Source organism: Capra hircus, chromosome 9 (assembly GCF_001704415.2).
Source record: "Capra hircus breed San Clemente chromosome 9, ASM170441v1, whole genome shotgun sequence".
NCBI lineage: Eukaryota > Metazoa > Chordata > Mammalia > Artiodactyla > Bovidae > Capra > Capra hircus.
In genome coordinates, this window is record NC_030816.1 from 13555304 (window position 1) to 13627392 (window position 72089).

Here is a 72089-nt window from a genome sequence, read left to right on the forward strand (position 1 = left end):
TCCATGGGTGAAACATACTGTATGAACATAGGGGCAGAACTAGAGGGTGGGGAGTAAGTTGCAGTCAAAATGTGAAATGCACAGCAAGGAGGCCTGCGGGGGAAGAACTTAAAAAGTCAGCTTGCAGGCATATAAGTGTATACCTAAAGGGAAGTGGTTTTACCCCCCTTTGCTTAAAGATAGTTGAGGGTGGGTGATCTAAACAGCTAGACAGTAAAATACCATGTTTGATAAGACTCATTAACTTTAATGTGACTTAACACATGTCTTCTCCCAGGAGTACTTTATTTTTTTCATCCTAGAAATTAAGAAAATGAGAATATAGACAAAGATTTCAACATCGGCTGACAACCTAGACATACTTCAGTGAGGGTTCTACTTGGAAAGTCTCAGTGCAGAGGTGAGGTCAGTCTACTCTGTCAGTTGCTAGGGTGCCTCTCAGCATAGCACATGTGTTTAGGTGGACTTAAATATTGTGAATGACAGTTTTAAAAAGCTGTTCCCTTTCTGGGCTCTGTCCCCGACATAAAATTCCCAATTATATACTCTATTTCTCTGTCTCTTGGCTTAAAATAACATATACATAATACAAGTGTGTCATAAACTTTCTCACTTTTGTGGGAGAAACACTTTGTGTTCAATGTGGGGAGAAAAGAATTTTTTGCTGGATAATGAGGGAGTAAGAAAGAAAAATAATTCAAAACCTACTTTGTACAGAGGAAAAACACCCTGGATTTTGCAAAAGCACTTCTGCAAAGTCAGTGAGCTGGGATGCTCTTGAAGGTTTGCAAAATCCAACAGCAAGAATAATTTAGCATTTTACAGCATCTTCTTATCTTGGCTTATTAGGGATTGCCAAAATGTATTCCAAAGAACATTAAAAGAAGCTTCCCTTTCTTTTTTCCCCTCTCATACGCTTGTGTCTAGCCTGTTAATAGCCCATAATCAGGTGAATTGTTTATGATGCTAGTAAGTGAAGACAGCCTTACGGTGAAGGTACCTTGATGTGTTGCCATGGAAATGCCACAAGCACTGATTTGGCATTAGGATTTTTGGCCACATTGTAGAAATAAGCATAGAGAGAAGACAAGCTGAGATTTTCTTTAAAAGAATTTAAAATAACCCCAGTTAAAAAAAAATAACCCCAGTTATATTCATCCCTTGCTTGTGCAACAGATATGTCCTTTAAAGAATTTATTTTTCATAACTTAACAATATACTGTTATAGATATCTTAAAGAATCCTGATAGCCATTGTTGGCAAGTCTGGAAACAACAAAATTGTTGTTGTTGTAAGTGATAATAGTACCTATCCTTTGGTTATATTATTTTAGTATAATTAGATATCATAATGTATGGTAAGCATTCAGCAAGGTTTTTAACAAGTAGTAGGTAGATTTCTGGGCTTCCTAGGTGGCGCTGGTGCTGCTACTGCTGCCACCTGCCAATACAGGAGACGTAAGAGAAGCATGTTTGATATCTGGGTTGGAAAGATTCCCCTGGAGGAGGGCATGGCTACCCACTCCAGTATTCTTGCCTGTAGAATCCCATGGACAGAGGAGCCTGGCGGGCTACAGTCCACGGGGTCACAAAGACTTGGATACGACTGAGAGGCTAACATTTTCACTATCTTTATAGTGAAAAACTTCATAGTGTAAAGTAGAACACTTTATAATGTTAGCGAATAGCATCTTTCACTATCTTTATAGTTATAGTCACTAACGTGACTTTTCATTCAGTTCAGTTCAGTTCAGTCGCTCAGTCGTGTCCGACTCTTTGCGACCCCATGAATCGCAGCACGCCAGGCCTCCCTGTCCATCACCAACTCCCGGAGTTCACTCAGACTCACGTCCATCGAGTCAGTGATGCCATCCAGCCATCTCATCCTCTGTCGTCCCCTTCTCCTCCTGCCCCCAATCCCTCCCAGCATCAGAGTCTTTTCCAATGAGTCAACTCTTCGCATGAGGTGCCCAAAGTACTGGAGTTTCAGCTTTAGCATCATTCCTTCCAAAGAAATCCCAGGGCTGATCTCTTTTAGAATGGACTGGTTGGATCTCCTCGCAGTCCAAGGGACTCTCAAGAGTCTTCTCCAACACCACAGTTCACAAGCATCAATTCTTTGGCGCTCAGCTTTCTTCACAGTCCAACTCTCACATCCATACATGACCACAGGAAAAACCATAGCCTTGACTAGATGGACCTTTGTTGGCAAAGTCATGTCTCTGCTTTTGAATATGCTGTCTAGGTTGGTCATAACTTTTCTTCCAAGATAAGAATTTTAGGACTCTTGCAGGTCAAGATAAGCTAAGAAACCCTTTTTCTTTCTGGATTCCTTACTAGTCAAGTGATGCTCTCCCCACCACTTCCAGTGAGTCACTTACAGATCTCATGGTTCTCATTCCTGTAGCCTCTGCTAGGCTGGGTGGAGATCCTGGTTCCTGGGCGATGGAAGGAAAGGTGGGGGCGTCCTCCAAAGGATAACAGGAAGTGATCCATTGAACCTGCAACTATAAACTGCCACCTGGTCACTTATAGGTTCTCATGCCGAGGGATGAGGGGGCATACAAAGGAATACTGTACTGGCAAGGATAATCAATCTGCCCTCTTTCACAAGGCAATAGAATTGCTGTAAGTTTCTTTCCCAAGATCACACAACTGTTGAATGGCTCAAAAAGCATTTAAACCTAGGAATTTCCGCCTCTGATGTCCATGTTCTTACTGTCATATCTTAAAAGAGGTTCTCAGGAAACCTTGAAATGAATGCTCAAAATGCCTGGAATATGTATAATCAGATCCTGTAGTTTCTAACAAAATCAGAGCAATTACAGAAACAAAGTTTGGGATATGAATAAGAAATAAGAGATCATTAAGTAATTTAATCTCTACCAGGTAATTGAAGGCATTAAAATATTAATATCCAGATATTAACTAATAAAAGTAGATATTAACATGCTAAGTAGTATTTTAAAATTTTACATGTAGTCACTTAGTGAGATAAAAGAATATGCAAAGTAATAAAGAGAAATGGTATATGAATAGTAGACTTTCACCCAAAGAAAGTCATAGATCTAGGCTTGGCACTCACATTAAAATAATAGAAATTCAACATCATGCTTTCTGATTTTATTTGACTTAGGGAATCAAGCTAAAAGATGGAAATCAGTGAGCAACAAATAGACTTACCATACTTTAGAATTTAGAGTCAAATAATCACAAAAGTAAACATAAAACTTTACTTTGAGAGAGAGGGATATGGAGTTCTGAAAGAAGGTTCTGCCCCATCTGGAGGAGGTTTCCTTTGGGCTGGAACTTTGAATGAGATCTCTGTGAGTTACCTGTTATTAGGTGAACAGTTGGCCCAGTTTTGTGGCATGAAACAAACCTTTCTGTTGGTCATAAGGTCTGTGTGCAGGTGATGGGTGTGGTCAGGACACAGCAGGTGTATTTTATTGTCTGCTCCATAAGTGTCTGGAGGCTCCAATGGACGATCCAAAGGCCCCGTGTCTGTGTTAGAGGCACGTGGGGAGGTGGCTTCTAAGGTCAGAATCAGAGTCTTCTGAGTGCTCACTCAGTTGCCTGTAGGCAGGGACTTCTGACCAGAATACCCCTCGGTAGTCTCTGCTTACAGCCAGGACTTCGCCACTAACAATGAATGGGTGGGTTCCCAGTCCAAGCATTGTCAGAGGGACAGAGCCAGCCAGAAGCTGTAGCGTGGTGTTGCTTCTCCTCTATTCTGTTCTCAAAGCAGCCACAAAGGCCAGCCCAGGTTCAAAGGAAGGGGAAAGCGGCTTTGCTTCTTTACAGCAAGAGGCAAGGTTCTGGGGAAGGTTACAAGGGACAGGAAGTATTCTCGTTTCTGTAAAAGATAACCTATCACAGACCTGAAAAATGAGTAGAAATTAACTGAGCTCATGAGTGAGCGTGCGACAGAATGAAGAAGAACAGCATTCTAATGGAAGCAAAGAGGACCACAGGGAACGTGGATACCTGGAGAGAGGAGTGGTACCATTTAACAAGACAGGAAACACCAGTCCTGGGAGAAGATCAAGCGTAGACTTTTGCTTTGAGATGACTTTTAAACATTCAAATTCAACTGTCAGTTCTCAGTGCCAGGAACTCAAAGTGTTTCATCAGTTACAGTTATGGTTCAGTCGCTCAGTTGTGTCCGACCCTTTGCAACCCCATGAATCGCAGCACGCCAGGCCTCCCTGTCCATCACCAACTCCTGCAGTTCACTCAGACTCACGTCCATCGAGTCAGTGATGCCATCCAGCCATCTCATCCTCTGTCGTCCCCTTCTCCTCCTGCCCCCAATCCCTCCCAGCATCAGAGTCTTTTCCAATGAGTCAACCCTTCGGATGAAGCGGCCAAAGTACTGGAGTTTCAGCTTTAGCATCAGTCCTTCCAAAGAAATCACAGGACTGATCTCCTTCAGAATGGACTGGTTGGATCTCCTTGCAGTCCAAGGGACTCTCAAGAGTCTTCTCCAACACCATGGTTCAAAAGCATCAATTCTTCGGCACTCAGCCTTCTTCACAGTCCAACTCTCACATCCATACATGACCACAGGAAAAACCATAGCCTTGACTAGATGGACCTTTGTTGGCAAAGTAATGTCTCTGCTTTTGAATATGCCATCTAGGTTGGTCATAACTTTCCTTCCAAAGAGTAACCGTCTTTTAATTTCATGGCTGCAATCATCATCTGCAGTGATTTTGGAGCCCAGAAAAATAAAGTTTGACACTGTTTCCACTGTTTCCCCATCTATTTCCCATGAAGTGATGGGACCAGATGCCATGATCTTCGTTTTCTGAATGTTGAGCTTTAGGCCAACTTTTTCACTCTCCTCTTTCACTTTCATCAAGAGGCTTTTGAGTTCCTCTTCACTTTCTGCCAAAAGAGTGGTGTCATCTGCATATCTGAGGTTATTGATATTTCTCCGGGCAATCTTGATTCCAGCTTGTGCTTCTTCCAGCCCAGTGTTTCTCATGATGTACTCTGCATAGAAGTTAAATAAGCAGGGTGACAATATACAGCCTGACTTACTCCTTTTCCTATTTGGAACCGGTCTGTTGATTCATGTCCAGTTCTGACTGTTGCTTCCTGACCTGCATATAGGTTTCTCAAGAGGCAGGTCAGGTGGTCTCGTATTCCCATCTCTTTCAGAATTTTCCACAGTTGATTGTGATCCACACAGTCAAAGGCTCTGGCATAGTCAATAAAGCAGAAATAGATGTTTTTCTGGAACTTTCTTGCTTTTTCCATGATCCAGCGGATGTTGGCAATTTGATCTCTGGTTCCTCTGCCTTTTCTAAAACCAGCTTGAACATCAGGAAGTTCACGGTTCACGTATTGCTGAAGCCTGGCTTGGAGGATTTTGAGCATTACTTTACTAGCGTGTGAGATGAGTGCAATTGTGCAGTAGTTTGAGCACTCTTTGGCATTGCCTTTCTTTGGGATTGAAATGAAAACTGACCTTTTCCAGTCCTGTGGCCACAGCTGAGTTTTCCAAATGTGCTGGCATATTGAGTGCAGCACTTTCACAGCATCATCTTTCAGGCTTTGAAATACCTCAACTGGAATTCCATCACCTCCACTAGCTTTGTTCGTAGTGATGCTTTCTAAGGCCCGCTTGACTTCACATTCCAGGTGTGAAGTGTTTCATCAGACTATATCAAATAGATTTTCCCATGGTTCAGTCTCCGCTTATGACCTGGAAACTCTAGCCTTCCTTAAATTACTCTGCCATATCGAGAGCTTCTCGTTTAGTCATTCCTTTAACCAATAAGTATATATTGAGCACCCTAAGTACCAATTACTGTTCTAAGCACAAGGGGTGGTGCTGCTGGGAAGAAATCAAAGTTTCTGCCCACATAGAACCTGCATTTCAGTGATGTAAGTTCCATCATAGATAGTCAACCCACAGACAGATAAGTACAGCCATCCCTTGGCATCTGCAGGGTATTGATTCCAACATCTCCCACCCCAAATACCTATATCATCAGATGCTCAAGTCTCTTATATAAGATGGTATTATTGTGCTTAGTCGCTCATTCATGTCCAACTCTTTGTGACCCCATGGACTGTGGCTGGCCAGGCTCCTCTATCCATGGGGATTCTCCAGGCAAGAATACTGGAGTGGGTTGCCATGCCCTTCTCCAGGGCATCTTCCCAACCCAGGGATCAAACCCAGGTCTCCTGCATTGCAGGGTGATTCTTTACCATCCGAGCCACCGGGGAAGACCATAAGATGGTATAGTATTTGTGTATAACCTGTGCACATCTTCCTGTATATTTTAAATTATCTCCAGATTACATAGAATACCCAATACAATGCAAATGCTATGTAAATAATTGTCAGCATGCTACAAATTCAAGTTTTGCTCTTTGGAACTTTTTTTTCAAAGTTTTTTGATCCACATTGGTTGAGTCCTTGGATGTAGAAGTTACAGATAGGAGAGTTGACTGTATAAATTATAACTGTAAGTGCTATGAAGAACAAAACTAAGGCATGTGTGATAGAAGACCGTGATAGGTGGCAGTCGTGGCAGTCATATCAGACATTGAAAAGAAGACATTAATAAGGTGTAAGGTGATTGGTAATGGTGGCCTGCTGGGGATGGCAGGGAAATGATTACCTGAGTCTAACTGAGCTGCTGTATAGATTCACCTGAGTACAATTCTGACTTGCAAGTGTTCCGTCATGATTCCACAGGTAAGAGCTTCATCCTGTTGGTTGCTCAGTTCCTCAGTCAGATACAGTAAATATCTGATGAGTCAATCAAGTGGAGTTCCAGCAAGCAGGTATCAATGAGAAGGATGTTTGAGGCAAAGGGTAAGGCAACTGTAAAAGCCTGCTGCTGCTGCTGCTAAGTCAAGTTAGGTTTATTTATTTATCCTGGATATATTTAAGAACAGGGTGCCCAGTTTGGAGAGAAAGTGGTAGATGAGGTTGCTGATGTATCCAGGGAGGAGCACGTGGAGGGCTGCTTATGTCAACATAAGGAAGGTTGACTTTATTCTAAATGTAATAGGAAGCTATCAATAATTTTAGGTAGAAGAGTGGCATGACCTTAATTATATTTTAAATAGACCTGTCTGGCTGCAGTGTGAAAATAATCAAGAAGGGTTAAAGAGTGGGAGCAGGAAGTTGGGTAGGAAGTTATTGCAGTGATCCAGAAAGAGAAAACAGTGGCTTAGACCAGGGTGATGGAGACAGAGAAACTGAGAGCAGTCAGGTTTGGGGTAAGTTTAAAGGCAAAGCCTATAAAATATGCTCTCTCCTGCAGGTCATCCTGTAGCATACAGTTTCCATTCCCCAGCCCACATGAGCTGGTTTGGTTCGTTTTCCAGGCTATTGTACTCCGATCGCTCACTGGGTCCATAAAATGTCCTTGCCAGTCATATCACCTGTGGGGCGAGCCTGCTTCCTGCGCCTCTGATGTGACTCACGGTGCTTGATCACAGCATGTGTGCCTTCTCTGTTTCTCCAGAGTGACTTTCCCCCGCATGATGCTTCTTGATCTCTCAAGCAAAAAGACCCTGTTGATCCCATTCCTCTGCTCTCCAGGCAGTACTGGGTGTGTCCAATCGAGGCACTACCCAATGACAGCCTCCTCAATAGTCCCTAAGTACTGTGGGCAGGAGAACATTAAGACTCTGTGTGGTACAGCCATCTTTAAGCTCTAGTATATCAGTTAATGATTTTCACCATTGTAGGAATGTTAGAACTTCAAATCATGAAACCAGCTTATGGTGAATTGAACAATAGCATTCACCCTTATATTTGAAAGCACTTGTTCTTCCTCTTATAATGCCACTCACTTATTTAATTTTTAAATATTTTCTTATCTTTGATTTCCTTTGTGCTTTATCCTGAAAATTATCCCTTAAATCTGTATGTTGAGGGATAAGCTTTTAAGCTGTTCTGGAATCAAGAAAGGATTTCAATGTTAAATAAATGAACAATGAATGAATATTTAAGTAAATAAAATACGTTGTCTTAGAGGGTTTACAGTGAAGACCTGGGGGGGGGGGTGGCCGGGGGAAAGACTTATTTACCAAATAGAGAAAAGCTTCACAAGGCATCTTAAAGCTTATTTTTCACATGTATGAAAGGCAATGATGAACTAATATTGAATTTCTTTGAGTACAGGACTTTAGAAAATGATCTCAGGTATTTTTTCAAATTGCAATGCATTTGACATATAACACTGTGCAAATTTAAAGCGTGTGTGCGTGCTGTGTTGCCCAGTCATGTCCGACTCTTTGCGACTCTATGGACTGTAGCTCTCCAGGTTCCTCTGTCCATGGGATTTTCCAGGCAAGAATACTGGAGTGGGTTGCCATTCCCTTCTCTAGGGGATCTTCCCTACCGAGGGATCAAACCCGCTAGAATATGTGTTTATTAGGAAGACTTTCTGTCCAAAGAAAGTTGTGAAATATTGGGAAGAATTAATGAAAGTAGTTATGATTGGGGCTTTTTAGATAATTCTCTAAAAAAGTGTTTTCTTCTGCTTGAGAAGTTCTACACGGAAAAGAAGATAGAATAGATGGGTTAAATAAAAAGTAATTCTTACAAGTAAAAAAATACACTATGTAGCTTTCCAACAAACTTATTTTTGGAAAAAAATTTTAAAATAGCATGTAGCTTTAAAATATTTTAATGAAAACTTTGGGCTTTATAATGCACTGTATCAAATTTGAAACAATTTTAAATGAGCTAATTAGAGGCGCAAATGATGACTTATGGGCAAATCACAATAGTAGATCAAATTTGTGATATTTTTTCTTGTTTGTGCTTCTACAGTCAGTTTGAGGACTAGTGCTTTAATTGATTGTAGGTTAGAATTGCCAGACCTGATTCAACCATTCACTGAAACCAGATTACACATTGCTATTAGGGTTAAGGATGAATGATTCAAGAAATATTTTTGGGGAGCTCTTTTTACACTGAAACTCTATTCGGTAGGCGGAATTTAATAGCACCTGGATTAAGCAGAAACCAATGAGTTAAAAATTGCTTCCTCTCTACCCATAAAAAAATTTCTCCTTTGCACTAAGAATTTTTGAAGGGAAAAATCATTCAGAGTATATTTTTTGAGTACCTGGAAGGTATAGCAAGTTAGTTGAGAGCCTCTCACATGAGAGAAAAGATACATATACTTTTGGATCAGAGAGGAATTCACAGCAAAACGTACTCTATTCAAATTACCAGTTGAAGTGGCTTATCTGTGCTGCTTGCCAGTCAACACACACAGATTCGCACATACACCCACACATGCCTACTGCCACCGCCGCTCTCCAAGATTCAGTGTCAAGCAAGGGAATTTCCAGCCAGACACCACTCACTTGGCTTTTACCCCATTTCTTTCTCCTCCCTTCAGATTGACTGGCGTTCAGCATGTCACACTGTTGATTGTTAACTTCTTGAAATAACGTATCCGTTGTTTCCATAACTTCCTGGGGGGCCATAAAGACAGAGTCTTATCATACTCTGATAAGAGTGGCTCTGATAGAGTGGCTCCTGGCCTGTGCAGGCTTGGCCTACATTGAGCATTCTGGGAATGACTGCCTCTGCAGACGCAAGCAAATTGAGACATGGGTTACGTGTGCCTGAGTCTCCTAGGACCCAGGTGGGAGCATGACTTCAACGTAAAAGCACTAACTTTAGTCCCATGAGAATCCTTCTTTCGGGGCATTGCTGCACCCTTACAAAGGCCGGTGTGAGCCTAAGGGAGTGCAGTTTCCTACTCTGATTTTTTTTTTTTTTAATTAGCTTAGGATAAAATGATGATGATATTTTCTGGATCTTGTGGTACCTGTAGTATGTATGGTTTTTCAAAAGCTGTAACTTGTTTCCATTGTCTCAGTCTTAACCTCTAATTCTAAGAGCAACATGAATTTAATAGCATGTAAATCCAGCTGCTTTAGATAGACAATGAATTAATAGTAAAAAGAAGGGAAAGAACAAATTTGTTACCTATATCCCTCGTTTTTTCTCATTGTGACTGCAGAATTTTTTTTTATTTTATTTTTTTATGTTTCACACACGCACATAACAACATAGCTGAAATAAACTTCTGTTTTGTTAACCTGGTATTAGTTGTTATGGATAAAATACTAAAGTCAAGCAAGTTGTGTTTTGATTAAAGAACTTAAGTGTTTGGTTTTGGTTATCATAAACCTACCGTCTACTAAGTAAAACTTTTTATTTAAAAAAAAATTTTTTTTTTTTTGATAATAGGTGGTAGGTCAATTCAGTCGCGCCCGACTTTTTGTGACCCCATGGACTGTAACAGGCCAGGCTCCTCTGTCCCTGGGATGGCACTAGCTTTATTTCTTCCGGGGGCCTGAGGAGCCCTGGGGACAGGAGTAGTTACGGGGGAGCTGTATGGTCACGGCCTTAGGTGGTGGGCATCTGGGGTGCCTCAGCTTGGGAGTGCCCATTTGGTGTCACCAGTAAAGCCACTGGGGGAGGTGGGCACTGCTCTCTTCTCGCAAGGCACAGCAGGCAGTGGCCACAAGCCCAACTCGCTCTAGGACAGGGCGCTTCATCTCGTGCTCCAGAAGCATGTGCAGACTCTGAAGGTGCGTTCAATGCGGTGTGCTGGCGGAAGAGTGGGTTAGCCACCGGGCTGCCCCATCGTCCAAGCTGTGCTTGCAAGAGGAAGCCTAACGGAGCAGCGACAGCACCGGTTGGAAGCTCTGTAGCTCTGGGTTGACATCTGTGCAGAGGATCATGCGCTGGCATGGTTTGGCAGCGGCTCCAGGTCCGGCGTGAGGGGATTGGCCAGGAGCGAGTCCTCGAATGTGTTGTGCAGTTCCAGCCTGTTAGTACCGCCCAGCATCCGCTCTGCTGTGTACTAATCCAGGACACACTTGCTGTTGCCCACGTGCCTGATGACCATGCAGTGACCTGGCTCCTCGCTCTGCAAGTAGAGCGCTGCGACGCTGTGTACCAGCACATCGTATACCACGCTGCTCTTGGACACCTCCTTGGAGCGGAACTGTGTTGGCGCCGACGGGTTCTGCCCGTCATTGTTGCCAGGTGGCTGTAGTTCAAGATGGACAAGGTCTTGAGGCCAGAGACAATAAGGATGTCCGTGAGCATGAACCTGAGCTTGGTCTGGCCCGACTGATAGTTGTCTCCACCCACAAAAACACGGCACTGCCACGTGAGCTCCAGGGTACCAGGCACTGGCGTGGTCTGTGAGTACCCACCAAGGAAAGCGCAGCCCTTCAAGATGCTGGCCACCCTGGAGAGCGTGGAGGGCAACACTTCCAGGCCCAGCTGGAAGGTGCGCAGCAGGCTCTCAGCGGTCTCACTGAGACCCAGGAGCACTTTGCAGAAGCGCTCAAGGTTGGCACTCCACACCGTGAGGATGTCTCCTCCGGCTGCTGCGTGTGCGCGCGCGTGCCCGGGAGGACGTCGTCGGCGTGCGCGCTCTGGTTAGTTAGTTGTGAGGAACTCGGGGGATACAGACAGCGCAGAGAGGGCGCAGAGTTTCCAAGAGTGGCCACAATAGCTCCTGCAGAGCCTGTGAGTGCGTGTCACGTCCTGCAGGTTCAGAGATGATCACGCTCGAGTCGGAGAACAGGCGGTCGTCGAGACCACCATGGGCAGTGAGCTGAAGTCACGAATAGCTCCTGGCCCTTGTTGTCCAGGCTCAGGCTAATGAGGGCCGTGGGCGTCAGCCAGTGGTTGTAGCTGGCCTCCTTGCGGCGGGTGCACGTGGTCCAGGACAGAGGCAGTCCAGCATGGCAGGGCTCAGCCTGGAGTGGTTGTGCCTGTCCCCGCGGAGCAGGACCCCAAGCTGGGGCAGCTGCTGGGCGGCCTGGAGGGTGAAGCACGTGGACCTGGCTTCGCTGTTGACGAATGTGATCCAGTACTTAATATAAGTCCTTGGCGTCCGGCTGTAGACCGCAGCGGGCTCTCAACCTTGAACTCGGTTTTCATCCATCACGAGGAATGGTGCGGAGTCGGCGGGGACAGCAGCAGGTGGCTAAGTAAAACTTTTTATAAAACGTTTAATACAGATATAAAGTTAATCATATATATATTTTTTTAATTTAAGGAGATAACACATAACAGTTTAAGTTCAACTTGGTTTGATTCAAACATATCCTTCTAGACATAAGACTGTATGAAACATTTTATCTGGAGATTTCAATGAAAACGAGTCCCTTTGTGTGTATGTGTGTGTGTGTGTTTAAATTGGAGGATAATTGCTTTACAATGTTGTGTTGGTTTCTGCTGCACAAAATGCGAATTAGCCCTAAGTATACATATATCCCCTCCCTCCTGGGCCTTCCTGCCACCTCGCCCCACCCCACCTCTCTAGGTCATCACAGGAGCACCCGGGTAAGCGGCCTGTGCTGCACAGCTGCTTCCCACTAGCTAGCTGTTGCACGCGTGCTGGTGTGTACATGTTGGTGCCACTCTCTGGACGTGTCCCACCCTCTCCTTCCCCTCCTTGTTCGCAAGACTGTCCTCACCTTTGGCTCCATTCCTTCCCTGCAAATAGGTTCATCAGTACCATTTTTCTAGATTCCATATATATGTGTTAATGTAGGATATTTGTTTTTCTCTTTCTGACTTAACTTCACTCTATGTAACATGCTCTAGGTTCATCCACCCCAGTTCACCTGACTCAATTGCCTTTCTTTTTACAGCTGAGTAATATCCTGTTGTACATTTGTACCACATCTGTCCATTCATCTGTCGATGGACATGTAGGGCACTTTCATGTCCTGGCAGTTGTAAATAGTGCTGCAGTGAACATTTTGGTACGCATGTCTTTTTGAATTATGGTTTTCTCAGGGTATATGCCCCGTAATGGGATTGCTGGGTCATAAGGTAGTTTTATTTCTAGTTTTTAAAGAAATATCCATGTTATTTTCCATAGTGGTTATATCAATTTGCATTCCCACCAACAATGCCAGAGGGTTCCCTTTTCTCCACATCCTCTCCAATATTTATTGTTTGTAGATTTTTTGGTGATGGCCATTCTGACTGGTGTGAAGTGGTACCTCATGTAGTTTTGATTTGCATTTCTCTAATAATGAGTGATGTAGAGCATCTTTTTGTGTGTTTGTTAGCCATCTGTATGTCTTTGGAGAAATGTCTGTTTAGATCTTCTGCCCATTTTTTGATTGGTTGTTTGTTTTTCTGATATTGAGCTGCATGAGCCGCTTGTATATTTTGGAGATTAATCTTTTGTCAGTTGCTTTGCTTACAACTCCTATTCTGAGGATTGGCTTTTAACCTCATTAATAGCTTCCTTTGCTGTGTAAAAGCTTTTAATTTTAATTAGGTCCCTTTTGTTTTTATTTCCATTACTCTAGGAGGTGGGTCAAAGAGGATCTTGCTGTGATTTATGTCAAAGAGTGTTTTCCTATGGTTTTCTCTAGGAGTTTTATAGCTTCTGGCCTTACATTTAGGTCTTTAATCCATTTGAGTTTGTTTTTGTGTATGGTGTTAGGGAACGTTCTAATTTCATTTTTTTTACATGTAGCTGTCTAGTTCTTCCAGCACCATTTATTGAAGAGGTTGTCTTTTCTTCATTGGATATTCTTGCCTGTCTGTCTTACATAGCTGATGTCCTGACTGACATCTCCTATAAAATTAGTGAAGGGATGACTTAATTCCTTTTATTTCATGACAGTTTCTGTAAGCTCACATAATGTTACAATTCTTTTATTGTCAGATTTAATATAAAATCTTAGATGGAATGACTGGGATATAGAATCGAAGAATATATGTTGACACAAATTTTAAAACTACATTGTTTGCATGTTTACTTACTCTATGATAAATTGATAAATATTTACTCTGTGAGGGCTTTCCTGGCAGCTCAGCTGGTAAAGAATCCTCCTGCAACGCAGGAGACCTGGGTTTCATCCCTGGGTTGGGAAGATCCTCTGGAGAAGGGAAAGGCTACCCACTCCAGTATTCTGGCCTGGAGAATTCTATGGGTTGTATGAATCCATGGAGTCGCAGAGTCAGATGCAGCTGAGCGACTTTCACTTTACTCTATGAAGCCCTTTAAACACTAGATGGCACTAAAAATATATCATGATAAATTTTGTTATTCATCACGCGGATGTAGTATTAATTTTATGAGCTTGTAAGTTGGTACGTACTTTGTTTAAATTTTTTAAACATTTAAAACAACTGAAGTGCTACTAGTGCAGTTGATTATTGAAAGAGGTAATAAAATCACCAAACTGCAGAAATACATAATTTGTAATTAAAGCTATTCAGTGTTCAGTGGACAACAGATATTACCTTTCTGACGGCTTTTTCATCATATGTGTTTGCTCTCTAAATTCACTAAGGGAAAGCACTACTTTGCAAATGAACTTAATGGAGAGGTCTTTTTATTTGTTTGGCTGTGCTAGATATTAATTGCGGCACTTGGTATCTTTAATCTCTGTTTTGGTGGCATCTGAGCTCTGTATTGTGGCATGTGGGATCTAGTTCCCCGATCAGGAATTGAACTGGGACCCCCTGTATTGGGAGTGCAGAGTCTCAGCCACTGGACCGCCAGCAAAGTCCCCAGTGAATATGTTCTTAAACTGTTTGATAATCTGATTATGATGGAGCATGATGTATGAGCACATTGATAAAAGATTGAAATTCTTGACATGTAATACTTCCTCTAACAAAAATAACATAAAATTAGTGATATGCCACTACATGAGGACATCAGTGAGTCACGATAGATTTATCATCAGTCCAAGGAATATTTCCAGTTAATCACTGCACAGAAAGCTTTGAAATGACCCGAAATGTCACAGAAAGAGGTTCCTAAATTTGACAGCTGTCCTAAAATTTTACCTATTATTATTAGATAATTTGTGAAGCTGAAAGAAAGTTTTATATACTATTGCAAGTAAACACAGTAAGATCAACTGTGCTAGAGGAAAGCCCAGTTATCTTCTTTATCCTGTGGAGACAGGATTGATGAGGATAGCCAGTCACCAGGGAGAGGTGTGTTAGGTGGTATCATAATTCAAGTGTTCCATAGTGTCTGAATCTTGTGATATTTGTAGGATTTGCTTGCTTTAAAAAGTTTCTCATTTGTTGTGACTTCTCATTACAGACATGTTATTCATTTTTGTGTATAATATTGTATTTTTTTCCTAAATAGAGTTCAAAAATGGTATAAGCTTCAGATCGCAAAAATTATTCATTTTTAGCCCATACAGTCTCTGCTTTCTTTTCACTATTGGACTTTTGTTTATGTTGTTTTCTTTGTTTTTTATGTCCTCTCAATATTGCCTTTCTAATTTCTACTTGCCTAGGACTAAAAGACCTGGTACATATATCATATTTTCTTCATGAAAAGGACTTTGATCTTTCTCTCAAAGCTCTACATTTCCTCAAGTCAATCGAGAATAATTTCTCCCTCATCTAGAAAAATGTATTTTTATTTCTTTTGTGACATGTTATTTTGTATATCTTACATTATATATACTTATGACTGTGTTATTTTTCCCTGTTGGGGTCTTAACTTTCTGATGGAAGAATCTAAATCTTATCCATATGTATCCTGTGTAATACTTAGCACAGTAATTTATATCCTAGGTATCCCCTAAATATGTGTAAAATTAATGAAGGCGTGAACATTGTTTGATCTGAAGGTCACAACATAACGTTTTTCTCTGCCTATGTATTCAAACTCTGAATATTTTGGTTTTAGGTGTATACTTGTATTTAAAATAAAATATGCAACAACCAGACTCTTGGAGAAAATAAAGGAGAGGTTTTTACATTTACAAGAAATCATGGTCCCATCTCGACATCGGCAGCATTACAAGACCACAGATCCCTCTTCCAGCATATATTTAGTCTGTGTCAGAAGGCAGCAAACTGTAGCCCGTGGGCTAACTCCGGTTAGCTGCCTGATTTTGTAAATAATGTTTTACTGAAACACAACTGACTCATTTTTATCATTTTGTGACTTGTTTTCAAGTCAGAAAAGCACATTCGAGTTGTTTTGATAGACTGTAATGGTGAGCAGAGCCTAAAATCTTTACCATCTGATCCTTTAACAAGAAAATTTTGCTTTTCTCTGATATGAATCTTGTTGGTAGTTAGGTAGCTAGATAACTATATAGGAGAATCCAAAGCTTTCCTTTTAAAAAATGAGTTGGGAATAAGAGAACTACTAAAAGTTTAGCTTTGGAGTTAACACTTTTTCAGAGTGTTTTAAAGGTTAGTTTTCTCTTGGAACATATACACCCCATTGGGTAGTAGGAACTACTCCATAGAAATTTGCAAACAGTGGAGAAAGACCAACACATCTTAGTTCCACACAAAGAGGTGGAGCTTAGTGTGGTTTGCCACACTAAGTAGGCCAGCCAGTAGTCACCAAATCAGTAACTTGTGAAGTCCTGCAGTTCAGTTCAGTTCACTCACTCTCATTTCTGACTCTCTGCAAACCCATGGACTGCAGCACGTGGAGCTTCCCTGTCCATCACAAACTCCCGTAGCTTGCTCAAACTCACTTCCACTGAGTCAGTGATGCCATCCAACCATCTCATCCTCTGTCATCCCGTTCTCCTCCCCACTTAAATCTTTCCCAGGATCAGGGTTTTTTCAAATGAGTCAGTGGCCAGAGTATTAGAGTTTCAGCTTCAGCATCAGTCCTTCCAATGAATATTCAGGATTGATTTCCATTAGGATAGACTGGTTGGATACCCTTGCAGTCCGATGGACTCTCAAGAGTCTTTTCCAACACTACAGTTGGGGGAAAAAAAGCATCAATTCTTTGGCTCCCAGCTTTCTTTATAGTCCAACTCTCACATCCATACATGACTACTGGAAAAACCTTAGCTTTGACTAGACAGACTTTTGTTGGCAAAGTAATGTCTCTGCTTTTTAATATACTGTCTAGGTTGGTCATAGCTTTCTTTCCAAGGAGCAAGCATCTTTTAATTTCATGGCTGTAGTCACCATCTGCAGTGATTTTGGAGCCCCCCAAAATAAAGTCTCACACTGTTTCCACTGTTTTCCCATCTATTTGCCATGAAGTGATGGAACCAGATGCTGTGATCTTAGTTTTCTGAATTTTGAGTTTTAAGCCAGCTTTTTCACTCTCCTTTTTCACTTTCATCAAGAGGCTCTTTAGTTCTTTTTTGCTTTCTGCCATAAGGGTGGTGTCTTCTACATATGTGAGGTTATTGATATTTCTCCAGGCAATCTTGATTCCAGCGTGTGCTTCTTCCAGCCCAGCGTTTCTCATGATGTACTCTGCATAGAAGTTAAATAAGCAGGGTGACAGTATACACCCTTGACGTACTCCTTTCCCAGTTTAGAACCAGTCTGTTGTTTCATGTCCAATTCTAACTGTTGCTTCCTAACCTGGATAGAGATTTCTCGAAAGGCAGGTCAGGTGGTCTGGTGTTCCCATCTCTTGAAGAATTTTCCACAGTTTGCTGTGATCCACACAGTCAAAGGCTTTGGTATTGTCAATAAAGCAGAAGTAGATGTTTTTCTGGAACTCTTTTGCTTTTTCAGTGATCCAGCAAATATTGGCAATTTAGTCTCTGGTTCCTCTGCCTTTTCTAAATCCATCTTGAACATCTGGAAGTTCACAGTTCATGTACTGTTGAAGCCTGGCTTGGAGAATTTTGAGCATTACTTTGCTAATGTGTGAGATGATTGCAATTGTGTGGTAGTTTGAGCATTCTTTGGCATTGCCTTTCTTTGGGATTGAAATGAAAACTGACCATTTCCAGACCACTGCTGAGTTTTCCAAATTTGCTGGCATATTGAGTGCAGCACTTTCACAGTATCATCTTTTAAGATTTGAAATAGCTCAGCTGGAATTCTATCACCTCCACTAGCTTTGTTCGTAGTGATGCTTTCTAAGGCCCACTTGACTTCACATTCCAGGATGTCTGCCTCTAGGTGAGTGATCATATCATCATGATTATCTGGGTCATGAAGACCTTTTTTGTACAGTTCTTCAGTGTATTTTTGCCACCTGTTAATATCTTCTGCTTCTGTTAGGTCCATACCATTTCTGTCCTTTATCGAGCCCATCTTTGCATGAAATGTTCCCTTGGTATCTCTAATTTTCTTGAACAGATCTCTAGTCTTTCCCATTCTATTGTTTTCCTCTATTTCTTTGCATTGATTGCTGAGGAAGGCTTTCTTATCTCTCCTTGCTATTCTTTGGAACTTTGCATTCAATTGTGTATATCTTTCCTTTTCTCCTTTGCCTTTTGGTTCTCTTCTTTTCTTAGCTATTTGTAAGGCCTCCTCAGACAACCATTTTGCCTTTTTGCATTTCTTTTTCTTGGGATTGGCCTTGATCCCAGCCTCCTGTACAATGTCATGGACCTCAGTCCATAGTTCATTAGGCACTCTATCAGATTTAATCCCTTGAATCGATTTGTCACTTTCATTGTATAATCGTATTCCACTGTATAATCATAAGGGATTTGGTTTAGGTCTTACCTGAATGGTCTAGTGGTTTTCCCTACTTTCTTGAATTTAAGTTTGAATTTGGCAATAAGGAGTTCATGATCTGAGCCACAGTCAGCTCCTGGTCTTGTTTTTGCTGACTGTATAGAGCTTCTTCATCTTTGGCTGCAGAGAATATAATCAGTCTGATTTTGGTGTTGACCATCTGGTGATGTCCATGTGCAGAGTCTTCTCTTGTGTTGTTGGAAGAGGGTGTCTGCTATGACCAGTGTGTTCTCTTGGCAAAACTCTATTAGCCTTTGCCCTGCTTCATCTGTACTCCAAGGCCAAATTTGCCTGTTACTCCAGGTGTTTCTTGACTTCCTACTTTTGCATTCCAGTCCCCTATAATGAAAAGGACATCTTTTTGGGTGTTAGTTCTAGAAGGTCTTGTAGGTCTTCATAGAACCCTTCAACTTTGGCTTCTTCAGCATTACTGGTTGGGGCATAGGCTTGGATTACTGTGATATTGAAAGATTTGCCTTGGAAACAGAGATCATTCTGTCATTTTTGAGACTGCATCCAAGGACTGCATTTCAGACTCTTTTGTTTTCTGTGACGGCTCCTCCATTTCTTCTAAGGGATTCTTGACCACAGTAGTAGATATAATGGTCATCTGAGTTAAATTCACCCATTCCAGTCCATTTTAGTTTGCTGATTCCTAGAATGTCGCCGTTCACTCTAGCCATCTCCTGTCTGACCACTTCCAATCTGCCTTGATTCATGGACCTAACATTCCAGGTTCCTATGCCATTTTGCTCTTCATAGCATCGGACTTTACTTCCATCACCAGTCACATCCACAACTAGGTGTTGTTTTTGCTCTGGCTCTGTCTCTTCAACCTCTCAAGTTATTTCTCCTCTGATCTCCAGTAGCATACTGGGCACCTACCAATGTGGGGAGTTCAGCTTTCAGTGTCCTATCTTTTTTGCCTTTTCATACTGTTCTTACGGGATGGGTGCAAAGGTATAATTCTTAGAATCTGCCCTTCCCAGGTCATATTAAAATACACACACACACACACACTACACACTCATACTCACACTCCCTATTGTGTACAGTAGGCCTGGCTCCATCCAGTGAAGGAAGGATTCGGTGTGCAGAATGAGGGCTGTGTCCTGCAATGAGAGGCCCTAGAACAGGAGGCCTTTATCGCATCCGGTCTCTGCTTTTTCTCGGTGCCTTTCACCTGCCTCGGTTTCTCCTAACCTCTCTGCCCTACCTTTTCCTGTTCAGACCAATTTCCAGTCTTCCAAAAGTAGGACATCAAGTCATGGGGCAACCGAGTTAAAACCTAGCCTCCCAGGAAACAGTGAAGGTGGAGAGATTTCAAGAGGGCGCTTGAGGGGCTTCCCTGGTGGCTTCGTGGTAAAGAATTCACCTGCTGAGGTGGTTCAGGCCTTGATCTGGGAAGATCGCAGTCTGTGGAGCGGCTAAGCCTGCGCTCTAGAGTCGGGAGTGCCAGCAGAGAGGCCCCGGTGCCTAGAGCCTGTCCTCCTCACTAATAGAAGCCATTGCAACGAGAAGCCCGCACACTGCAGCTAGAGAACAGCCCCCAGAACAACAAAGAGCCAGCACAGCCAAAATAAATACATCAATAAATAAATAAAAAAAAAAACAGGTCACCATTGCAGAAAAGCCAGCTCTGCTTGGCAAAAATGGGGCGGGTCAACAGGCTGTATACTCCACAAAGTTGTTCTCTGTGATGAGAGCAATAAAGGGACCTGGTGAGCAGACCCAGGGCCACTGCCTTCTTATTCCTGAGACTACCATGTAGGAATGAGCACCTTAGATGAAAACAGAAAGCCATAATATTTATATTAAAAAAGTTAAAATATTCATGATACACCACCTGCACACAACTAGTCCAGTTGGCATCCTGAAAGCAGGACCCAAGGTACGGTTTTCTAAGGGAGCAAATACATAACGAGCGTGTTGGCTCAGCAGGTGTGGGTGGAACTGAGCAGCCGTGCAGCAGGTCTGCAGCTGTTCCTCTGAGCAGCCCTTTTGCTGCTCATCACAATACATTTCTTGGGAATAGGGTTCCTGGCACCCTATTTCAGGAGTGGAGACGATGTGGAAAAAATCTGACCTTACCTTGGAGAGATTCCATCCTATGGAATATAGTAACTGGTGGGTTGCACCCATCAACCTGATCTCATGCCTTATCTTTTTATTCGGGCATGGCAAATATTATTATTACATATCCCTCTTTAAAAGGAAAACGCCTTCTCTACCTTGGCCACTTTCAAAGGCTGGAGATTCTGGGGGCAGAGACTTCGATAGAGCATGCAGGCCCTAGAGGGAATTTCTTCCAAAGCCCTCTTGTGCATGTGAGCAGAGCACCAATGGAGTTCCTTTCAACACCACCCCAACCCACATGGGAAGAGGGGCCAACGGTGTGGACCTGGCCGGAAATACATGGCAGTGCCAGCTGCCCCTACCCACCCTGTCCCCACTTTGCCACTCTGCAGATTGATGTCTGCACCTGGAAACTTTCCTGATGGCAAAAGTATATCCCCACACTGGGGCTCAATTCTCACTCTCTGAAGCAGGGCAGGGCCCTGAATCTCATCGTTCTCCCCAGCATATGCTAGCCTTCCTGGTGAGCTGGGGACTTTCAGTGGATAGGACGCCACATGTAGCTGATGCCCTGGCAGATGCAGCATGTCTGGACCTGGGGTGGCTCCTTGCATTCTTGGCTGGTTGGTCTAAATCTTCACAGTCGTAGCATCTATCTCCCGTTCATCTTTCTTCTGCATGTGGTTCCCCTTTGGCCACCTCTCACTCCCAATACAGAACACCCAGCAGGGCCAGTGACACTGAGAGAGTCCAGTCCCTAAGGGGACTTCTCAAAGGTGAAGCCCACCTTTGAGGAAGCCCCCACCTTCCTTCAGGCCCTGGAAACCCTCCGTGTGTCTTTCACTCTGGGGCACAAAGTGTGGCACAAGCTTGGTGCTGTCGTTCATGAACAGCAAGCCTGACCCATGTTCCTGCTGGGACTCACTTACAGGTGCTGGCATGGTACTGCAGCTGCAGCTCTGCCATCTGGGCCATGTGCTCTGGCATGTTGGCGTAGCCACCTGCAAACTGCTGGCCTGACCTGGAGACCATGGTGGTCAGTTGAGCTCCTGAGTAGGCAGTTGGTGCCCCGCTGTGAGTCCAGAGGCAAGAAGGTGGGAGAAGAGGCTGCTGCAGCTGCTCTCATACCCCGGGTGATGCTTATGACACCAGCATTTGAGAATCATGATTTAGATAGACCAAGAGAATGAGGAGCAGGTTTAAAGAAGTGTATAAGCACATACGAAAACTTGCTTATGATAGCCCTGCGGCTTCCAAAGTACACACTGCGCAGGTTCCGGGAAGTGCTCACGGAATGGGGATTTGAGATTGGGCTGCATGATGGGCAAGGCATCAGATATTTGGCATCTGGACTCTGACCGGCTCTGGAAGGGTAGACTTTGGGCCTGCTGGGCTTAGGAAGACTCTCAGAAACTATTAGAGGTGAAGTGTCTGAAATAATTGAAAAGAAAAGAAAATTGCACTTAGCTGTGCAGTTTATTCAAGATCCAGTCATAATTTTAGATTTACTAGTTTCTACCCAGGTCTCATTGCAGGAGCACCAAAATGGCAGTCACTCCTTTTACTGCCTGAGGAGCACTCACCTTAGCTTCTCAGCCTCATCTTTCAAGTGTGTCTAACATGAATGTGAATGAATTTTTTCCTAATACTTGAAATAGACAATTTTTTTTTTTTCATTTTGACTTTTCAGCCCCTCTTTGGTCTAAGTCTTCTAGGACTACTTAATACATGCTTGTGTGAAGACCTCTTGCGTGATTCTGCTAGAGCCAGGATAGAGGTTTCTGATTCTTCAACTATTTTGAAAGTAAGACAGTACAAAAAGATAAAATCATTTGCATACTTAGTTGCAACTTATATTGGTCTATGCCCTCTTTCCTCCTCCTGCCCCCCTCCTGTAGGCTCAGAGGATAGATATAAAGGGAGATAGAAAAAAATAGCAGAGCAAAATGAATTTTACATTTTCTGCATTTGACTGCTTTGTTCTTTCTACTACTTAATGGTACCAGAGTATGAACAGTTTGTAAGTTTTTTTCATAATGTAAGTGCCTATCTTCATCAGGGGTAGTTTTTCCTCACTAAGACCATTCACTCTTATTTGCATAGGGAAATCACAGGAACGTGCAAAAGACACAAATCACTGAAATTCAGACTGTTTATTTTTAGCCATAAATGGTTCTGATAAGCATGCATATCTGCATATTTACCATGGATTATTAATTCTTTATGTTCACTAAGGCATATCTCTCCATCTTAAAGTTCCTTTGTATTCCATCAGATTTATGGTACATAGTAAATCCTCAATACATATGAGTTGATTTATACAGCTGGGAAAAAAGATAGGTTCAAAGTCATTGATAATGCCAGCTGGAAAATTTGCGATCTGTACAACTGCACGTGGATGAACATTTATAGGTGAAATGTATGGTGGATAATGTGACAATGCTCTGCTGCTGCTGCTGCTGCTGCTAAGTCGCTTCAGTCGTGGCCGACTCTGTGTGACCCCATAGATGGCAGCCCACCAGGCTCCCCCATCCCTGGGATTCTCCAGGCAAGAACACTGGAGTGGGTTGCCATTTCCTTCTCTAATGCATGAAAGTGAAAAGTGAAAGTGAAGTCACTCAGTCATGTCTGACTCTTTGTGACCCCATGGACTGCAGCTTACCAGGCTCCTCCGTTCATGGGATTTTCCAGGCAAGAGTACTGGGGTGGGGTGCCATTGCCTTCTCCGGAGAATACTCTAGCAAGCATTATTTGTGAAAGGTGGGTAATTCTTGATGCACTGAGAAATTTACAAAAGAATAGTGATATATTGCAAAGCTTGTCTATAAGATCTGCGCCCTTAAGCATTTTCCAAAGTTAGAGAAAAAGATATTATAAATCCTTTCTGGAATCGTTATTGCAATTTGCTTACATAGGTACTCTCCAGAGACCCTTGGTTATCAGTTTCTTCTTTTTGATAAAGACGGAGCAGGTTTTGCCTCCCTTGCTGACCACACCTTACACATATACTGCATCTGTCAGGAACACTCTTCATCTTCGGTGTGCCCCATCCTAGAAAGTACCCACATGTGATACTCTTTGCCTCATTTCTAGGTGTAAACGTTTCTCTTTCCAATTTGTTATATCAAAGGTTGGGGCTATTTTGAAATATTAAGAAACAAATGGAAACCCATATGGCAGAGATTTTTTGAAAGACATGTGTATCACCATTTGGGGAGTGATAAGGAAGCTATTCTGTCTTCACTGAGGAAAAAGTAATTGTCAATAGGCTTAAATTGCTGGAAAGTGTACTGAGCATAGATGCAAGGAAGAGTTTCTCTGTAGGGAGTGTTGTTAGGTTCTTGAATGGGTGACATAGGAGGTAGATCACTTTGATTTTCATTATTAACTCTTTGGTATCTTACTAAAATCTGAATTCTAGAATTTTCAATTCTAATACATTTCTTTTACTTTGGAAATAAGCAAAACCAAAAATTCCCACCAAAATGTTCTTTCTTTAAGGCCTCAGTTCTTTCTAGAGCTAGTGAAAATGGATAGACTGTGGAAGATTTCACTGAAGATTATGAGTGCTGCTCTAGAAAGGTATTGGAGGAGGTTTATTAAGTGTGAAAAAGCAAGATGCTCTTAGGGCATGTATAACTATGGCTGCCTTCAAAAAGGCAAGCATGGTGTTAGAAAACAGGAGTGTGAGAGGGACTGTTCTTATAGTGAACCAACCTTGGTAGCTCAGCTGGTAAAGAATCCACCTGCAATGCTGGAGTCCCGGATTTGATTCCTGGGTTGGGAAGAACTCCTGGAGAAGGGGTAGGCTACCCACTCCAGTCTTCTTGGGCTTCCGTGGTGGCTTAGACTGTAAAGAATCTGCCTGCAATGCAGGAGACCTGGGTTTGATCCCTGGTTTGGCACCCCACCCCAGTACTCTTGCCTGGAAAATCCCATGGGTGGAGGAGCCTGGTGGGCTGCAGCCCGTGGGGTCGCTAAGAGTCGGACACAACTGAGCGACTTCACTTTCACTTTTCACTTTCATGCACTGGAGAAGGAAATGGCAACCTACTCCATTGTTCTTGCCTGGAGAATCCCAGGGACAGGGGAGTCTGGTGGGCTGCCGATTGTGGGGTCACACAGACTTGGACATGACTGAACTGACTTAGCAGCAGTTGGGAAGATCCCCTGGAGGAGGGCATGACAACTGACTCCAGTATTCTTGCCTAGAGAATTCCATGGGCAGGGGAGCCTGGTGGGGCCCAGTCCATGGGGTCTCAAAGAGTCAGACATGACTGAGCGATTTTTCACTTTTCTAAGTGCATATATTGCCTATTCTGAAACAAATAAAATAATAAAATTAAAAAAACTCTTAATTCATGAACAACAAAAGCAATGGCACCCTGAATTCATTTAATGTTTACCAACAGGGATGTAGTTAGATAAATCACAATGCTCCATCTAATGGAATAAACTGCACCTGTTAAAAAGAATGAGATAGGCATAGAGAACATAGTAAGTGAGCAAAAGCAAAATGCAGTATGTACAAAGTTTCACATCTGTATATTTTTAAAGGTCACTCAAAGAGCTTTGTATACATAAACTCTTCTGTGTTCCAGTGTTGTTTTCTGGAAGGATACACATGGAAGGATGAATAGGGTTTTCCCATGGGGAGAGAATAGAGGGTAAAGAATGGGGAGGATGGTTTTATTTGTCATAAATTTCTGAATATTTATAATATGTGTGTATGTTACTTTGATGAATGCTTAAAGTGATATTATGCCTTTGTGAAAAAGTTCAGTGTCACATTCCACATTTTCCTAAACTGATGTGAATCCAAGTAGATAAGTTATATAATATTATACAAAACATCTGTAAAAATTTCACAAGTAGATAGCAGCTAATCTGTTCTAGACATTTTCTTTTTCTTTTCTTTTTTTTGCAGTCACACTCTTTCTTTAGAAGTGATTTATTAAAAATGGTTGGATTTTCCAAATTATTAGCAACAATATGATGCAGTGGAGATAGTAGTAGCCTGAGAGTCTCACTAGGACTTCCACCTGGACCCCTTCAGCCTAAGACCCAGCAAATTTCTGTGTTCAAAGAGAGAGGTGACTAGTTCATCTTTAAGATTCTGTCCCACCTTAGAATCCCAGGATTCTCTTACTGCTAAGAAAGCAGAGAATTCAACGCTGATTTTAGTAACATTGAATTTAAAGATGTAAATCTGTGATTTAAAGATTTTTAGCATCCTATGTGATATTATATATCACCAATTAGGAATGCTGACTCTTACACCAGTGTGTGTAGGTTAGTACCTTGGTAGAGGCTTGGTGATTATGGTTGGTATAATAATGACCCTTCAAAGATGGCTATGCTTTAACCCCTGAAACCTGTACATGCTGTATGTACACGTTGTCTAAAGTAACAAAGGGATTTTTGTAGTCGCTTTTGTTCAGTTCAGTTAGGTTGCTCAGTCATGTCTGATTCTTTGTGACCCCATGGACTGCAGCACGCCAGGCTTCCCTGTCCATCACCAACTCCCAGAGCTTGCTCAAACTCAAGTCCATCGTGTCAGTGATGCCATCCAACCATCTCATTCTCTGTCGTTCCCCTCTCCTCCTGCCTTCTTTCCCAGCATCAGGATCTTTCCCAGTAAGTCAGTTCTTTGCATCAGGTGGCCAAAGTATTGGAGTTTCAGCTTCAGCATCAGTCCTTCCAATGAATATTCAGGACTGATTTCCTGGAGGATTGACTGGTTTGATCTCTTTGCTGTCCAAGGGACTCTCAAGAGTCTTCTCCAACACCACAGTTCAAAAGCATCAATTCTTTGGTGCTCAACTTTCTTTATAGTCCAACTTTCACATCCATACATGACTACTGGAAAAACCATAGGTTTGACTAGACAGACCTTTGTTGGCACAGTAATATCTCTGCTTTTTAATATGCTATCTAGGTTGGTCATAGATTGTCTTCCAAGGAGCAAGCGTCTTTTAATTTCATGGCTGCAGTCACCATCTGCAGTGATTTTGGAGCCCAAGAAAATAAAGTCTGTCACTGTTTCCATTGTTTCCCCATCTGTTTGCCATGAAGTGATGGGACCAGATGCCATGGGACCAGAGTCCGTTTTGTAGTTGTGATTAATTTAATGATTTATGAGATAGGAAGATTATCCTGAAATATTATAATATCATGATCTTTGTAAGAGGGAGGCAGGAGGGTTAGTATCAGGGCCGGGAGAGGTAAAGATGACATTAGAGGTCATCGAATCAGAAAGAGATTTAAGGATGGTATACTTCTGATTTTGAAGGACCTAGGCCAAGGAATGCAGGAAATCTCCAGAAGCTGGAAAAGGCAAAGGAATAGACTTTTCTCTTGAAACTCCAGAAGGAACAAAATCCTTCTGACACCTTGATTTTAGCCCAGTGAAATCCGTTTTGTACTTCTGATCTCCAGAATGGTATCTTAGTATCTTAATAAGTTTATATTGCTTTAAATCACTAAGTCATGATAATTTGTTACAGCAGCAATAGGGAACTAATCCTGTGATATACATGTAGAATTAAAATTTAAAGGTCATATCAATTGTTGTACATGTTTCCACTTCTTTAATACAAATAGAAATTGTCAACCAAAGCAAGACTGAGGAATACCTGTGACCACTCACTATCAATCAATAATACATGTAAAATGTTGTTGACTTTTATAGACAAAATATAGGAAAAGATAAACCAATAGGTAAGTTTGAGGAACTTCCCTGACATTTAAATGTAAATGTACACTATTTCAGAAGGATAAGCTGCCAATAGTCATTCAAAGCAACTAAGAATGAAGGAATACTGTTGTGCTTGGCATGGATGGTGGAAAACTGTATGGGACTGTTTCAGTTTTTTCCCTAGCCTTCTAATGTAAATAGCTCTTTCGGAAAAGGTGACATTTTTGTAGTGGTATCAAATCCTGCCTGTAAGAGTGATTAACAGTGGCAACAGATACTCAAGTCCTGGTTCACCGTCCATCTGCATCCATTTTACTCTAGCTCAGCACTTCTCTGTCAGTTACAGTTTTAAATGTCAAGCACAACTCAAGTGGGACTCACAGATAAGGGAATTTGTAAGCATAATGTAGTACAAGTGTCTTGTTTTCCTTCAGAATTGACCATGTTTAGCAAGATTTACTGCGCTTTTTTTTCCCTCACTGTGCTTTTCCCCCTACCTGTACAGAGAGAGAGAGAGAATGTTGATGAGAGACATCCTGTGGCAGTGATAGGTCACTTTGAAGCCATAGTAACCTTTCAGTTCAGTTCAGTTCAGTCGCTCAGTCGTGTCCAACTCTTTGCGACCCCATGGATCGCAGCACGCCAGGGTTCCCTGTCTATCACCAGCTCCCGGAGTTCACTCAGATTCACATCCATCGAGTCAGTGATACCATCCAGCCATCTCATCCTCTGTCGTCCCCTTCTCCTCCTGCCCCCAATCCCTCCCAGCATCAGAGTCTTTTCCAATGAGTCAACTCTTCGCATGAGGTGGCCAAAGTACTGGAGTTTCAGCTTTAGCATCATTCCTTCCAAAGAAATCCCAGGGCTGATCTCTTTTTGAATGGATTGGTTGGATCTCCTTGCAGTCCAAGGGACTCTCAAGAGTCTTCTCCAACACCACAGTTCAAAAGCATCAATTCTTCAGCACTCAGCTTTCTTCACAGTCCAACTCTCACATCCATGCATGACTACTGGAAAAACCATAGCCTTAACTAGACGGACCTTTGTTGGCAAAGTAATGTCTCTGCTTTTGAATATGCTGTCTAGGTTGGTCATAACTTTCCTTCCAAGGAGTAAGCGTCTTTTAATTTCATGGCTGCAGTTACCATCTGCAGTGATTTTGGAGCCCCCCCAAAATAGTCTGACACTGTTTCCACTGTTTCCCCATATATTTCCCATGAAGTGATGGGACCAGATGCCATGATCTTCATTTTCTGAAAGTTGAGCTTTAAGCCAACTTTTTCACTCTCTTCTTTCACTTTCATCAAGAGGCTCTTTAGTTCCTCTTCACTTTCTGCCATAAGAGTGGTGTCATCTGCATATCTGAGGTTATTGATATTTCTCCCAGCATCTTGATTCTAGCTTGTGCTTCTTTCAGCCCAGTGTTTCTCATGATGTACTCTGCATAGAAGTTAAATAAGCAGGGTGACAGTATACAGCCTTGACGTACTCCTTTTCCTATTTGGAACCAGTCTGTTGTTCCACGTCCAGTTCTAACTGTTATGGCAGAGAGGAGCTACCCCACGTCCGAGGCCAGGGGCAGAAGCCTGGAGGACCCCATGCCCGGGGCAGTGGCCAAGAGGAGTTACCCCAAATCCGAGGTCAGGGGCAGTGGCCGAGAGTGCCAGGCTGCGACAGCACAGGAACGGCTGAGAGGAGCTCCCCCCGTCTGAGGTCAGGGGCGGTGGCTGGGAGGAGCTACCCCGCGTCTGAGGTCAGGGGCAGCGGCCGAGAGTGCCTGGTTGCGACAGCGCAGGAGCAGCCAAGAGAAGTTACCCCATGTCTGAGGTCAGGGGCAGCAGCTGGGAGGTGCAACCCCATGTCCAAGGAATGGTGGCTGCGTGGGAGGGCCTAGAGGAGCTATTCCACGTTCAAGGTCAGGAGGTGGTGGTGAGGAGATACCCCTCCTCCAAGGTAAGAAAAAAATATACTATCTCTCAATTACATAAAATATGTCATCTCAGTTGCCTCTTTTGACACAGTGTCTTGTTTCATGATGCAGGAGATAGTGAAGGACAGGGAAGCCTGGTGTGTTACAGTCCATGGGGTTGTAAAGAGTCTGATGTAACTTAGTGACTCTACAACAACAAGGAGCTAAAAGACCTGTATGCTTAAAATTGTAAGACACTGATGAAAAAAATCAAAGGTGACACAAAGAAATGGAGAGCTACACCATGGTCTTGGATTGGAAGACTCAATTTTCTCAAAATATCTATACTACCCAAGGCGACGCAGTCTTGGGATTCAGTGCAATCCCTATTGAATTACCAATGGCTAATTTGGCAGATCTAGAAAAAAAGAATCTTTATGGAAACACAAAAGACATGAAATATCCAAAGCAATCTTGAGAAAGAAAAAGGGGCATGGAGGAATCAGGCTTCCTGACTTCAGACTATAATATAAAGCTACAGTAATCAAAGCAGTATAGTAGTAGCACAAAACCAGAAAGATAGATTAATGGACCAGGATAAAAAGCTCAGAAATAAACCCACAAATCTATGGCCAATTAATCTACAACAAAGGGGGCAAGAATAGACAATGGAGAAAGCACAGTCTTCAATAAGAGGTGCCAGGAGAACTGGACATCTGCATATAAAAGAATGAAATTAGAGTGTTCTCTAATACCACACACAAAAATAAACACAGCATGGATCAAAGACCTCGATGTAAGACCAGATAATATAAAACTCTTAGAGGAGGACATAGGCAGAACTCTGAGACATAAATAGCAGCAATATCTTTTTTTGATTCATCTCCTGGAGTAGCATAAATGAAAACAAATGTGACCTAATTAAACTTAAGTGCTTTTGATGACAAAGGAAACCATAAACAAATGAAAAGACAACCCACAGAATCGGAGAAAATATTTGCAAAGGATTTAACCAGCAAGAGGTTAATCTCTAAAATATGCAGATAAGTCATGCAGATCAATATGATAAAATCCCAATAAAAAATGAGCAGAAGATCTAAGTAGACATTTCTCCAAAGAATACGTACAGATGGCCAAAAAACAGAAGAAAAGATGCTCAGCATCTCTAAGTGTTAGAGAAATGCAAATCAAAACTACAATGAGGTATCACCTCTTACAGGAATGGATATCACCAGAAAGCCTAACAATAAATGCTAGAGAGGATTTGGAGAAAAGCGAACCTTCCTACACTGTTGGTGGGAAAGGAAATTGGTACAGTCACTATGGAGATCAGTCTGGAGATTTCTTAAAAAACTAAAAATAGAGCTACCATGTGATTCAGTAATCCCATTCCTATGATATATCTGGAGAAAACTATAATTCAAAAAGATACATGCACCCTGAGGTTCACTGCCACACTATTTACAATAGTCAAGACATGGAAACAAGCTAAATGTTCATCAGCAGGTGCCTGGATAAAGAAGGTGTGGTGCATGTATACAGTGGAACATGACTCAGGCTTTAAAAAGAATAAGAGAGATGGCAAGTGTGAACCTTGACACTCTCTAGAACCAGCACCAGAAAAAGAGGTCCTTCTCATCATAGGGGACTGGAATGCGAAAGCAGGAAGTCAAGAGACACCTGGAGTGACAGGCAAGTTTGGCCTTGGAGTACCGAATGGAGCAGGGCAAAGGCTAGCAGACTTTTGCCAAGAGAATACACTAGTCATAGCAGACACGCTCTTCCAACAACACAAGAGACGACTCTATACATGGATATCACCGGATGATCAACACCAAAATCAGATTGATTATATTTTTTGCAAACAAAGATGGAGAAGCTATATACAGTCAGCAAAAACAAGACCAGGAGCTGACTGTGGCTCAGATCATGAACTCCTGACTGCAAAATTTAGACTTAAGTTGAAGAAAGTACGGAAAACCACTTAACCATTTAGATAGGACCTAAACCAAATCCCTTTGATTATACAGTGGAAGTGGCAAATAGATTCAAGGGATTAGATCTGATAGAGTGTCTGAAGACTATAGATGGAGGTTTGTAAAGTTGTATAGGAGGCAGTGATAAAAAACCATCCTCAAGAAAAAGAAATGCAAAAAGGCAAAATGGTTGTCTGAGGAGGCCTTGCAAGGAGCTGAGAAAAGAAGAGAAGTGAAAGGCAAAGGAGAAAAAGAAAGATATATCCATCTAAATGCAGAAGTCCAAAGAATAGCAAGGAGAAATTAGAAATCCTTCCTAAATGATCAATGCAAAGAAATAGAGGAAAACAATAGAATGGAAAAGACTAGAGATCTCTTCAGGAAAATTAGAGATACCAAGGAAACATTTCATGCAAAGATATACATAGTAAAGGACAGAAACAGTATGGACCTCACAGAAGCAGAAGATGTTAAGAAGAGGTGGCAAGAATACACAGAAGAGCTATACAAAAAAACAACTTCATGACCCAGATAATCATGATGGTGTGATCACTCACCTAAAGCCAGACATCCTAGAGTGTGAAGTCAAGTGGGCCTTAGGAAGCATCACTACAAACACAGCTAGTGGAGGTGATAGAATTCCAGCTGAGCTATTTAAAATCCAAAAGTATGATGTTGTGAAAGTACTGCACTCAATCTGCCAGCAAATTTGGAAAACTCAGCAGTGGCCACAGGACAGGAAAAGGTCAGTTTTTATTCCAATCCCAAAGAAAGGCAATGCCAAAGAATGTTTAAATGACCGCACAATTGCCCTCATCTCACACGCTAGCAAAGTAATGCTCCAAATTCTCCAAGCTAGGTTTCAATGGTACATGAACTAAGAACTTCCAGATGTACAGGCTGCATTTAGAAAAGGCAGAGGAACCAGAGATCAAATTGCCAACATTCGTTGGATCATCGAAAAAGCCAGAGAATTCCAGAAGAGATATCTACTTCTGCTTTATTGACTACACCAAAACCTTTAACTGTGTGGACAATGAAGTGTGGAAAATTCTTCAAGAGATGGGAATACCAGACCACCTTACCTACCTGCTGAGAATCCTGTATGCAGATCAAGAAGCAACAGTTAGAACCGGACATGGAGCAACAGACTGGTTACAAGTTGGGAAAGGAGTACATCAAGGCTGTATAATGTCACCTTGCTTATTTAGCTTCTATGCAGAAATGCCAGGCTGGTTGAAGCACAAGCTGGAATCAAGACTGCCGGGACACTCCAGTATTCTTGCCTGAAAAAGTCCATGGACAGAGGAGCCTGGCGGGCTGCAGTCCATGGCGTTACATGACTGAGCATGTGTGCATGAGGGTGGAGGTAGATGGGTTGGTAGCAATAAAACTGGTAGAACTAAAAAAAAAAAGACTTCCTGGAGAAATATCAATAACCTCACATAAGCAGATGACACCACCCTTATGGCAGAAAGCAAAGAGGAACTCAAGAGCCTCTTGATGAAAGTGAAAGAGGAGAGTGAAAAAGCTGGGTTAAAACTCAACATTCAGAAAATGAAGATCTTGGCATCTTGTCCCATCACTTCATGGGAAATAGATGGGGAAACAATGCAAACAGTGACAGACTTTATTTTCTTGGGCTTCAGAATCACTGCAGTTGGTGACTGCAGCCCTGATATTAAAAGATGCTTGCTCCTTTGAAGAAAGGTAATGACAAACCTAGACAGCATGTTAAAAAGCAGACACATTACTCTGCCAACAAAGGTCCATCTAGTCAAAGCTATGGTTTTTCTAGTAGTCATGTATTGATGTGAAAATTAACCACGAAGAAGGGTGAGGGCCGAAGAACTGATGCTTTTGAACTGTGGGGTTGGAGAAGACTCTTGAGAGTCCCTTGGACTACAAGGAGATCCAGCCAGTCAATCCTAAAGGAAATTAATCAACTCTGTATATTCGTTGGAAAGACTGATGCTGAAGCTGAAACTCCAGTACGTTGGCCACCTGATGTGAAGAGCCAACTCATTAGAAAAGACCCTGATGCTGGAAAAGATTGAAGGCAGGAGGAGAGGGGGATGACAGAGGATGAGATGGTTGGATGGCATCACCGACTCAATGGGCGTGAGTTTGAGCAAGCCCGGAAGATGCTGACAGACAGAGAAGACTGACGTGCTGCAGTCCACGGGGTTACAAAGAGTTGGATATGACTGAGCGACTGAACAGCAGCAGCAGTCTATCAGGCAATAGAGGCAGGTGAAAGGTATAAACTCCCTCCACAACCCTGTAGCCAGAGTGTATCACAATCAAGATGAGGCTACAGCCTATTCTAATAAACATACAAGCGTCCTTAGCAATCACATATTCTCTCTATATGTAAGTTCAGAGAGTCTCCTGCACTTTGTCCTCAAGCATTCCAAAAATAGGGTGAGAATTTCACCCTGGGGCAAATGCAATGATATTCAAAGTGCAGAACCAGTCAAACCTTTCATCTCTTCAGGGATTTGAGACATCCGTGAAGGCAGAGCTCACGAGGAGGAGGAACCCAGCCCCACAAGTGGGTCTCAGTACAGGATACAGAGGAAGTTGCTGGGCTGACAGGCTCCTCGGTCCCTATATCCTGTCCACCCAAGGGTGGTGGAGTCTGTGCAGTTTTCAAGGTAGTCATTGAAATGGCTCAGGCATTGCTCATTGTGCCAAAGAGAAATCACTTCTAATTTTCTAGAAGCAGGGGAAGGTATTTAAAATACTTGGTAGTCTTCTCTAGGTACAGATTCGTATTTAAGTTAATTCAAAGTTAACTAAAGGTCCCTAGGATGTAGACTAAAACAGTGAGCAGTCCCCAACATTTCTGGCACCACAGACTGGTTTTGTGGAAGACAATTTTCCACAGAATGAGAGCAGGTGGATGGTTTCGGGATGATTCAAGCACAGTACATTTAGTGTGCACTTTATTTCTAATCTAATGCCACTGCTAATGGAGCCAAAGCAAAAACAATACCCAGTTGTGGATGTGACTGGTGATAGAAGCAAGGTCTGATGCTGTCAAGAGCAATATTGCATAGGAACCTGGAATGTCAGGTCCATGAATCAAGGCAAATTGGAAGTGATCAGACAGGAGATGGCAAGAGTGAACGTCGACATTCTAGGAATCAGTGAACTAAAATGGACTGGAATGGGTGAATTTAACTCAAATGACCATTATATCTACTACTGTGGGCAGGAATCCCTTAGAAGAAATGGAGTAGCCATCATGGTCAACGAAAGAGTTCGAAATGCAGTACTTGGATGCAATCTTAAAAATGACAGAATGATCTCTGTTCGTCTCCAAGGCAAACCATTCAATATTACGGTAATCCAAGCCTATGCCCCAACCAGTAATGCTGAAGAAGCTAAAGTTGAATGGTTCTATGAAGACCCACAAGACCTTTTAGAACTAACACCTCAAAAGATGTCCTTTTCATTATAGGGGACAGGAATGCAAAAGTAGGAAGTCAAGAAACACCTGGAGTAACAGGCAAATTTGGCCTTGAAGTATGGAATGGAGCAGGGCAAAGGCTAACAGACTTTTGCCAAGAGAATACACTGGTCATAGCAAACACCCTCTTCCAACAACACAAGAGAAGACTCTACACATGACATCACCAGATGGTCAACACCGAAATCAGATTGATTATATTCTTTGCAGCCAAAGATGGAGAAGCTCTACACAGTCAGCAGAAACAAGACTGGGAGCTGAGTGTGGCTCAGATCAGGGACTCCTTATTGCCAAATTCAGACTTAAATTGAAGAAAGTAGGGAAAACCACTAGACCATTCAATTCAGTTCAGTTCAGTCGCTCAGTCGTGTCCGACTCTTTGCCACCCCATGAATTGCAGCACACCAGGCCTCCCTGTCCATCACCAACTCCTGGAGTTAACTCAGACTCACGTCCATCGAGTCAGTGATACCATCCAGCCATCTCATCCTCTGTCGTCCCCTTCTCCTCCTGCCCTTAATTCCTCCCAGCATCAGAGTCTTTTCTAATGACTCAACTCTTCACATGAGGTGGCCAAAGTACTGAAGCTTCAGCTTTAGCATCATTCCTTCCAAAGAAATCCCAGGGCTGATCCCCTTCAGAATCAGGTATGACCTAAATCAAATCCCTTATGATTATACAGTGGAAGTGAGAAATAGATTTAAGGGAGTAGCTCTGATAGATACAGTGCCTGATGAACTATGGAATGAGGTTCTTGACATTGTACAGGAGACAGGGATCAAGACCATCCTCATGGAAAAGAAATGCAGAAAAGCAAAATGGCTATCTAGGGAGGCCTTATAAATAGCTGTGAAAGGAAGAGAGGCGAAAAGCAAAGGAGAAAAGGAAAGATATAAGCATCTGAATGCAGAGTTCCAAAGAATAGCAAGAAGAGATAAGAAAGCCTTCCTCAGCGATCAATGCAAAGAAATAGAGGAAAACAACAGAATGGGAAAGACTAGAGATCTCTTTAAGAAAATTAGAGATACCAAGGGAACATTTCATGCAAAGATGGGCTCAATAAAGGACAGAAATGGTCTGGACCTAACAGAAGCAGAAGATATTAAAAGAGGTGGCAAAAATACACAGAAGAACTGTACAAAAAAGATCTTCACAACCCAGATAATCACGATGATGTGATCACTCACCTAGAGGCAGACATCCTGGAATGTGAAGTCAAGTGGGCCTTAGAAAGCATCACTATGAACAAAGCTAGTGGAGGTGATGAAATTCCAGTTGAGCTGTCTCAAAGCCTGAAAGATGATGGTGTGAAAGGGCTGCACTCAATATGCCAGGAAATTTGGAAAACTCAGCAGTGGCCACAGGACTGGAAAAGGTCAGTTTTTATTTCGATACCAAAGAAAGGTAATGCCAAACAATGCTCAAACTACTGCACAGTTGCACTCATCTCACACGCTAATAAAGTAATGCTCAAAATTCTCCAAGCCAGGCTTCAGCAATACGTGAACTGTGAACTTCCAGATGTTCAAGCTGGTTTTAGAAAAGGCAGAGGAACCAGAGATCAAATTGCCAACATCCTCTGGATCATGGAAAAAGCAAGAGAGTTCCAGAAAAACATCTATTTCTGCTTTATTGATTATGCTAAAGCCTTTGACTGTGTGGATCACAATAAACTGTGGAAAATTCTGAAAGAGATGGCAATATGAGACCACCTGACCTGCCTCTTGAGAAACCTATATGCAGGTCAGCAAGCAACAGTTGGAACTGGACATGGAAAAACAGACTGGTTCCAAATAGGAAAAGGAGTACGTCAAGGCTGTATACTGTCACCCTGCTTATTTAACTTCTATGCAGAGTACATCATGAGAAACGCTGGGCTGGAAGAAGCACAAGCTGGAATCAAGATAGCCCAGAGAAATATCAATAACCTCAGATATGCCGATGAGACCACTCTTATGGCAGAAAGTGAAGAGGAACTCAAAAGTCTCTTGATGAAAGTGAAAGAGGAGAGTGAAAAAGTTGGCTTAAAGCTCAACATTCAGAAAATGAAGATCATGGCATCTGGTCCCATCACTTCATGGGAGATAGATGAGGAAAGAGTGGAACCAGCATCAGACTTTATTTTTGGGGGCTTCAAAATCACTGCAGATGGTGATTGCAGCCATGGAATTAAAAGACGGTTACTCTTTGGAAGGAAAGTTATGACCAACCTAGATGGCATATTCAAAAGCAGAGACATTACTTTGCCAACAAAGGTCTGTCTAGTCACGGCTATGGTTTCTCCAGTGGTCATGTATAGATGTGAGAGTTGGACTGTGAAGAAAGGTGAGCACCAAAGAATTGATGCCTTTGAACTGTGGTGTTGGAGAAGACTCTCTAGAGTCCCTTGCACTGCAAGAAGACCCAACCAGTCCACCCTAAAGGAGATCAGTCCTGAGTATTCATTGGAAGGACTGATACTAAAGCTGAAACTCCAGTACTTTGGCCACCTCATGCGAAGAGTTGACTCATTGTAAAAGATCCTGATGCTGGGAGGGGTTGGGGGCAGGAGGAGAAGGGGACAACAGAGAGTGAGATGGCTGGATGGCATCCCCAACTCAATGGACATGAGTTTGGGTGAACTCCAGGAATTGGTGATGGACAGAGATACCTGGAGTGCTGCGATTCATAGGGTCGCAAAGAGTTGGACACGACTGAGCGACTGAACTGAATCATACAGAAAGAAAAAGAAATGCAAGATGGCAGGCAATGTTGTTGTCTAAGGAGTCCTTACAAAAGCTGAGAAAAGAAGTAAAAGGCAGTGGAGAAAGGGAAAGATATACCGAACTGAGTGCAGAGTTCCAGAGAATAGCAAAGAAAGATAGGAAAGCCTTCTTAAGTGCCTAATGCAAGAAATAGAGGAAAACAATAGAATGGGAAAGACTAGAGATCTGTTTAAGAAAATTGGAGATACCAAGGAAGTATTTCATACAAAGAAAGGCACAATAAAGGACAAAAACAGCAAGGACCTAACAGAAGCAGAAGAGATTAAGAAGAGGTAGCAAGAATAAACAGAACTATACAAAAAAGCTAATGATTGAGATAACCACGATGATGTGGTTACTCACCTAGAGCCAGACATCCTGGAATGTGAAGCCAAGTGGACCTTAGGAAGCATCACTACAAACAAAGCTAGTGGAGGTGATGGAATTCCAGCTGAGCTATTTCAAATCCTAAAATGTGATGCTGTGAAAGTGCTGCACTCATTTATGCTAAGACATTTGTAAAACTCAGCAGTGTCCATAGGACTGGAAAAGGTCAGTTTTCATTCCAATCCCAATGAAAGGTAATGTCAAACAATGTTCAAATTACTGTACAATTGCTCTCATTTCACATGCCAGCAAGGTTATGCTCAAAATCCTTCAAGGTTAGGCCTCTGCAATATGTGAACTGACAACTTTCGAATGTACAAGCTGTGTTTAGAAGAGGTTGAAGAACCAGAGATCAAGTTGGCAACATCCGCTGGATTATAGAAAAAGCAAGGGAATTCCAGAGAAACATCTCCTTCTGTTTTATTGACTGTGCTAAAGCCTTTGACTGTGTGGATCACAACAAACTGTGGAATATTCTTAAAGTGGTGGGAATACCAAACCGCCTTACCTACCTTCTGAGAAACCTGTTTGCAAGGAAGAAGCAACAGCTAGAACTGACCATGCAACGTTGGGTTGCTTCCAAATTGGGAAAGGAGTACGTCAAGGCTGTATATTGTCTCCCTGTGTATTTAACTTCTGAGCAGAGTACATCATGTCAAATGCCAGGCTAAATGAATCACAAGCTGGAATCAAGATTGCTGGGAGAAATATCAACAACCTCAGATATGCAGATGATATCACTTTAATGGCAGAAAGTGAAGAGTAACTAAAGAGCCTCTTGATGAAGGTGAAAGAGGAGAGTGAAAAAGCTGGCTTAGAACTCAACATTCAAAAAACTATGATCATGACATCTAATCTTATCACTTCATGGCAAATAGATGGGGTAAATATGGAAACAGTGTCAGATGTCATTTTATTGGACTCCAAAATCGATGCAGACAGTGACTGCAGCCATGAAATCAAAAGACTCTTGCTCCTTGGAAGAAAAGGTATGACTAACCTAGACAGCATATTAAAAAGCAAAGACATCACTTTGCCAACAACAGTCTGATAGTCAAAGCTGTGGTTTTTCCAGTAGTCATGTATGGATGTGAGAGTTGGACTATAAAGAAAGCTGAGCGACAAAGAACTGTCACTTTTGAACTGTGGTGCTGGAGAAGGCTCTTGAGATTCCCTTGGCCAGTAAGGAGATCAAACCAGTCAATGCTAAAGGAAATCAACCCTGAATATTCATTAGAAGGACTGATGCTGAAGCTGAAGTTCTAATACTTTGGCCACCTGATATGAAGAGCTGACTCATTGGAAAAGACCTTGATGCTGGGGAAGATTGAGGGCAAGAGGAGAAGGGGCCAAAAGAGGAGGAGATGGTTGGATGGCATCATTGACTCAATGGACATGAGTTTGAGCAAACTCAGGGATATAGTGATGGACAGGGAAGCCTGGTTGGTGCAGTTCATGCGGCTGCTAACTGTCAGACACAACTGAGTGCCTGAACAACAACAACAGTCAGACAGGAGGTACCAATCTGTGGCCCAGAGGTCGGGGACCCCTGGACTAAAGGTATTCAACACTTTATACTGAAATATTTTTATCTAAACTACCCATTAACAATAAAATAAGTGTCTTTTAATATGTGCATATCAATTAAAGTAAAACTTCACAAGTGAATTAGTTTCAAGATGCTTTGCTTTAACACCAAAGCTGGCAGAGAAACAAAAGCCATTTAATTCATTGAACTCACTGTATTTCCCAGTCCTGAGGACAAATGAAATGAAGAAACCTACAACCATTGCAGAGTTAAAATTCCAAATTGTTTGTTGGGTCTTCGCCTTGGGAAATTCCTATCATCTTTCATGTGATCTGAACCCTAACACTAAGCACTTGACACTGAATGCCTCAAATAGGGAATAATCACACTTCTTTAAAATACACAGTTGGTAAGTTTGAGACACAATTGGGAAGTTTGTTCACAACTTAAATCTGTTGAACAAATCTCACAGAACTCTCAGCCTTTCTGCTGCTGCTAAGTCGCTTCAGTCATGTCCAACTCTGTGTGACCACATAGACGGCAGCCCACCAGGCTCCCCCGTCCCTGGGATTCTCCAGGTAAGAACACTGGAGTGGGTTGCCTCTCCAATGCATGAAAGTGAAAAGTGAAAGTGAAGTCTCTCAGTCGTCAAACTTTAAAACAGTTTAAACTGTGAGAAACAGAGAAAGCTTCCTGTCCTCAGGCAGGGCCGAGAGATGTCTTATGTAGTTTATAAATCTGAGTGGTTTCAGTTCAGTTCAGTAGCTCAGTCGTGTCTGACTTTTTGTGACCCCATGGACTGTAGCATGCCAGGCTTACCTGTCTATCACCAACTCGCGGAGCTTGCTCAAACTCATGTCCTTCGAGTCGGTGATGCCATCCAACCATCTCATCCTCTGTTGTCCCCTTCTCCTCCTGCTTCAATCTTTCCCAGCATCAGCGTCTTTTCCAGTGAGTCAGTTCTTCGCATCAGGTAGCCAAAGTATTGGAGTTTCAGCTTCAGCAGCAGTCCTTCCAATGAGTATTCAGGACTGATTTCCTTGAGGACTGACTGGTTGGATCTCCTTGCAGTCCAAGGGACTCTCAAGAGTCTTCTCCAGCACCACAGTTCAAAAGCATCCATTCTTTGATGCTTAGCCTTCTTCATGGTCCAACTCTCACATCCATACATGACTACTGGAAAAACCATAGCTTTGACTAGATGGACCTTTGTTGGGAAAGTAATATCTCTGCTTTTTAACATGCTGTTTAGGTTGGTCATAGCTTTTCTTCCAAGGAGCAAACATCTTTTAACTTCATGGCTGCAGTCACCATCTGCAGTGATTTTGGAGCCCAAGAAAATAAAGTCTGTCACTGTTTGCATTGTTTCCCCATCTATTTGCCCTAAAGTGATGGGACCAGATGCTATGATCTTAGTTTAAACAACTCATGATTGGAGTAGTTTGGAAAAACTCAAAAGCAATTAATTAAAGTGAACTGGTTTCTTACAGCTCCCAGTCCAGCCCCTGCCAGTTGTGGGAAGCCAGTCTAGGCACCCCTGCACTGTGGAGTTTCTCTCTAAATCCTGGGCTTTGGGGTTGGGAAGAAAGTGGCCACATCTTCCTGTGCTTGGATGACCAGCCTCTCTTTGCCCAGGTCTGAGGGGTCTTCCAGGATGGAGAACTCTTGGTGCTAAAACAGAGACAGTCTGAGGCAGCAGGCCCAAGTCTCTCAGCCCACTTGAACCCCCGCTCCTCTCCTAGAAGGATCCCTCCTCACTGTTGCCAAGGCTGGGAAGATCTCCCATGAGTGGTTTTCTTGTTCAGAGGAAGCTGCTGAGCCTCAGAGTGCAGTTTCCAAGCTTCCTGCCTCTACCCTACTTGGCCATGTTCACAGATTCTGCCCTGAAGACCCCAGCTATTCCTCCTCAGCCCCCCAAGCCTAACCCCACAGAGGCTGATGGGGGTGGGTCAGGTGAGGTTCTGTAGGCACCGGTGCTGGAGTTCCTGTGAACTAGGAGGGCTGGGAGAAAGCAGGCTATAAAGAGGAGGGTTGCTCCACTCTTTTGGAGGCTGCCCTGGGGCTCTGGCTGCTCCTTGACAGCTGCGGTGGTGGGGTTGCTCAGCATTCATTTTTCAAGCTTGCAAGTTTGGTTTTTTTTGTCTTGAAGATGCTCCTGCGTGCCTTTCTTTCTTTCTCTAGCTAAAGCATAAAGAAGTGGCAACCAACAAAAGCTTCCTTGGTGTATCTCCACTGGCGCCTTCTGGCCGCCTCTTTGTACCAAGAACCTCCTTTGTCTCTAGGCCTTTGCTTCATCCTCAAAACAGGACTAGGAACGACGCATCCTTGGTGCAGGGTGCTGAGGCGAAGCTTGGTTAGTTTATCCAACAGATCAGGACAGGAGGAGTTGGCTAGGGCCCTATGGCCCAACCTCAAAAAGAATAGTAGAGCTGGGTGTTAAAAGCTCCCTCCCTCCCTGCCCCTGACTCCTGACAACATCATGAAAACCGGTGCTAGCTGAGAGCCCTGGGCAGGGCCTCTGTCGAGCTAGTGAGTTGAAAAATGGAGAACTTTGAGGGACTGGGGCTATCATCTCAGCCTTCCATGAGAATCAGGCCAGCCTAACCCTGTTAGAAATGTCAGGTCAAGGGAAACACGGTGGGTGGATGTAAATGGATGAACTTGAGACCCTACACCGAGGTGCGGGCCTTTCCGTGCCCAGGCTAGGTTCCTGTCCTGAAACAGGTGCTAACAGCTTTTTTTCCAGTGCCCCTGAGCACCAGACATTGTCTCCCAGGTGCCATCTCATCAGCTCCTCTTGGGGGTTTGGAGGGCTGAGTGGCTCCCCAGACCTGAACTGATAACCAAGGACTCCCCGATTTAGTCCCTCTCTGAGCTGTCCATCCAGGTGCTCAGCCTCAGGAAGAAGGTACTTTGCAGAGCTGAGATGGGCAGATCTTACCATGGCTCTGTCTGAAGTTTAGGAGGCTGGTCCCTGCTCTCAGCAGTGGGCAACTGAAATGGAGCCTCTTGTCCTTAGAGCCCTTTTAATAACTTTTAAAGTTTTATTTTATTGGTGTATTGTTGATCTGCAGTGCTGTTTGGTTTCTGCCGTACAGCAGGGGGATTTGGTTATATGGATATATATTCATATTCTCTTCCATTGTTTTATCACAGGATGCTGAGTGCTGTTCCTTGTGCCCTACAGTGGGACCTTGTCCTTGATCCATTGTACTTCATGGTTTGCACCTGCTGGCCCCAGTCTCCCCAGTCCATCCCTTCCTCACCCCACCCTACCTTGGAAACCAAAAGTCTTTTTTCTCTTAGACCTCTTTTTAGTAATTAAATCAGACTGAATGTGGATCCAGAGAGATGAGAAGAGCAAGAGGTTATGGCATAGCTGACCACTAGAAACCCTTAGGACCGTGTCTCTGTAACTTACGAAGTACAGGGCATGCTGCCTCCTGCCATCAGCGTGCTCCATGGGTCCCGGACTGTCAGCATGTTATGAGCTGCAGAGCTTGGCTATTTGTGCAGGTTTAAACATCACTCCTCTAAAACTCAGCACATTGTGAACTAAGCTTAATTGAACCCAATCATCTCTTTTCTTAACCTGGCAGGGATTCAACACCCCTTATCGATCCCAGTACTTCTCAGGTAGGCATTCATGTCACCAAGAGGAAATGAGCCTGAACCCAGTTCTCGTGTTTCATGGTGACACGCATCCACGCTTGCCTTGTTCTCTCCTGTAGGACCCGTCATCCCATTTTAGGCAGTGTCTTGTGGGTTGGGCCTTTCTCAAAGCAACATAACTGGTTATTGGTGGAGAAAAGATTTAGGCCCAGTCCCACCCAGTCAGCTGGCTTCTATTCCTTCATGCTGGGAATGACGTTGTGAAATGAAAATATCTCCTGCCATATCAATAAACAAGAAATGTCACAGCCATCAGTGATTTCTGGTCTCCAAATGTGAGTGAGGGCTCCCCAAACTGTGACCCAGCAGATGCTGCCACCCTCCATGGTGACTGCTGAGGAGCTGGGGGACTGCGGGAAGCAGCCATCTGCCGCTCCTTAAGGTGAACAAGGAAACAGAATTTGGTCCCAGACAGCTGAGTTGCATCTGAAAGGAATGAATTCAGTGGGCCCAGAGCTTTGCATCGTCCCATACATAGAATGCTGAATTCCTTAACTTGACACCTGACCCGTGATGTTCAGGCTGCCTGCTCCTTTGTTGCAAAGTTGTATATGGCCTGACTCCCCTGCTCCTGCCGCCTTGCAGCAGTTTTCTCAGAGCTACTGAGATGCTGTCTCCTAGGCTCAGAGTCCTAAACATTCCCACCAAAAAATAACTACTTTCGGGTTGTGACTATATATTTTAGTCAACAGCGTGAACTCTGTTGCAGCCCAAGTCCTTGCTTTCATCTACACCTCCCCGCCGCCCATAAGTGTTAGATATGTTCTATGACCAACCTCAACAATTAGTATCTTAGAATTTTAGTGGGAGTGATAGAGAAATAACCCTTGTTGCCATTGAAATTTATTCTTCAGGTCGTTACTTGATTGGCTTACAGCCATAAAATGTTGTAGTGCCCCTGCCCTGCAATGGATTTCAGTGACCCATTCAAAATCTTTCTCTAACAGAAGTGCAATAAAAACCTGACTAATCATACATGTAACCAGTATTTGATCCAATTCACTAGAAGTTTTGAAAAATACCAGCCTCAGTATCCAAGGCTTAGTACCAATTTATTGTTCTAATTCTTTTTTGAAACATCTTTTTTTATTCAGATAAAAAACCCAGGAATATTTTTCGTAATAAATGAAATATATCCTAATTCTATCTATTCCAGTAACAAAATGAGGGTAAATTTGAAGGCAGTAGAAGCAGGCGAAATTTTACTCTTGGCTTCTCTAGCGAGCAGGGCCAGCTTTATGGGCATGGGGGTGTGTATCACACATGATCCGCTTGCTCAGAGGAACCCGGTGCCTGGCTTAGTGCTCTACTGTCCTCTTCAGGAAATGCGAACTGGAGTATTAGTGAGCAGGTGGTGAGCAGGGGAGGTGCCCTTGGGGGAGAGCCCCTGCCATTTTGTGATCTCACAGCAGTACCTGAAGGCTCTGACTCAGGCCCCTGGGCAAGGAGTGCAGCAGGCAGAGCAATTGGCCTGGCCAGCCCCCAGGGCAATTCAAGGAGCCCCTGGGCTAAGTGGGTGATTGAGAAGGGACCTGGGGCCAGATTGGCAGTGATGACAGTGTCAGCAGCAGGAAAATGACTGCTGTGTGCCTGGGGAAAGCAGAGACCCCAGGCAGCCCTGGGAACTGGGGGTTGGGGGGCCAGCTGGCCCATTCATTCACCAGGAGAGCTGGTCCCTGCAGCTCTCGCACAAATACTTAACTCTGGTTTACCCTGGGACAGGAATTGCTGGTTCTCCAGGAGTAAACTTTGGTCGATAAATTATTACAAGGTAAAAGCATACACATGGATATTGCAAAAAGGCATGTCAGAGAGTTATTAGAATTATTCAGAGAGTTTAGAGTCTCTGGTTGTGAAAACTGCTGCAACATTGTAAACAAATATTTGCAGGCTTACCTGTAGAAATTAAATGTAGTTAGCAGTAGACATAAAAGAGCTCTTTTCCTATGAACTTCAAATGAACAGATTTCTAACTAGGGAGACAGTTTTTTTTTAATTGTCTTTCTAGTTGTTGAAGACTGAACAGTGAAATTCGTGAATGAAAAGTGAAGTGAAAGTTGCTCTGTTGTGTCCGACTCTTTGTGACCCCATGGACTGTAGCCTGCCAGGCTCCTCTGTCCATGGGATTCTCTAGGCAATTGGAGTGGGTTGCTGTTCCCTTCTCCAGGGGATCTTCCCAACCCAGGGATCTAACCCAGGTCTCCCACATTGCAGGCAGATTTTTTACTATCTGAGCCTCTAGGGAAGCCCTAAATACGTGAATAGGTGTTTTCAATTATATAGAAATCATGAAGCCACTTTCAGTTTCTTAAATAACCTCTTCAAGTTATAGGAAATATCAGAAAATACTAAAATGCCATGGTTCATTTTTTATTTAAAATTCAATTCAGATTACATGAAACATATTTATGAAGAGTTGAATCTTTTAAGAAAAATTGTTCTGTGAACCATAAGCTCAAATGACTGAAATTTGTATTTCAAAATGATTAATCAGAAATGTATCCAATATTTCACTGCTTACAAAATATTCTTCATGGCTCTAGTCATAGTTATATCAGAAAGATTCTTCTCAAAGTTAAAAATGATAAAGCCATTGATGCAAATTTGCAAATTTTTATGTTCATTTATATTGATTGCATATGAATTGGCTAAGAGTATAGATTTTGATGACTTAATAAATTGTGGAAAGGTGAGTCACATCTTCAGTTCAGTTCAGGCATTCAGTCATGTCTGACTCTTTGCGACCCCATGGACTGCAGCACGCCAGGCTTCCCTGTCCATCACCAACTCCCAGAGCTTACTCAAATTCATGTCCATCGAGTCGGTGATGCCATCCAACCATCTCATCCTTGTCGTCCCCTTCTCCTCCTGCCTTCAATCTTTCCCAGCATCAGCATCTTTTACAGTGAGTCAGTTCTTCGCATCAGATGGCCAAAGTATTGGAGTTTCAGCTTCAGCGTCAGTCCTTCCAATGAATATTCAGGACTGATTTCCTTGAGGATTGACTGGTTGGATCTCCTTGCAGTCCAAGGGACTCTCAAGAGTCTTCTCCAACACTACAGTTCAAAAGCATCAATGCTTTGACACTCAGCTTTCTTTATGGTCCAACTCTCATATTCATACATGACTACTAGAAAAACCATAGCTTTGACTAGATGGACCTTTGTTGGCAAAGTAATGTCTCTGCTTTTTAATATGCTGTCTACGTTGGTCATAGCTTTTCTTCCAAAGAGCAAGTGTCTTTTAATGTCATGGCTGCAGTCACCATCTGCAGTGATTTTGATCATAAGGCCCACATCTTATGATGAATCAGAATATCCCACTTAATAGAATACTACATTTATTGTTTTTAAAATGATAATATCAAAATGTTATGTTTTATAATTTTTATATTGTTATTTATATTACTTTTACCCTTATGGGTAATAGTAATGTTTTGTAAGTAATAAAGTATTTTAAGGAAAAGCCCCTTTTAACAACACTTTTTTCCTATTCTTTGTAAAAGATACCCCACATATTCATTTTGCACCGAGCCCCACAAACTGTGCAGTCAACCCTGATGGCAAGGTTTAGCACTGATGCTCCCTTCCAGACATCTTCTGCTTACACTCTTATTCTTTACAGTTTGAACTGATAGAAGCTTTTGTCCATTAGGAATAGAAATGCTTCATGTTTAAAAATATTTGCCTTTCAGCACTCAAAACAGCATACTTAATGAATATGCTTTATTTTTCCATGAATTATTAGCCTCACCCTCAGCCTCTCAGCCATCTGGCTCCTCCCTCCTACCTGCTTTTGAAGATAGGAAGGCTAGTTCTGTGCTGTGCAGAGCACAATGTTGTTATATCCTTAGCAATGGAAACTTTTTTATAGTTTTAGCTCAGTTTGACATTTCCCCATTGACTTACCAGTCATAACTCAGTGTCCATTTGTTTGACTTCATCCTAAGAGTATTGGTCAGCCTGACATTACAGTGACAAGAGGTTCAGGTGTTCTGATGACCTCCACGGTGAGGCTGGAAAGATTTATGTCTAGACAGCTGTGTGCAAAAACCTCTCTGCACATGGAGATCCACGTATCCTCAAAGGATATAATGAGTAAAACTAGAAGAATAATGAAGAAAAATGACAGGCACGTGGAAGGGGAGCAAACAGGGTATGCCTCTGGTAAATAACTCCCTGAAGGACTCTTAGAAAAGACCTACTGATTAATTGAATCAATCCATCATCCTTTGGGTGACAGCATCAATTTGCAATCTTTTGGGGGAGTTGTTTCATTTCATTGCTGTTATAGCTTAAATTCATGTGAGGGTAGAATGAGAGGTTAAAAAATATACCTGTTTTATTATTCAGTTCAGTCGCGTCCAACTCTGCGACCCCGTGAATCGCAGCATGCCAGGCCTCCCTGTCCATCACCAACCCCTGGAGTTCACTCAAACTCATGTCCATTGAGTCGGTTATTAGACTACCACAATTCTGTGCTCTCATTATAGAAATGACTTACATTGATTTTAATAACGGTTTAAAATGTCAGAACATCAACATGTGTCTTATATATGGATTTTTCCTCTCTGAATTTATCTTACAAAATCAGCTGTTAATACCCATCAAAAATTTAAACTTATCTATTTGCTTCTAAACTGCATCTTCTGTTTAAGAATTTTTGAAGAACAATCTTTTTTTTTTTGTATTTCTGGGAACTATACAAAGATCTATCCTTATCCTTTTTAGGAGGAACTCACCTTTGTTTTCTTTGTGGTCTTTGGCAACCATAGTTTGTGATACTTGTGTAATTTCAGCGGTTAATGAGACCTGTGAGTGTATTCTGGAGTTGAGCTTTCATTGAATTAAAAGGAATAGAGTATATACACGTCTTGGAGATTTTGCTCTCATACCTAGTAAAAATGATTGTTTCAAGACACTAGCATGTTTTAAATTGGACATAACGTATCAGTCCCAAATTCTGTCTTTCCCTTTCTTGGGAATGTGTGAAAGGTGGTTGTAATACAGTGAAAAGGGGATTGATCGTGGGTCCTAAGCAAAGACTGACATGTGAGGAGAATAATTTGGGCTTAATTTTTTTATAATATAAGGATTTTGATATCAAAGCTTCCTGAGTACAAGCATTAAGTGCCATAATTTTATCCAAGACTCATTAAATGTCTGAGGGAAGATTTATCTTGACAACCATGCTGCTGCTGCTAAGTCGCTTCAGCCATGTCCGACTCTGTGCGACCCCATAGACAGAAGCCCACCAGGCTCCCCCGTCCCTGGGAGTCTCCAGGCAAGAACACTGGAGTGGGTTGCCATTTCCTTCTCCAATGCAAGAAAGCGAAAAGTGAAAGTGAAGTCGCTCAGTCGTGTCCGACTCTTAGGAAGTATTAAAAAATGAGACAGTTTGAGTAATCTTAATCTCTCTAATATTAGCTACTGATGAATGTATTATAAAAGAAATTGAAAAACTTCTAGCCCTGAAACTGAATGTAATTGGTTGACTAATATATAAGAACATATCATACATACATGTAAACATATGGGATCATGTTATTGATATTTAAGAGAACTCTAACATGTGGATGAAAAGTGTTGCCTACCGTATCAGTAAACAAAGGATGCTACGGCCATCAAGCCAGCTGCCATTGCAGCTGCCCCTGACTGTGTACCTGGAGGGGAATTCAGGGTGGAGAAAAGGAGGATACTGGCCCTAGACAGCTGAGGTGCGTATCAAAGGAATTATTGTAATGAACCCAGACTCTTCCATCTTCCCATGCATAGAAAAGCACTACATTTATTAACTTGAGATGTCTGGTTTTCTTTAATAATAGTCTTTTGGTGTTCTGATTCCCTGATTGTTGTTGCAAACCTCCTAAATCCCCTGGCTCTTCTGTTACCTCTTGGGAGCAGTCTCTCAGAGCTGTCTGAGAGGCTGTCTTCCAGGCTTAAGTTCTCAGTTGTTTGCCAAGTAAAATATAATTCTCAACTCTTAGGTTGTGCATTTTCTTCAGTATACAAAATATAAAGGCATATTTAACATGAAACTATACTGACTTTAATATACAATAATTCAGAAGCATTTTCTGATCTTACACTGCCTTAGGAAGTCTTCCTTATCAGTGTTCATTGTGGTTTACACAGTCCAAAGCCACTTGACAAATCCCCGTTGGCTGGGTGTAGCTTATTCTGTTTTGACCAGAGTGCACGAACTGGAATTTGTGGTAGAATGGCGACATGTTTGCATTTTCAGAATAAATAGTAATCTTGAGTAGTCTCTTAACCTTAGTTTAACTGTTTTTCTAATGCCTGTGTTTATGTATCTCCAAAGTTTGTCCCACGATGTGGTCTATTTAAAAGGTTTTTATATCTGAGTTCAAATTGTCCACTTGTTATGGTACAATGGAATGCTGGAGTTTTGCTTCACCGTTTCAGAGGTTATGTTTTATAGTAGCTACCAGACGAAGAAGATCTTGGCACCCCCTGTTATTTACCAAATGCACATCTTATTTAATGGAGAACTCTAGACGAACGAATCTTATCTTTACATCATATATACATACGTGATCTTTACTTAGGGTTGATCTATTAACTTTTAATCTATTAACTCTTTTTATGCAACCGAGGTCTTGTGTGCACGAGCCCTCATGGTGAGAAGCAACATCCTAACAGTCATCCACCCTACTTTGATGAACGCACATCAGCATACTTCCACACCGGGAGCATCAGTGAGAGCAGCCTTGGTCATCTATAAGGCTCTCACCATGTGGCCCAGAAGCGAAATACTATAAGCTGATCTTCAGCTTCCTGGAATGCTGCCTCACAGCCTTCCTTGTTTTCAGTCAGTTGTGGCATTTCAGCTTCTGGGGGCGGGTGTGTGTCTGTGCGGTGAGAGCAAGGATGCAACCCCAGCAGCCTGGAGCAGCCCAAGCCCTCAGTCCCTTGAGTACGTATGGTAAACCTCAGTTGAAATTGTGACCCTGTGCTCACAAGTGCTAAAGTGAAAAGTGAAAGTGAAGTCGCTCAGGCGTGTCCAACTCTTTGCGACCCCATGGACTGTAGCCCACCACGCTCCTCCATCCATGGGATTTTCCAGGCACGAATACTGGAGTGGGGTGCCATTGCCTTCTTCAGGAGATCTTCCCAACCCAGGGATTGAACCCGGGTTTCCTGCATTGTAGGCGGATGCTTTACCGTCTGAGCCACCAGGGAAGTCTCACCTTGCCTATCCTGTTTCAACATGTTCATTAAAATTGTCATCAAATCTTCATTATCAGAAGGGCAGTAAATGAATAAATTATTTTATTTTAAATAATTTGACATGCAAAAATGAAAAAGCCTCCCTATGTTAATGTAAGGTTTTTTAAATATAGTGCTCTATAATCCAGCTATTAGCTGGATGCTAACTCTAAATTCCAAATAGAGGAGGGACAGGAAATAAAAAAGTTCTCCAAATGACAGCAAGTCTATTCCAGAAGGTCTTGTAAAAGAACCCTTAGTGTCAGGAGATAATGAAAGTGCATGTTACCTGTGACTGAGCTGAAATGGTGCCAAGACCTGGCAATTCCTTTTTACTACCGTACCGTGTAGAACATCAGCCCTGTCTCCATGTCACTGAAATAGGGTTTCCCTGTCAGTGACGTCACCAGGTGCACTTTGAGAAGGAACACGGACTTTCAGGGATGGCTCAGAAACTTGGTTGTTTTTCCATTTATTTTTAAAATGCAAATTACACTAGTAAGTCAAAAAAATCACTCTGTTAAAAATACATTCATAATTAACAAATGCAAAAGAAAGAAAGACACATCAGGATTGTAACTCTTGCCTTCTGAATATTAGGTTTATAACAAAAGCTCAGCCTAGAAAAATAGCATTCTTCACCGGAGTTTGAGGAGGATACAGCTGTACAACTTAGATGTTTTTCCAGATAGAATCACACTACTGTGCTCCCTGTTTACTGATTCCTGTTTAGTAGTCAACAACTGGTTTTGAAAATTTTGGTGGTGATGATCGTAGTGATTAGATGGTAACTTGGCTGCAACGTAAAGCAGGAATATGAGGGTTTTGTTCTCTGTGCATTTGAATCTCTATCCGTATACATGTCTTAGGGTGGAATCTCATCACAGCCTGAATGTACAGTGAAACCTCATGTTAATAGTCACATTGATAGTCACATTAGAATAATTTCTGGCATGTGTAGTATTTATATTTTAAGAATCAAAGGATGATACATTGGTAAGTATTTTTCTCATATGTTAAACATGCATGTCACTATAAAATCATCATATGAGGTTTCACTGACATGTTTGTGACCGTATATTTTATGCATGTATATATGGACAAACATATACAAACCACTGAGGAAATTCAAGCACAAGTGCTGGAACTTTTTTTTTTTTTTTTTGTAGTTTATGTTCTACTAGTGACCTTTGTTCCTTTGTTATCTTCAAGTGCGTATGTGTGTAGATCACAGGCATCCATGCAGGCACAGTAATGGGACTGGTTTATGTAGCTTTGGATGGGCTAACGTTCAAAGTAGGCTAACCCAATAACTGAAACTTCATAGAAACCAAGAGAAAAAGTTGCTCCATGCCAATTTATAGCGTTTCAAGTCCAAATTTCACTGCATTTAAAGATGGTGTATTATTAATAGTCCTAAGAAATTGATTTTAGTGTCTCAGGTGGATCAAAAAGAAAATGACTCATCTGAGTTCCTGACAAGCCTGAGCTAATTATGTTTTTCACTAATGAAAATCAAATAATGCCTGAATATATAGAACAAAATTTCCTAGGAATTCAGAATATTCCATAAACACATTGACCTACTATTAAGTTTCCAAAGGCATCTTGTTGCCAACTACGTTAACAGCACAGTTTTTCTGCCACAATAATACAGGAGGGTTAAAATACACTCTAACACACAACAGATCCCCCAATTACCACAAAGAGATCTCAAATATTTTACCAAGGTAACTATTGTTCCCCCCGCCCACCCAAAAAATAATCTCGTACGCTGAAGTTAGGAAAAGAAGTTCACCTACATAGGGGCTTCCATTTGAATTAGATATAAAAGAGTAAACATAGCTAATACATATTCAGTTGGCCTCTGTTGATAGAAATCCACAGCTGTTTCTGTGTTAGTAAAAGACATTTGTAGATACTTATAAAAGCACCTAGAGTGCAATAAATAAAATCAGTGAGTTAAGCCATCTCTGTTCTCTGCTTCCCCGTAGATTGATGAGTTTAGTAGATTAATATGCTTTGTCCCACCCAACCCCCCTCAGAAGACCTTATTGAAGAATTATAAAGATGACGATTATTACTTTGTTACTATTACTTGTCTCTTTTTGGCCACCGTGGAGGCTCAATGGTAAAAGCACTTGGCTGACAGCTGGCAGTTTTCATACACAGACACACTGGAGCTGCAGAGCTATGCAGTCTTGTTTCTTGACATGACACACACACAGACTTGAACTCATTCGGAATTAACAGCAGTGTGTTAGCCTAAAGGAAGTGACTTGGGGATGTCTGCACTGAGGACTCTCAGGCGCACAACTTAGGTGGGTTAAGGCAAGTATGTACGGTACAGCCTTTAGGGCAAACAACCTGCCATTTCAGACTTCGGTTACAAGGTCATCATGGTATGTTTTGTGTGTTTGTTTTTGCAGTTACATTGCCTACATAGCCGTGGTGCTATCAAGACATATGGGGGGGGGGGGCAGAAGACAGGGCTCTCAAATTACTGTGCCCTGGATGACTTTGCAGCTGGCAGAGGCCGCCTGGCTGGGCTGTAGAGGAGTTAGTAATGGCCAGCAGAGGGCGCCAACACGTCTCCTCATGAACTTTGCAAAGACCTGGGAGAAAGCAGCCTGCATTCCGGAAATCCACGAGGGGCGTGTCCTGCATATTTCTCTGTTTCAGATAGAAAGAGGAGGCCAAGTAGAATTGGTGTGTGCCAGTGTGTGTGTGTGCGTGCGTGCGTGCGTGTGTGTGTGTGAGTGAGTGTGTGTGTCTCTTCCAGTGCATGTGAAGGCTTTATGTTTTGTTAGTATGTATTAAACTTAGTTGCTTCTTTCTCTTCAAAAAATGCAGGAGGCCACCACGAAACAAGTTCTTTGAAAGGTCCAGGAGCTGATGTACTGAAGCCATTTGTGTTATTTTGACCTGAGAGAGAGAAAGAAGATGTTTTTAATCAAGGGTGAGAGCTCAGTACCCTTTTCTCACCTCTCCAAGCACAAGAGTAAACCAAAAAAAAAAAAAAAAAAGTCCAAAGCCCAAATTGTGCTTTAAATAGACAGTTTTCCTCCTCTCAACTTTTTCCTCAGTGCAACCTTCTGGATTGAGAGGCCAGCTATGGTAATTTAAAATCCATTTTCTGGGGGCAAATGTATATGTATTGCTGTACAGTTAGGCTGCCAGAAAGAATGCAGCGGTTTCAAATGGTGGCCTGTTACTGCGTGGGGTATTCCCACATTTATGCCTCAGGGAGCCCAATAGATGTGGACCTGCTTCGGCACATTAGGTCAGTGGTAGTCAAAGCAGCTGCTTTGTTAGAAAATTAACCTGCAAACATGGGAATGTTAAGTGGAGCAACTTCATAGCCACTGTTGGTTTCAAAGAGTCCTCCAAACTGTAAGAGAAAAATTAATGAAAACTTTTCCCTTTTAGATGGATTATAGATAATCCAAAGAATTATACATCAAGAATATTCACCCAACCTAACGTTTTAAAAAGAAGACTGTTATTCATTGACTATAGAAACTAAAACACAGCTATGAATGGAGGCCGGTTAGGGGTAGTGTTTCCAAAGCCTTGTCCAGGCTCTGAGCCATTGAAGATTTGCTGGGTATAGTGGAAACCCCACAGCTAAAATTGCGCATTGCTTTTAAGCATCTATTTTCCTCCTAAGGAACTGCTTTTATTTCCGGTTGCTATATAATATCATGGGGGTGCTTGAGCTGGCCCATGATGTTAAATTACTCTTACTTTATGAGACTTGTTTACGGCAGGTTGACAGGAGAAGGTCCACCGCACAGGACAAAGACATGGGAGGGGCTCAGGTCTCTGCCTCCCAGCAGGGAATGGAGTTTATGCGTGAATCAGTTTTAGTTTTTCATGGGAATCTAATAGGCAGCGACTCTCCAATGATTGTTTTTGAGGGCTACACAGTTGAAAAAGCTCTTCATCCAACACCACGTAATGCGAAACCAAAATGGAATATAAGGGAATGCGCTAAAAGGGGAGGGTGCAGGCAGGTATGGAGTTACGGCAGCTGCGTTAGTGTGAGGACGTAAAGGTAAATGAATTTAAGATCAGGGAATGACATGTCAGGGCAAACTCACAGTCCACATGAGAATTTGGAAAAAACAAAACAAAACTAAGGGATCAGGAAAACTGCCCGATAATGGGCTGCATAACTAACAAGATGTGTGACCTGTGTTTTTCTTTCCTTTCATCCAGTTTCCTCATCTGTAGAATAAAAGCTCAGTGTTCTAGGACTTGAGGTCTGCTAGGGGATGCTTTGTAGAAGTGATGGTAGCAGTATTTTGACTGGTGATTTGTTAAACATTTATTTCATGAGCAGTGGGACTCGAAGCCTCTGATATAATTTAACCATTTTCAGGCAGTAAGGAAAAAAATAATATTTTTATTAATTTTGGTTTGCTACTAAAAGTATTTAAGGAAATCATGAGAAGTTTCTGTTTTCAAGGAATTTCATTCTGGACATTAAATTTGAAGAGTCCTCTCTTTAAAGAAAACAGAATTATAAATGCCTGATTTGAAAGTATATTCTTGATTACATATAATTAGCATTCTCATGTTATCATCAGAGCTTATCCTTAAATAATGATCATATCCAATTTATTATATTTTTATCATCTTTATTGATCATTCATACTGACCATCACAGTGTAATGTTATGTGATAAAAATGTATGATATTGTTAGAAGCAAGAAATTGCAGGACTTACAGATATTCTGGTCTACTTTTGAGCACAAGCATATTGTTACATGTTACTTGGGCTGATAAGATGTGATACATTGTTTACAGAGGAAACCTTTTGGGAATGAAAATACAGTGTATGTTAATTTGAGTTCATGAAGTCTTTTCCTGAGTAATATTGGGTAACATAAGCATTGTTCCTACAACTAATAAATTGCTTATTAAGTGTCTTGTATGTGACATGTCCTCTGTTGTCACTCTCTACAAGCATTGTTTTATATAAATTCAGAGCAGCTGTATGAAGTACATGGGCTATTGTCTCTGTTTTGCAGTTGAGGAAACTTAGGCCCTGATGGCTCAGATGGTAAAGAATCTGGCTGCAGTGCAGAGACCCAGGTTTGATCCCTGGGGAGGGAAGATCCCCCGGAGAAGGGAATGGCAACCCACTCCAGTATTCTTGTCTAGAGAATCCCATGGACAGAGGAGCCTGGCTGTCTACAGTCCATGGGGTCACAAAGAGTTGGACATGACTGAGTGACTAACACTTTCATTTTCAGGCTTGGTGAGAATAAAGTTATTCAAGTAAAGTTACAGGTCCAAGGTCATAAAGAATTGTATCGCATGCAGTCTGCCTTCCATAGCTCATCTTAACCACGGCCTCTCGCTGCTTTGCTTTTAGTTTTTAACAGAACGCTTTACACAAGGGCATATTATTGATATAATATCGAGGAGAATGGTGAAGAACATAAAGGGCTTATTTTTTATTTAAGCTATCAAATCTTCTGGGAGGCTGGGGACCTTATGGTATAAATAGAAATACAACTATGTTATGGGGAAGAAGCAAAAAGAAATATCAAAGGAAAAAGATTTAGAGACGTTTCATAAAGGAAGTATATTTTAAGATACAATTTGAAGGAGAGTGGGATTTGAAAAGTAGAATTTAGGAAAAGACATTTGGTGTCAAGAGAATAGCATCGACAGCTGAAAAAAATCCACATCGTGTTTGTGGATGGCAAGAGTTTTAGTTGGGCTGTTAGAAGTAGATAAGGGGAAACATCAGAGTATGTGTGAGACATCAGAGAAGGTAAGGTCAGGAAGCAGTTCTTAACCATCGTAAAATGTGAAATCGTTGCATTTTCCTGGTGTCTCTCAGCATTATCTGCATCCAGTTGAGACTCAGAGGTTTTTAAGTTAAAGAGCAGAGATAATATTTCCATAAAATTTTGGGGCTGGGCCATAGTAGAGCGGCAAGTTCTGATATGGATTTTGGACTTTTTGTTTAGTAGGCAATACGGAGTGTTTTGATAGTTTCTGGGCAAAGGTCTAACAATTGGAGTGATACTTTAAGAAGATTAAATTGATAGTTACATAGAAGAATGGGAGTAGGGGTTATAAAATAGACTGTAAAACTTCAGTTAATGAATAGCTGAATTGGGGCAGTGGTTTTGGGGATGTAAAAGAGGGGTTGTGTGAGATCCTGTTTACAGAAGGGATGGCATATAGTATTGACTGCCTTCTGAACTTGATAAAGTCTGTTTTATGAGTGGTGTTCTGAATGCTTTTGGGGAACTACAAGAGACACACACAAAATGCAGCATGGTGCACAGATCATTCCCTTTGTGAAAAGAAGCTGAAAAGGGTATGTATAAGGATTACCTTAATCTCTCCGGAGGAGAAATACTCCCTCAAATGTGTTATCATCCTACACACTAACAATATTAAAAGGCAAAATGACTGAATGGTGGAGGACAAGGACAACAAACACGAATCTTCAAAGAGAGAAGCTCACATTTCAAAATGAATTGGAATCTTACTTTCTATTTTGATCTTCGCTTGCAATTCAGCATATCACCTGATGCTGATATATAGAATTTGTTATCAGTTGTTATCCAAGGGAATTTGCCTAAACACAGATATAAAAATCAGGCTCCGATTGTATGTCTGCTCTCTTGAGTGCTAGAGTAAAGGGTCTGATAAGTTTAAGTCTTAATACTGTGGTTTCATTTTCACTTTTCACACCAGAAAAAATGTTAAAGAGCATTATTACTTCATTTATCATCCAAAAGAGAACACTTATAAGTCTCATAGGGAGTGCTGGTAATAAGTATACCAGGACAACGCATGTAAACTGTGACTGTACTGGGAAAATCAGGACATACAGCTTATATATAGTTACGTACAACTACCTACAATGTTATATCATCGTCAAAATATACAACTTTTGGGTAATTCAGAGAAATTATATATTGAATTTTTAGCTATGCAGTTGATACACATGTAAGAATACTTTTAAAAGTAACTTTAGAGGTGGCTTTCCTGATAAATTTTGTAAAAATTATGAACAAAATGTTATTAGAGTTATCTCAGTCAAAACAACGTTAATAGAGGAGAAAGTATAAGAGGTAAGTCATGACTGAAGGAAAGCCACATGCCATCTCTTGTGTGTGACAATAACATTTTCTTAATCACCTTTTAGTATCCCAGAAGAATACTGCAAAGTAAAGCACTCACATGTACATGGGCTGCAGCTGTAAATGAGACGTCTTCTGAGGCCCCTGATAGCCGTAAGAATCAAAGCCACCTATGAAATCAACTAGAAAGGGACAATTGCTATAATTAGTCAACTTTTCAGAAGAGATGCATACTCATGTTCAAGGTCTTATACAGATTACTAATATAAACCTTTTAAATAATCTGTTAGACCAGAAGTAGCTAATTGTGGAGATAAAAAGATAGTTCCTTCAAGGCAGTGATTCCCCCACCCCCAACTGTGAGATTCAATTATTGCTTTACACGAATCTATTAACTTGGGAGAAGAAATTATATACTCCTTTGAAGCAACCAAGACTTAATTGGAGCAATAAAATTCACTTGCACAATTAAGATGCCATATGTCTTTGTGGTTAGTGTGGAGATTTTCTGTAACACCTTGCAAATGTAAAAAAATCGACGATAGCTCAAGTGCATGTATCTATCAGCAATTATTATTAGTAATAATGTTATATCTTCATTGTCAGGTTCAAGGTACTGTGATGAAGGTGATGTAAATTAGCTCAGCACGGGTGTCCCTGCCATTATGTGGTTCGTAATCTCAAATAGAAGGCGATGGCACCCCACTCCAGTGCTCTTTATAGAAAATCTCATGGATGGAGGAGCCTGGTGGGCTGTGGTCCATGGGGTCGCTGAGGGTCAGACAGACATGACTGAGTGAAATCACTTTCACTTTTCACTTTCATGCATTGGAGAAGGAAATGGCAACCCACTCTAGTGTTCTTGCCTGGAGAATCCCACGGACGGGGGAGCCTGGTGGGTTGCTGTCTATGGTGTCGCAGAGAGTCGGACACAACTGACGCGACTTAGCAGCAATCTCAAATAGACAGTCAGAAATAAAGATATGGAAGAAATTCTAACCAAGGATTCAGATGCATCTGATATACGTTTGGTGCAGACATATTATACAAGAGCATTATAAAATATGTATAGTATTATACATATTATATTATACCTAGAACAGTCAAGTTCAGAGAGTCAGAAAGTACATTGAAAGATGCCAGGGATGGCGGGGTGGGGTGGGGTGGGGCGGGGGATGGATGGGGAGTTCGTGCTTAATGGCGACAGAGGTTCATTTTAGAAAGGTAAAAAAGTTGGGCGATGGATGATCATGAGAGTTGCACAGCATTGTGCATGCACTTAGTTCCACTGAACTGTAGAGTTAAATGTGACAATAGTATGTTTTATATTATGTGAATTTTGCAGCATAATAAAAGCATTAAACATATTTATAAGCAAAAAAAAAAAAAAGCCACATTCAAATGCCATACACACCTAGATGTTTGAGGTACAATGAGATATAACAAGAGTTACTACGGTAGATTATATTATCCAGAATGGCTGCAGCAAGATCTCCTGAATCCCGTGTCTGCTTACAGTGTGATCTTGACACTCAACCTGTCCTGTGGTTTGGGTCTTTATCCTTTCCTGTTGGACCTGGGAGGAACTTTGTGGCCACTTGGACCCACGGAGTGTGGTAAAGGTGACACTCTCTGACTTCTAAGGCTAGATCAAAAAAATGTCATGCACTTCCTTCCCTTTGCTCTGCAGGGATTCTCTTCAGGAACACAGCCGTCATGCCCAAACTGGGAAGGGCAACACATGGAGAGATCAACAAAGGACCCTTGGATATGATTTTGGCTAACAGGGTGGCTGAGGTCCCAGCTGACAGTCAGCGTCAACACCCAGACACGTGCCTCCAAATGATCCCAGCCGCAAGCTGCTGAGTCAGCCCAGTGCTGGAGTGTCCCCAGCTGAGGCCTCTGACACTGGGGGTTGCAGACCAGCTGTCCTCGCAGTGCCTTGTCTGGATTCTTAGCCCGCAGCCCACGAGTGTAATCGCGGCTGTTTAATACCACTGCATTTTGCAAGCAGCGGTAGCTGTGACGCAAACATTCATGCTAAGAGTGCTGTGAGAAACTTTTCCTTTGTGTTCTCTTTTTCATTCCTGGTCGTGGAGGTCCTGTGGTGGGGCCCAAAGAGGCAAGACGACAAAAAAAGCTGACCAGATAGATGACAGGAAGGGGAAAGAGAGGAACCTAGAGACTGAATTAAGATGTGTGAGGATATCTTTACTTTTTTCTAATGTCTTATTCTGGTGGTTGAAGTTTGGCTAGTTCTTATTCTCTTTTTAATATCTCAAAGTGTTACAGGTAGAAATTGGAACAAGGGACAGTGGGGAAATCTTTTTATTTTTAAAAAGCATTTTATTTTTTAGAGCAGTTTTAGGTCCACAGCAAAACTGAGAAGTACTGAGAGTTGTGCCCTATTCCACCCCCAGTATGTGCACGACCTCCCCTCCTGTCAGCATCCCACACCAGCGTGGTGCACTTGTTACAATTGAAGAACCTACCTTAACACATCCTTAGCACTCAAAGTCCAGAGTTTGCATTGGGGTTCACTTTGCTTTTAAATTCTGTAGGTTTCGACAGACTTGTAATGACATGTATCCACAATTTTGGTATCATACAGAATGGTTTCACTGCCCTAAAAATCTGTGTTCTGCCTTTTTAGGTTTTTTTTGTTTGTTTGTTTTTGGCCATGCTGCCTGTAGGATCTTAGTTCCTTGACCAGGGATTGAACCAGGAAGGCCCTTGACAGTGACAGCACAGAGTCCCAACCACTGGACCACCGGGGAATTCCCTTGTTCTACCTTTTTAATCCCGGCATTGCACGCCTGCTGCGTCGCTTCAGTCGTGTCTGACTTGGCAATCCTGTGGACCGTAGCCAGTCAGACTTTTCTGTCCATGGGATTCTCCAGGCAAGAATACTGGAGTGGGTTGCCATTTCCTTCTCCAGGGGATCTTCCCGACTCAGGGGTCAAACCCAGGTCTCCCACACTGCAGAGACCTTCAGATTCTTTACCCTCTGAGCCACCAGGGAAGCCCTTCAATCCCACCCTCTCCCTTAAACTCTAGCAACCATTGATCTTTTTACTGTCTCCAGTAAATGTCACACACTTCCCTTTGCTCTTCAGGAATACAACCATCATGCCCAAACTGGGAAGGCCAAACTAGCCCATGTGAAGAGATCAACAGAGGACCCTTGGATATGATTTTGGCTAACAGCGTGGCTGAGGTCCCAGCTGACAATCAGCATCAACACCCAGACAGGTACCTTCAAATGATCCCAGTTCCAAGCTGTTGAGTCAACCCGCCTTTTCTAGAATGTCACATACCTGGACTCCTATGGTTTCTAGCCTTTTCTGATTGGTTTCTTTCAGTTAGTCATATGCTTTGAAGGTGCCTCTATGTCCTCTTATGATTTAATCTCTCTCTCTCTTTTTTTTTTTTTTATCACTAAAACCCTTTTACTGAGGCAGAATTTCTCTTCTGGTCAGAAGTGGAGTAGTACAACAGTCCTTCCATATCCGCAGAATACAGTTCAAGGTCCTTAATGGATTCCTGAACCATGAACAGTGCTGAACCCTATGTCTACACAATACTTTGCTTTCCCCCCCTCCCTGTACTAATGGATGCTACTAATGGATAGGTAGCACGCACAGCATGAATATGCTGGACAAAGTGATGATTTATGTTACTGGAGGGACCGAGCAGGATGGTGTGAAATTTCATCACAGTACTCAGAATGGCTCAGAATTTAAAACTTAGGAATCGTTTATTCTTTTCAGACTGCAGTTGACGGCAGGTAGCTGAAACCATGATACGAAGATCTAGAGTGTAATGAAAAGAACAGAGGTCTGATGTTAGAAGGATCGGGATTCAAATACTGTTTTGACCAGTTGCTGGCTGTGTGACCTTAGACAGATCACTGAACTTCTCTTACACAAGAATTATAACACTTATTTTATTAGTGGGAGGATAAAATGAGGGGTGTAGAGCCCTGAGGGAGACATGTGGTGTGGAAGAAGAAAACTAAAAGCCCTTAAGAATTCAGGATTTTCTTTATAATTCTTCTAAACTGTGCAGTGTGGGAGAAAGGAAGTGTTTAATTTGGAACAACTATAGGAATACAGGGCTTCCCTGGTGGCTCAGATGATAAAGAATCTGCCTGTGATGCAGGAGACCTGGGTTGGGAAGATCCCCTGGAGAAGAGAAAGGCTACCCACTCCAGCATTCTGGCCTGGAGAATTTCATGGTCAGAAGAGCCTGCTGGGCTACAGTCCATGGGGTTGCAAACGAGTCAGACATGACTCAGTGAGCAAATAATGGCAACTCGATGTTTGGCTTAGAGCTCAAAATTTGTTGTCTAGGAGGTGTTGCTGCCTTTAACAGAACAAAAAGAATTGAGAGAAGGGAGCTTGTGTTTGGCTTCATTAGAAAATGTAGTATGTACGTGGCATATATGAGCAGCAAGGACCAGAAAACATTTGGGAAACAGGAACTATAATTGTAATTGGTGGGAGACAAATTGGAGGCTCGCTGGGACTGGAGAGGTGAATTTTCTTTTTCTTTGTTCAGCTTTATTGTGTTTCATTGAAACCTATCTCCACCTGACATATTATGAATCTACTTTATTTGTTGTTGATCTCAGCACGGTAACGTAAGCTGCATAAGATTTACTGTTCACTACGGTGGCCCCAGAACCCAGAACAATGTCTGGCTCATGGAAGCCATATTTACTGAATAAACTCTTGAGGCTGTTTTGAAAAAAGGCAGGTGATTTAAGTATGGAAGATGCTGGGAGAATTTCTAAGTGAAATTTAAGTGCATTTACCCTTTCTTCAGAAGGCCTTTAATGATAACTAAGAGAAGACCTTTTATAGAAGATCTAGAATGTCAGTACTTGCTTGGATCCTGTGAGACAAAATAAATCTTTTGGATATCAATGGAAAGAAGGCACCATTCTAGTTTCTTTGGTCGATATGAATGGAAGGAAGAAAGCTAGGACTTGCTTTAGCATCAACGTAACTAGGGTGAGAGGGATCATCCGTTGATGATTGCTATCACATGTTGCAAAAATGTTGATAACTGGTAGAGAAAATATTGGTTTCTTTCTGGCAAGTTCATAGCATTCTAAATAGAGGTACATGACTAGGTAGAAGGTGACAAAATAAAAGAAAATTTGTACTTGTTTGATCTTTGCCTCTTTGGAGCAGTTTGGTTTTGGTTCTCTTGAAACAACTCATGAATGTTATTTTCTTTGCAGTTGGTTTTTTCTTTGCCTTAGTTTTCCTATCTGCAGTATGGGTATGCTTTTAATCTACTGACCCGTGGAGGCACAGGGATGCCCAGTTATTTTAAATTAGTAAAGTACCATATCAGTTTAATGACTATGATTTGATAACATTAATAATAGTGGAATTTAGAAATTACCAAGTAAGAGAAAAATGCTTTTTGAAGGAATATTCTTCAATCAAATATGTCCCCTGTTGTGAGCTTCCCTTTTATTTAAACCTTTTAATCATGAACAGTGAGTTCAGCAAACTTAAAGCTGCTTTTTAAAAATACATGTTGGCAGGGAGGTATCGTAATATACCTTGTAATTGTACCTTGGTTATTAATGACAAAAGCTACTAGTCAACACACTCTTTTGGAGACAGAGCTGGAAAATATCACGGGGGAAAATTTTAAAAGGCAGCTCACAGAAAGCTAAGCCCAAATATTTGGAGGCACTCACTGAAAGATGTTAAAGAATTTCTGTGGGCCTATGAAAATAGAGTGTAAATCTATTATCTCTGCAGGTAAGGATTCCAAGGGTACTTATCTCCAGTGGCACAAAAGGAATTTCAGAGCATAAAAGTCGAAGTCCAAAAAACCCCTTGTTCCTCCCACGCAGACTTACTTGGAGGCAGCAATTCAGCTTCTTCTGTGAGCTTGATGTACTCAGTCTGGACTTAATCTCTGAGTGGACGGTTTATTTTTTCTGATCAGAAAAACACATTCTTTGTAGGTAGGGGTGTTTTACTCCACCGTTGCCCGAAAAGTCACTAAAGTGTGATACTACAGAGAGCTTCCAGCAGGCGAAACATGCATTGAATGAAATGAGACTTATTAGCTAAATCACAGCAGATGCTTCACTTCCTAACCTTGTTCAGAAAATAACCTTTTCTCAGGATCTTAGGGTTGTGTTTTCTTTGTTTCTCTCTTAGTTGTATTGCAGTCAGATCTTCAGGGTTTTAACTCGGTAGACACATTTAAGTATACTAAAAACTGCAAAGGAATATTTCTTTAGAGATCATTTGAGTAACTACTTTAAGCTGTTGGTTTTAAAAACGTAATGAAAATGCTCTACACATTTCCACTTGATAAACTGTTTCGTCTTTTCACTGTTGCCTATTTTGGCTGATTCTCAGTGTGGCCAGTACCTTAGGTGAGATTTGAAGAAACACATGTTGGTTTTCTGCTGAGACAAGGGTCTTGCTGTTGAATCATCTTCTGATAGTGTAATGCCACCACTGGCTGCATCGCAGGGAGAGTGTGAAGTAGTGGAAGACTGAGGGCTTGGGAGTCAGAAGAACGGGGCTCAGCCGTGCCTTCCCTTCTTACTAGCATTGTACCCACAAGCAGGTCACAACTGCTCTGAGCCTGACTTTCTTCTTCCTCTGTGAAGTGGAGATAAAACAATCCCAACTGCACAGAGTTATGTGCGTGTGTGACTGGATGCACGTGTTTAATGGATACACTGCAGGTGGATATGGGGTTTCATCTCTCTTAGCAAGGGATTTGTCCAAAAAGAATGATTTGAAGTATGCTTTACATGTTTAGTTTCTTTACCGAGAGGATGAGAATTTTTCAGGCCAGGAAAGTAGATGGAGATAAGTAAGGGTCAGAAAAGAGAACTTTGTGTTAGAATTTACTTGAAGTTAGTGTGGAATAATGAAAGCGTGGAAGTCATCAGCAGAAGCTGAGGTAGGTTTATGGAAACCCTTCTCATGCCCACTTGGTTGGTTAACTATAGTCTGGCAAGCGCCCACTTGGTTGGTTAACTATAGTCTGGCAAGTGATAGGAGTAAGCCATGTGACATATTGTAGATAAAAGGGAAAGATATGGTATATATTAAAAATAAAAATCTACCTAGAGCTGAGTTTCCACTTTTCAAATATTTTTGGAAATCACCTCGTATCTTATCCTAAAGGATGGAGAGAGGCTGGACCTGATTTGGTTTGTGGTCTGTGAGGCTTTGACCCATGAGTGTCAAAAAGGAAATTTCGAGTGGAGTGAGTGAAGGTGAAGACACCAAGAGCTTGTCTCCTGGGTTGGGCTGAGGGAATGAGGCCAAGGCTAGGTGGAAGAAGAAAAGCTTAACCATTCCTCTCAGATTTAGGCGGGGTTTCAAGACTATGTGGCTCAGATGGTAAAGAATCTCCCTGCAATGTGGGAGACCTGGGTTTGATCCCTGGGTTGGGAAGATGCCCTGGAGAAGGAAATGGCAACCCACTCCAGCATTCTTGCCTGGAAAATCCCACGGACAGAGGAGCCTGGCGGGCCAGAGTCTGTAGGACCACAAAGAGTCGGACACAACTGAGTGACTAACGCTTTCACTTTTCTAGAAGACAGAAGGATGATTGCTGGTATGGAGAACCCTCGAGGTTCTGAGGGGAAAACGGGACGCGTTATGTCTGGTAGCTTTGGTTTTTCTCAGGTTTGGGTACTAGGCGTAGGTGCTTGGAAGGCTTTGCAGCAGGTCCCATGGCCACTGTGTCACACCGTCAGTGGGAGAGGAGGGAAAGTTGTGTTGGGAAGAGGGAGCACCCAGGTGGGCTCCGGGGCTCTCTCCGGCTGTTGTGCAGCAGCCCTGGATTAGAAGTAGAGACGCTGCATCTGAGCTGCATCAGGCAGGGATATTGGAAATCCAAGCCTGATGGAGGAGAATGCAGGGAACGAAGACCAAGGGCGCCTGTAAGAGCATCACTGTTCTTATGCATCCGGGAGAGCGATGCTGAGTAGACAGATGAACAAAACTTCCAGTGGAGGGGAGCTCCTGAGCAAAGATGAAGACACAGTCCTCCAGGAGGGAGGCAGGAGAACAAAAGGAGTAAAAGTAGGAGTTCACAGTCAGGCAGAGTGTTAGAACTGGTGGTTTTTAGAGATGCCTTTTTCCTCCATAGTGAAGGTGGTCCACATCTCTCCCTGGTGAAGGGAACTATGGGGGGTGGCAAAGTGAGTGGTGACAGATGTGGTTAAGAAGTGAGATGGTCAAGAAATTGTACAGCTCGAGTCAGAAAACTCTGTATTCAGATAGTTTTAATACTTGGAATAGATGTGGAATCACGTGCAGAGTGTGATAAAATGACCTTTATTTTCAAGCTTCCTGGCATCACTTTGTGCCACGGCATTTGGGTGGATTAGATAACACCAGTCTCTGTTTTGTTCTTCCCTTAGAGAATGGCTTTCAATTACATGTGACGTGTCTCTCAGTCGAAATTGGAGAGAGCAGTTATTACAGGCTCTAGGCAGGCTAGTTAGACATGATTGGCTGTGTCTTCACAGCTGACATCTGGGATATATTTAGAAGGCACAGCCCACTTAAATGCAGGTTTTAATTAGGGTGTCGGACATCGATGTATCCATATTTAGGAAAATGAAAAATAAAGCATGGATGCTAAAATCCCCAGGAGAGAACTGTTTCTCCCCTTGTACTTTTTGGTTGCACAATTTTTGCATTATTTTTCAGCCTCCAGAAAGGAGAACTAAACCTAAATTGATCATCTTTATGGGACAATGAGAGCATTTCAGGCATGAGGATGCCCAGCGGTCACTTTAGTATTTTCTTAGCTATTTGGGATAGGTGAAACTAGGTTTTCCATGTGGGGTTCACTAAAAACACATAAGATGATTCCTGTGTGAATTATGGGGTCCATTTGGTCAATATGGGTGAAAAAGTTATCCTTTTAAGAAAAGGCGCATCTATTTTTGTTAAATTCTCCACATCCCTCTGATTTATCCTTTAGGTTTCAGTGGGGATGTCATTTCTTCAGGGAAGAATTTCCTAGTCCTCTTAACTGCATGAGGCACCACTGGGGGTAAGTCCTCCCATCCCCACTCTCCTTATCTGAACACTCATCACACTTTGGTCTATTTCCTCATGTGAATTGTGTGCTGGGTTGTAGGCATCAGGGGGGCAAAGACAGTGTCTGCTTCATCCCTAGTGAATAGCACACAGCCTTCCATGTGGAGTGGCTACTTGACAAAGGTGTCAGAAGAACCTGTGTCGAGTTTCACGGTGAAGTGATGTGTAAAGTATACCTTGACCTGGGAGGCAAGTTCGGCTCCCAGCACCGCCTCTAAATGATTAACTTGGAGCAAGTCAGTGTTCCTTTCCTCAGCTGTAAAATCAGGGGACTAAAGCAGGTGATTGCGAATAGTGTTCAGTGCTCTGTGCTCTGCACGATTCCATATTTGTGGGATTGTTTTACATACTGATAATAGCAGTGGAGCATTTAAAATGAACCAACCTGTGAAGACATAATGAGTGGAAAAAATTCGTGTGAAGGAGTTGTTCCCCCTCTGGCTGTTGCTGCTGTTATGCGTCAGTTTTACTGAGCACGTTTCTAGGGAGATGAACTGAAGAATAGGTCTGTTGGAACCTGAGACTCGAGACGTGACCGTTCCCAACTGGGGAACAGAGTGATGACAAAGAGTGGGAGCCGGGAGAGAAAAGTAGGGTGGACGGGCTTGGAGCCCACAGAAATACTGCCGTCCCCATTCAGTTTATTTCCGTGATGAAGGTGAGCCTGACGGTGAGCATCCCTTTGCCTCTGTGCTCTTGGGAATTCCTCCCACATCAACTCCATTAGTTACAAAGGCAGCAATCCATATCCAATTTTCTTTTTGTGTCAGGATTGTTCATGTATAAACCAGGATTCTTTGTGGGAAACACTTGCAATTAATCCCCTAAACAAACAAACAAACAAACAAACAAAAAATGCAAATCTCACTCTGCCCTGAGGCAGCCCTGCTGACTCTGAAGCCAGACCGCCATCTATTATACACAGAAATGAATTGAAATTCCCACTTTGGGCCTAACCTAATTTTCCAGTGATAATAGGCATGGATTCCCAGAAGCACTCTACGCCTCTTGATGGTAACATCCTCATTTCCTTTCCTGGTAAATGTTTTAAATAAAGATTTCAGCGCCAAAGGAAATTAACCTTTAAATTAATTGTAATTATAAAATGCCATCACTGATTTTTGTCTTCAGCCTAATTACTTTCTATTATTTAAACAAACCTCACCTCCTATGAGTTTTAAGTTTGTTTCTCCTTCCCTCCCTGCCACACAGTGCCAAGCCACCCCCGTGGAGGCCTGCCTGCCTCTCTGCCGCTGGAGCAGCCTCGTTTAAATGTCACGCAGGATGGCGGGTTCGCCCTTGCTGCTTCTTTACAATGCACTCTTTAACTGCTCTGCGTAAGGCAGCTCTGCTCAGATGTTTTCGTTCCGCATACCTGGTGGCCGTCCTGTCTTTAGAGAGGCAGTGCTTTCAGTGCCCCTGCTGTTAAGAAGGAGATAGCCATGCCTGGCCTTCTGTTCCTATTAGATGCCGTGGCTACCGCTAAAGCAAAACTGGTCATAATGAATTTGGCAACTGCCAGCATCCTTTATCAAAAGCCCGACTTTGAGTGTACCGTCCTCTTTCTCAGCGCGTCTCAGCATTGGAGGGCTCTCAGACGTCTGTTTCCTGTGCCAGCTCTTTGTCTTGCTCTCATTTGTTCTTTCAAGACAGGACTAAAGGATCCCATCTACTCTATTTGTGAGTATGTATGTTGGCGCTGAAAGCATCCTATCTTTCTGCCGCTTAGCTGCTTTCCTGCTTATGTCATTATCACTGTGAGTAAAGAGAGAGATGGTGAGGAAACAGGTACAGAACACGTGTTAGAGGATGGGAAGAGGCAAAATAATCACAGTGGGAGATGTTTCTTTTAATCCTTTCTGTAAATACCACTAATTCTCCTGCCTTTCACAAGCGCTGGCTTTCTTTTCCATTGAGGCGGATTAAAACAACTTGGATGTTATTTATCGACTGCGTTATGTTGGTTTTCTGCATTACATACCTCCTTCAAACACCCCAGTTAAAGGGCCTCCTCTGCTGGTCTGAATATTGTTAACCTCAGCACTGACTCTTTAGAAACACGGGCCTGATTGCTTCGAATCAACAAAGGGTAGAGAATGGATCAATTTCTTCCCCCATATTTTTGACTTGGGAACATGGTATGCATGCTCAGTCACGCAGTTGTGTCCGCGTCTGACTCCCTGCGACCCTATAGAATGTAGCCTGCCAGGCTCCTCTGTCCATGGAATTTCCCAGGCAAGAATACTGGATACTGGAGTGGTTTGCCATTTCCTTCTCCAGGGGATCTTCCTGATCCAGGGATCCGACTGGTGTTTCCTGCGTCTCCTGCACTGGCAGGCAGATTCTTTACCACCTGGGATTCCCTTGGGAACATTAGATTTATTTAAGGATGGTCCTAGTGTGCATGTATGTGTGTGTATGTTTGTGTATAAAAAGCTATGAAGTATAACGGAATAGCCGCTAGGAGAAGAGGGAGAAAATGAGAAGTAACTGTTCAAGAAGACTCAACTTGGCCCTGAATGTTGATTATTCAGTCGCCCAGTCATGTCCGACTCTTTGTGTCCCCATGGACTGCAGCACACCAGGCCTCGCTGTCCCTCACCATCTCCCCGAGTTTGCCCAAGTTCATGTTCATTGCATCCGTGATGCCATCCAGCTGTCTCATTCTCTGAAGCCCTCTCCTTCTGCCCTCCATCTTTCCCAGCATCAGGGACTTTTCCAGTGAGTTAGCTGTTAGCCTCAGGGGACCAAAACACTGAAGCTTCACCTTCAGCTTTAGTCTTTCCAGTGAGTATTCGGGGTTGATTTTGCTTAAGATTGACTGGTTTGATCTCCTTGCTGCCCAAGGGACTCTCAGGCGTTTTCTCCAGCACCAAACCTCCAGTTTGAAGGCATCAGTTCTTTAGCCCTCTTTGACGTTCTGTTTACAGTCCAGCTCTCACAACCATACATGACCACTGGGAAGACTATATATTCTCAACTATATGGACCTTTGTCAGCAGAGTAATGTCTCTACTTTTCAACCCAGTGTCTGGGTTTGTCATAGCTTTCCTGCTCCGAAGCAGTTGTCTTCTGATTTCATTGGGCAGTCTCCATCTGCAGTGACTTTAGAGACCGAGAAGAGGAAATCTGTCACTACTTCCACCTTGTCTCCTATTTGTCATGGAGTAATGGGTCTAGGTGCCATGATCTTGGTTTTTTAAAGTATTTAGTTTTAAGCTGCCTCATGAACTCTCCTCCTTCACCCTCATCAAGAGGCCTTTAGTTCCCATTCGCTTTCTGCCATTAGAGAGGTACCGTCTGCATATCTGAGGTTGTTGCTGTTTCTCCCACCTGTCTTTTGATTCCAGCTTGTAACTCATCCAGCCCGTCATTTCTGATGATAGGTGTATCATCAGCGTATAGGTTAAATAAGCATGGTGGCGGCAGACAGCCCTGTTGTACTCCTTTCTCAGTCCTGAACAATCAGTTGTTCCATACTAGATTCTAACTGTTGCTTCTTGACTCACATACAGGTTTCTCAGGAGACAGCTAAGGTGGTCTGGTATTCTCATCTCTTGAAGAGCTCTCCACAGTTTGTCGTGATCCACAAAGTCAAAGGCTTTAGCATAGTTGATGAACCAGAGGTAGATACTTATCTGGAATTCCCTTGCTTTCTCTGTGATCCAGCGAATGTTGGCAATTTGATCTCTGGTTCCTCTGCCTTTTTCAAACCCAGCTTTAAACCAGGTTTGGATTTTGAGACCCAGTCTGGAAGCTCTTGGTTTGTGAAACACTAAAGCCCAGCATGGGAGATTTTAAGCGTGACCTCACTAGCTTGGAGGATGAGTGCGACTGTCTGGCGGTTAGCACATTCTTCAATTCTGCTCTTCTTGGGTGTTGGACCTGAATGTCCAAATTTAAAAATAAAGCACTCATGTTTTCTCTTCCGTGACCACGAGAGGGAGCAATTTAACAGCTGGCTGAAAAGACCAGTACTAATTTCGGGAGACGGAACTGTAAAAATTGTCTCACAATTAGGGAAGGCTGCTGTCACTGACAGGAGCTCACGTGTTACTGACGGGAGGCACACGTGTATGTATTTGTTTTAGGCGGTGATCATCTAGTCTGGCTTTTGTTTTTATTTATGGCAGCATATCTTTCTCCCCCCAGCTTTCTTCCATTTGTAGAAAATGAGGAAATCTGCTTTATTTATTCATTTATGTCTTATAAATTCAGTATTTATTTCTTATAAATTCGTTATTTATTTATTTATTCATTATTCTCTTACTTAGAATAAACTGGGGTCTACCAAAGTGTCACATTCGTTTGGAGTTTCCATATAGTCCAGGAGATGTTAGTGGAGAGCTAACTGGTTGATTCATTTATTTCCCATATACTTATTGAGGGATAGGTTAGATGCGGAGGCTATAGCAGTGGTCAAGATAGGTGTGGTCCCCAGTGACATCCCCTAACACTGTCTTCCCTTGAGGGAGTCAGTATGTCCTGTGTGATGTCAGAAGTTCACCGGGAACACTCAGTGACCTTGGGCAAGTTGTTTAATCTTTATGGGTCTATAAAATTAAAGTGTTGAAATAGAGCAGTAGGCAGTAGTTTTCCATCATTTCAAACTCCGCAGTGTTCTCAGTTCATAAGAAGTCTGAAGCCAAATCGGGAGCTGTAAAATTTAACAAATGCAGAGCTCCTGCTCTGGAAGGTTGGGAAAGGAGCAACCTTGGGGCCTTCTACTCTGGCCCCTCTGGGGCTCTGCAGAGCACCAGCTAGAGATTAGCAGCATCCGAAGTCTGGGGCTCCAGACCCTAATAATGAGTGATTCTGTTCAGAGATGGGGAAAGAAGAGACAAATTTTGGTTTTGTGGTAGGCTGGCAGATATAAACAAGATTACTTCAGTCAGTCACCTTCAGAATTGCAAAACAAATGTTGTAAAGAAAACAATAATATATTATACTTTCATTTGACTGAGTATGATATTTGTGAAGTAAAATAGGCAAATCATTCTCATAACTCTACCTGTCAACCTGGCACTCAGGAACTTCGCACCTTTTTTGAACTGCTAATTGCCTACCCCTTGGGTTATGTTTGGCGAGTGATTTATAAATAATAAGAAAGAAAGCTGAGGTTACCAAGCAGAATGTATAAAATGGCCCCGACAACCAGATAGAGAGACAGAAAAAGATAGGAAGAAAGGAGACATATACCCAAATGTTAACTGAGAACCAGAATTTGAAATTGTGAAATCATTCTAACTTTCTTTTTCTTTCATCTGTAGGTTCTCTCCATTTTGCAGTAACTTACATCCTTTTATAAACAGAAAGCACCAATTTTTTTTTTTTAATGGCTGAGTACTCCTCCCTTGCCACCTCCACCCACCCTCAGAGGTGGGAGAACATGTCCTTGTGCTCAAAGAATAGCATCCAAACTCAGTGATCCTGTCAAACTAGAAAAATGATCAAAGTGTGCAGAACAGAGTTCAATACACAGAAGTGTAGGCCAGCAGGCTTTAGAAGAAAAATCAAACAAAAATAACAGAAAATTATTAGCCTCAGAGAAGTGAATAATTTCCTGTGGTTTGCTTTTCAAATGAAAGGTTCCATAAATTGATTATGACTTTTATCCCAAGGCCAGTTTGTTTTGGAGAATTCAGGACAGGATTTTATGCGTCTGTGCTTGGTTGGCAGGTTCAT

The 72089-nt window shown here is 42.3% G+C and overlaps 1 protein-coding gene and 1 pseudogene across 2 annotated transcripts in view; both read right to left on the reverse strand.

The window, feature by feature from the left end:
• Positions 10405-21173, reverse strand: LOC102186016 (annotated as a pseudogene).
• The window catches only part of NKAIN2 (Na+/K+ transporting ATPase interacting 2), a 1184738-nt gene continuing 1163270 nt past the window's right edge, over positions 50622-72089 (reverse strand). The window contains exons 6-8 of one of the 2 annotated variants that reach the window (XR_001296049.2): positions 57392-57473; positions 56695-56783; positions 50622-53101 (exon numbers count right to left, since the gene is read on the reverse strand). Coding sequence is in view for 1 of the 2 variants with exons in the window: in XM_005684494.3 (XP_005684551.1) it covers positions 53092-53101; positions 57392-57473 (92 nt within the window). In the remaining variant the exon portion in view is untranslated. The remainder of the gene's footprint in view (positions 53102-56694; positions 56784-57391; positions 57474-72089) is intronic. The other variant, XM_005684494.3, reaches the window with a different exon arrangement.